We start from the raw sequence: 72,089 nt of genomic DNA on the forward strand, positions 1-72,089 counted from the left end.
TACTTTAACACTTGTATTTGTTCATTCAGTTGGTATTTATTGCCCACGTCCACTGTTTTAAGCACTTGTGATCTTAGCTACAGATGAAGAAGATATTCTTACCTTAATGGAGTTCACAACTGAGTGCACTCTTCAGGATGATCACTCACTTGAGTGATCACTCACTTGATAGCTCCAAATTTCTAGTAAAGGATTTTGCCTTACCTGGATTCATTTAGGGACTTTTCAGGGCACCAAGAGCCTGAATCTCAGGGTTAGGTCCTCTGTAAAACTGGGGAGTCAAACTCAGAGAATGGATGCTTATGCTAACCCACACTAGACTTTTATCCTTCCATGAGGAGGCTAAATGGCACAGTGGAGAATGTCTTCAAGGGCATTCAGGGAATATCCATTCCTTAACCATATGAGTCTGGGCATAATAAGGCAAACAGGTCTCTAGGGTATATCCCTTGAATGGAGGAACTCAAGGAAGGACAGGAAAAAGAATTAGATTTTCCAATAAAAATTGAAGAGTTGCCCTGTACCCTGAGGGGAGCTGAAACAGAAGTGTGGCTCTAAGAAATCTTCCAAAAATAATCAGAAAATACTCACCCTCACCCTAGGGTAGACTTTAATGCCAGGGGATGGTTTCTTTTCATCTTAGGTTCAGTCCCCAAGTGGTTAGTAAAGTGGATAGTAAATGGGGATGTCAGAAAGGCAGCGTTCCTCTGCCCTGCTCCCAGGAAAATTAAGGGGAAGAAATTCATACTGTTTTGTAGTTGTAGTCTTTCCTAACTGGTTATCTCTTGGTTGAGGGATAACATCAAACATGGTATCAGTGATATTTTGAAGATACATTTATTAGTTTTGACCCTCTCTCTCTCTCTCTCTCTCAAATCCTTTACCCTGAACAAGAATTCACAACCAGGATATCAGGAGAGAGAATATATATAATTAGCAGATAGACATGAATTAGATAAATGTCCATAATTCATTGCTCTACTCTGTTAGGTGGCCTTGAGTGCAGAGGGTTCATACACTTGGAATTTGAAATCCTAAGAGACAAGCAGGAAGAAACCAGTGGAGTATATTTCGTAGAAGGATAACAATGTACTGAGAAACCATATTGTATCCTTCCTTAAAGGATCAACTTGAAGCTTAAGCCTAAGGGATTCACAAATAAATTCACAAGAGAAACCTGGAGAACGCCTGAGTTTGTAGAATTTGGAGCTTGGCATGACCATTTTTTTAAGATTTTTAAGTAATCTCTATACCCAACATAACATGGGGCTCAAACTTACAACCTTAAGATCAAGAGTTGCCTGCTTCACCAACTGAACTAGCCAGGTGCCCCTTGGCATGACCACTTTATACCTGTAATTTTCTAACTGGTGCCAAGATTTTTGCTATCCTCTTTTTATGAGGACTGTGGATATCTAATATGGATATCAGCCAGTGTTTAACATGGCAGAGATTGGGGACTGAATGGTCATCACAAAGACAGTTTCCTCAGCTGCAGATTACCTTTGGCCTTTAATCTTCTTCAGTCTGTCACAGCAGTCTCAGAAATGAGCCTCTGAAGTTAACATATTATGACAGCCTTTGGTCTTTCACTTTCTTTTCCATTCTTTCCCTTCATAGCTTCAACTAAGTTGAAAAAAAAGGGGAATTACACCTGGGCCTGGGCTTTGCCCAATCAGGCCTCAGTATCCCATGTTGTCTAATGAGCAGACCAGACTAAATGATCTGGGAAGGCCCTTCCATCTCTGTTGTGCCAGGTTCTAGAATTCCAAGACATTGTGATCCATTGACCCAGATGCCTTATGGGAAATCCCATGAGAGATTAGTTTTCTAAAAGAGCCAATTGTTTGTTTCTCTGTGTGGGAATAGTGGTAAATACAGTCAATATAGCAAATGTGCTGCTGTGACCATAGTCCCAAGCATTCTAGCCCTTCTGATGGTCAGGGCTATCTTTATAACAATGATACTCACTGCCTGAAGTAGGTAAGGATTCATGCAAATTGAGGACTGATAAGACTGTGATCAGTCAGAAAAGCATTGTCAGGGGGCGCCTGGGTGGCTCAGTCGGTTAAGCGGCCGACTTCGGCTCAGGTCATGATCTCGCGGTCCGTGAGTTCGAGCCCCGCGTCGGGCTCTGTGCTGACAGCTCAGAGCCTGGAGCCTACTTCAGATTCTGTGTCTCCCTCTCTCTGACCCTCCCCCGTTCATGCTCTGTCTCTCTCTGTCTCAAAAATAAATGTTAAAAAAATTTAAAAAAAAAATTTAAAAAAAAAAAAAAAAAAAGAAAAGCATTGTCAGTAAGTGAGAGGGGAGGGAAGTTAATAAAGATTCAGGACTTCTGTGGGTTGATAACTTGAAGGGGAGCTTAGAGTCAAAAAGATGTCCAATTGCTAGATTATTTTGTCATGACTGCCTTTCATTTTGGACTATACTCAAAAACCAAGCTCTTTTTATATACTATTATCCAAATAATACAGTTGTAACACCCCTTGACCTGTTAAATGAATTACCTCTTAAAGTTTTAGATGATGTAGTTTTGTTTTCCAAATTTTCATTTAAAAATTTTTTTTAATGTTTATTCATTTTTGAGAGAGAGAGAAAGAGCATGAGTGGGGAAGGGGCAGAGAGAGAGAGAGGGAGACACAGAATACGAAGCAGGCTCCAGGCTCTGAGCTGTCAGCACAGAGCCCGGTGCAGGGCTCTAACTCACAGACTGTGAGATCATGACCTGAGCCGAAGTCGGACGCTCAACCGACTGAGCCACCCAGGCGCCCCTGTTTTTCAAATGTTTAAAAGCAGGAGTAACTTATCTTCTTGCTTCCCCTATCCCTACCCCAAACAAAATATTATGGTGAAGTAAATATATCAGTCAAAACTAAAGTTAGTCTAACTGAAATATGTGTGTATAGTTGTGTGATGGGGGAGGGACTGCCTTTTCTAGGGTTTCTTGAAGCTGACTTTGAAAATCTTTTGCCAAGTAAATAGGGCATTGAACTGAGATATGAAAAATCTGGGTTTTGGTTTTGCCACTGTCACTAACATCGTGAGACTTGGGTGAGTCACTTGGCCTCTGTAAGCCTCATTTCCTCATCTCTTGTGTGGATATATGTTTATTTTACCTTAAAGGTTTACTTTGAGAATGGCATGCCACCTAACTGCTTTGAAAAGAAAAAGGCTACAAGCCTGCTTGTTACCTTGATAGTATAGTTCCTCATGATACACCCCTTGCAAAGTAAGTATAGTTGGTGAGAACTGATGTTGCAATTGGATGCTTGAAAAAAATTTTTTTGAAGAACTACAGTGCTCACTAAAAAGAAATTATCTAGCAAACACTAATTAATTTCATGCTATAAGCTCAGTGTGGGAAATTCAATGATAAATACATGAAAATCCTTGACCTCAACTCATATATATGTATGAGGGAAACAGATAAAAAGAACCCTATATAATCTTACAAGTATAAATATAGAGCTATGTACAGAATGTTATTGGAGAACCAAAATTTGTCTGAGTGTTGGGGCAACAGGTGTTTGAGACAGCTTCACAGAAAATGTGGTATCTGGTTAGAATTTTGACAAATGAGTAGGGATACCTCAGGTGGAAGAGTTCATAGGAGGGCATTTAAAAGCCCAGGGAACAACAAAGGCACAGAGCATTAAACTGGTTGAACTATTGGGTTCAGGGTTCTGTGGGTGTTTCAACATGGCCAAATACAGGGTGCATTTAGGAGACTGAGGAGACTGGTGAGAGAAGAGGCTGGAGGAACTGGCAGGGTCCAGAGCAGAAAATCTCTTAGAGGTCAATTTCAGAAATGTGGAATTTTTCCATGGGGCGCCTGGATGGCTCAGTCAGTTGAGTGTCCAACTTGAACTCAGGTCATGATCTCTCAGTTCATGGGTTTGAGCACATGCCGGGCTCTGTGCTGACAGCTCAGAGCCTGGAACCTGCTTTGTATTCTGTGTCTCCCTCTCTCCCTTCCCTCCCCTGCTCATGCTCTGTCTCTCTCTCAAAAATAAATAAACATTAAAAAAAATTTTTAAAGTTAAAAAAAAAGGAATGTGGACTTTTTCTTGAAGACAATAGGGAGCTATTGATGGATTCAGAGCAAGAAAGTGTCATAAATAGATTTGTGTTTTAGAAAGGCCAAGTTAGCAATAGTGTGGAGGATACAAAATGATACTGGAATTAAAAGTTGAACCAAGGGGTGCCTGGGGTGTCTCAGTTTGTTAAGCTTGTTAAGCTTCCAACTCTTGATTTCAGCTCAGGTCATGATCTCACTGTCTGTGGGTTCAAGCCCTGCAGTGGGCTCAGTGCTAACAGTGCAGAGTCTGATTGGGATTCTCTCTTTCCCTCTCTTTCTGCCCCTTACCCCCTCACTTTCTCAAAATAAATAAATAAACTTAAAAAAGAAACTACCAAAATGAGGTCAGGGAGAATAGAGAAGGGGTGGGGACAGATTTCAGAAATATTTGAAAGGTAGGGGTGCCTGGGTGGCTCAGTCTGTTAAGCGTTCAATTTCAGCTCAGGTCATGATCCCACAGTTCCTGAGTTTGAGCCCTGCATTGGGCTCTGCGCTGACAGCTCAGAGCCTGGAGCCTGCTTTGGATTCTGTGTCTCCCTCTCTCTCTCTGCCCCTCCTCCACTTGTGCTGTCTCTCTCTCTCAAAAATAAATAAATGAACATTAAAAAAAGAAATATTTGAAAGGTAGACTCAGCAGGACTTGGTGATTGATTTGATCTGAGGGCTATGAAAGAAAGAGTTGTAAAGGATGACTCCCAGGTTTCTGGCTTAGGTCATTGGGTAGGTGGAAGTCCCACTGACCAAGATTGGGAAGATTGGTGGAGGGAGTGGGAGAGGAAGTTGGAAGGAAATTGTGAGTTGTTTGGCTATAGGCATGTTGAATTTGAGGTATTTGAGGGATGTCCAGTGGAAAGGTTCAACAGAGAATTGGAAAATAGGACTAGAGTGGTGGAGAGTCTGAACTGAAGGTAGAAATTCAAGAACCATCTGCATACAGGTTATCACAGCCATGAAAATAGTTAAGAACAGCCAAGCAATAAGTATGCAACAAAGGGAGGTAAAATCCAAAGATGAAATCCTGGAGAATAAGGAAAACCAAGAAGCAATGGCCCAGAGGAGCAAGTGAAGACACTGGGGAATGAAAGCTGAGGAAGAAGAGAATTTCAAAGAAACTGTGATAGCTCTGACAAATGTTACATGAAGTCATGAGACATTAGGACAGAAAAGTATTGACTTGATATAGCAATTAAAAAGGAAGTGTGAGGAACATGGGAAAAGCATTTTCATGAGGAAGATAAGGGGAGGAAGCAGAGGATAGGTAACAGTCTGTTAAAGAGTAAATGGTAGTCGTGAGCATGTGGAAATATCTAATAAGAATAGGCCTTTTAAGAAAGTTGGTGATGGGGAGAGGGAAGATGGCGGTGTAGGAGGACGCTGGGCTAACTGCGCGTCCTGCTGATCACTTAGATTCCACCTACACCTGCCTAAATAACCCAGAAAACCGCCAGAGGATTAGCAGAATGGAGTCGCCGGAGCCAAGAGCAGACGAGAGGCCCACGGAAGAGGGTAGGAAGGGCGGCGAGGCGGTGCGCGCTCCACGGACTGGCGGGAGGGAGCCGGGGCAGAGGGGCGGCTCGCCGGCCAAGCAGAGCCCCCGAGTCTGGGTGGCAAAAGCAGAGGGGCCTGACAGACTGTGTTCCGACAGCAAGCGAGACTTAGAGTCTGGGAGGTCATAAGTTAACAGCTCTGCTCGGAAAGCGGGAAGGCTGGAGGACAAAGGGAGGGAGAGCTGCTGAGCCCCCGGACGACAGAGCTCAGTTTGGTGGGGAACAAAGGCACTCGCCAGCGCCATCTCCCCCGCCCATCCCCTAGCCAAAATCCCAAAGGGATCCAGTTCCTGCCAGGGAACTTGCTCGCTCTGCGCAAACACCCAACTCTGTGCTTCTGCGGAGCCAAACCTCCGGCAGCGGATCTGACTCCCTCCGCTGCCACAGGGCCCCTCCTGAAGTGGATCACCTAAGGAGAAGCGAGCTAAGCCTGCCCCTCCTGCCCCCATGCACCTTGCCTACCCATCCCAGCTAATACGCCAGATCCCCAGCATCACAAGCCTGGCAGTGTGCAAGTAGCCCAGACGGGCCACGCCACCCCACAGTGAATCCCGCCCCTAGGAGAGGGGAAGAGAAGGCACACACAAGTCTGACTGTGGCCCCAGCGGTGGGCTGGGGGCAGACATCAGGTTGGACTGCGGCCCCGCCCACCAACTCCAGTTGTACACCACAGCACAGGGGAAGTGCCCTGCAGGTCCTCACCACGCCAGGGACTATCCAAAATGACCAAGCGGAAGAATTCCCCTCAGAAGAATCTCTAGGAAATAACAACAGCTAATGAACTGATCAAAAAGGATTTAAATAATATAACAGAAAGTGAATTTAGAATAATAGTCATAAAATTAATCACGGGGCTTGAAAAGAGTATAGAGGACAGCAGAGAATCTCTTGCTACAGAGATCAAGGGACTAAGGAACAGTCACGAGGAGCTGAAAAGCGCTTTAAACGAAATGCAAAACAAAATGGAAACGACGACGGCTCAGATTGAAGAGGCAGAGGAGAGAATAGGTGAACTAGAAGATAAAGTTATGGAAAAAGAGGAAGCTGAGAAAAAGAGAGATAAAAAAATCCAGGAGTATGAGGGGAAAATTAGAGAACTAAGTGATACACTAAAAAGAAATAATATACGCATAATTGGTATCCCAGAGGAGGAAGAGAGAGGGAAAGGTGCTGAAGGGGTACTTGAAGAAATTATAGCTGAGAACTTCCCTGAACTGGGGAAGGAAAAAGGCATTGAAATCCAAGAGGCACAGAGAACTCCCTTCAGACGTAACTTGAATCGATTTTCCGCACGACATATCATAGTCAAACTGGCAAAATACAAGGATAAAGAGAAAATTCTGAAAGCAGCAAGGGGTAAACGTGCCCTCACATATAAAGGGAGACCTATAAGACTCGTGACTGATCTCTCTTTTGAAACTTGGCAGGCCAGAAAGAATTGGCACGAGATTTTCAGTGTGCTAGACAGAAAAAATATGCAGCCGAGAATCCTTTATCCAGCAAGTCTGTCATTTAGAATAGAAGGAGAGATAAAGGTCTTCCCAAACAAACAAAAACTGAAGGAATTTGTCACCACTAAACCAGCCCTACAAGAGATCCTAAGGGGGACCCTGTGAGGCAAAGTACCAGAGACATTACTACAAGCATAAAACATACAAACATTACAATGACTCTAAACCCGTATCTTTCTATAATAACACTGAATGTAAATGGATTAAATGCGCCAACCAAAAGACATAGGGTATCAGAATGGATAAAAAAACAAGACCCATCTATTTGCTGTCTACAAGAGACTCATTTTAGACCTGAGGACACCTTTAGATTGAGAGTGAGGGGATGGAGAACTATTTATCATGCTACTGGAAGCCAAAAGAAAGCTGGAGTAGCCATACTTATATCAGACAAACTAGACTTTAAATTAAAGGCTGTAACAAGAGATGAAGAAGGGCATTATATAATAATTACAGTGTCTATCCATCAGGAAGAGCTAACAATTATAAATATCTATGCGCCGAATACCGGAGCCCCCAAATATATAAAACAATTACTCTTAAACATAAGCAACCTTATTGATAAGAATGTGGTAATTGCAGGGGACTTTAACACCCCACTTACAGAAATGGATAGATCATCTAGACACACGGTCAATAAAGAAACAAGGGCCCTGAAAGATACATTGGATCAGATGGACTTGACAGATATATTTAGAACTCTGCATCCCAAAGCAACAGAATATACTTTCTTCTCGAGTGCACATGGAACATTCTCCAAGATAGATCATATACTGGGTCACAAAACAGCCCTTCATAAGTTTACCAGAATTGAAATTATACCATGCATACTTTCAGACCACAATGCTATGAAGCTTGAAATCAACCACAGGAAAAAGTCTGGAAAACCTCCAAAAGCATGGAGGTTAAAGAACACCTTACTAACGAATGAGTGGGTCAACCAGGCAATTAGAGAAGAAATTTAAAAATATATGGAAACAAACGAAAATGAAAATACAACAATCCAAACGCTTTGGGACGCAGCGAAGGCAGTCCTGAGAGGAAAATACATTGCCATCCAGGCCTATCTCAAGAAACAAGAAAAATCCCAAATACAAAATCTAACAGCACACCTAAAGGAACTAGAAGCAGAACAGCAAAGGCAGCTAAACCCAGCAGAAGAAAAGAAATAATAAAGATCAGAGCAGAAATAAACAATATAGAATCTAAAAAAACTGTAGAGCAGATCAACGAAACCAAGAGTTGGTTTTTTGAAAAAAACTAACAAAATTGACAAACCTCTAGCCAGGCTTCTCAAAAAGAAAAGGGAGATGACCCAAATAGATAAAATCATGAATGAAAATGGTATTACAACCAATCCCTCAGAGATACAAACAATTATCAGGGAATACTATGAAAAATTATATGCCAACAAATTGGACAACCTGGAAGAAATGGACAAATTCCTAAGCACCCACACTCTTCTAAAACTCAATCAGGAGGAAATAGAAAGCTTGAACAGACCCATAACCAGCGAAGAAATTGAATCGGTTATCAAAAATCTCCCAACAAATAAGAGTCCAGAACCAGATGGCTTCCGAGGGGTGTTCTACCAGACGTTTAAAGCAGAGATAATACCTATCCTTCTCAAGCTATTCCAAGAAATAGAAAGGGAAGGAAAACTTCCAGACACATTCTAGGAAGCCAGTATTCCTTTGATTCCTAAACCAGACAGAGACCCAGTAAAAAAAGAGAACTACCGGCCAATATCCCTGATGAATATGGATACAAAAATTCTCAATAAGATACTAGCAAATCGAATTCAACGGCATATAAAAAGAATTATTCACCATGATCAAGTGGGATTCATTCCTGGGATGCAGGGCTGGTTCAACATTCGCAAATCCATCAACGTGATACATCACATTAACAAAAAAAAAGAGAAGAACCATATGATCCTGTCAATCGATGCAGAAAAGGCCTTTGACAAAATCCAGCACCCTTTCTTAATAAAAACCCTTGAGAAAGTCGGGATAGAAGGAACATACTTAAAGATCATAAAAGCCATTTATGAAAAGCCCACAGCTAACATCATCCTCAATGGGGAAAAACTGAGAGCTTTTTCCCTGAGATCAGGAACACGACAGGGATGCCCACTCTCACCGCTGTTGTTTAACATAGTGCTGGAAGTTCTAGCATCAGCAATCAGACAACAAAAGGAAATCAAAGGCATCCAAATTGGCAAAGATGAAGTCAAGCTTTCACTTTTTGCAGATGACATGATATTATACATGGCAAATCCGATAGACTCCACCAAAAGTCTGCTAGAACTGATACATGAATTCAGCAAAGTTGCAGGATACAAAATCAATGTACAGAAATCAGTTGCATTCTTATACACTAACAAGGAAGCAACAGAAAGACAAATAAAGAAACTGATCCCATTCACAATTGCACCAAGAAGCATAAAATATCTAGGAATAAATCTAACCAAAGATGTCAAAGATCTGTATGCTGAAAACTATAGAAAGCTTATGAAGGTAATTGAAGAAGATTTAAAGAAATGGAAAGACATTCCCTGCTCATGGATTGGAAGAATAAATATTGTCAAAATGTCAATACTACCCAAAGCTATCTACACATTCAATGCAATCCCAATCAAAATTGCACCAGCATTCTTCTCAAAACTAGAACAAGCAATACTAAAATTCATATGGAACCACATAAGGCCCCGAATAGCCAAAGGAATTTTGAAGAAGAAGACCAAAGCAGGAGGCATCACCATCCCAGACTTTAGCCTCTACTACAAAGCTGTAATCATCAAGACAGCATGGTATTGGCACAAAAACAGACACATAGACCAATGGAATAGAATAGAAACCCCAGAACTAGACCCACAAACGTATGGCCAACTCATCTTTGACAAAGCAGGAAAGAACATCCAATGGAAAAAAGACAGTCTCTTTAACAAATGGTGCTGGGAGAACTGAACAGCAACATGCAGAAGGTTGAAACTAGACCACTTTCTCACACCATTCACAAAAATAAACTCAAAATGGATAAAGGACCTGAATGTGAGACAGGAAACCTTCAAAACCTTAGAGGAGAAAGCAGGAAAAGACCTCTCTGACCTCAGCCGTAGTAATCTCTTACTCAACCCATCCCCAAAGGCAAGGGAATTAAAAGCAAAAGTGAATTACTGGGACCTTATGAAGATAAAAAGCTTCTGCACAGCAAAGGAAACAACCAACAAAACTAAAAGGCAACCAACGGAATGGGAAAAGATATTTGCAAATGACATATCGGACAAAGGGCTAGTATCCAAAATCTATAAAGAGCTCACCAAACTCCACACCCAAAAAACAAATAACCCAGTGACGAAATGGGCAGAAAACATGAATAGACACTTCTCTAAAGAAGACATCTGGATGGCCAACAGGCACATGAAAAGATGTTCAACGTCACTCCTTATCAGGGAAATACAAATCAAAACCACACTCAGATATCACCTCACGCCAGTCAGAGTGGCCAAAATGAACAAATCAGGAGACTATAGATGCTGGCGAGGATGTGGAGAAACGGGAACCCTCTTGCACTGTTGGTGGGAATGCAAATTGGTGCAGCCACTCTGGAAAGCAGTGTGGAGGTTTCTCAGAAAATTAAAAATAGACCTACCCTATGACCCAGCAATAGCACTGCTAGGAATTTATCAAAGGGATACAGGAGTACTGATGCATAGGGGCACTTGTACCCCAATGTTTATAGCAGCACTCTCAACAATAGCCAAATTGTGGGAAAAGCCTAAATGTCCATCAACTGATGAATGGATAAAGAAATTGTGGTTTATATACACAATGGAATACTACGTGGCAATGAGAAAAAATGAAATATGGTCTTTTGTAGCAACGTGGATGGAACTGGAGAGTGTGATGCGAAGTGAAATAAGCCATACAGAGAAAGACAGATACCATATGGTTTCACTCTTATGTGGATCCTGAGAAACTTAACAGAAACCCATGGGGGAGGGGAAGGAAAAAAAAAAAAAGAGGTTAGAGTGGGAGAGAGCCAAAGCATAAGAGACTGTTAAAAACTGAGAACAAACTGAGGGTTGATGGGGGGTGGGACGGAGGGGAGGGTGGGTGATGGGTATTGAGGAGGGCACCTTTTGGGATGAGCACTGGGTGTTGTATGGAAACCAATTTGACAATAAATTTCATATATTAAAAATAAAAAAAATAAAAATAAAAAAAAATAAGAAAGTTGGTGATGAATGAAAAGAGAACAATAGATCAATACCTGGAGGGAAATTCAGGATCAAATGAAGGGTGGTTTTGATTTTATTTTTCATTTTTTAAAAAGATTTTATTAATTTTTTAATTTTTTCAATGTTTATTATTTTTAAAGGAGGGAGGGAGGGAGAGACAGAGAGAGAGAGAGAGGGAGAAAGCACAAGTGGCGGAGGGGCAGAGAGAGAGGGAGACACAGAATCCAAAGCAGTATCCAGGCTCTGAGCTGTTAGCTCAGAGCCCAGTGCAGGGCTTGAACTCACAGACTGCAAGATCATGACCTGAGCTGAAGTCGATGCCCAACTGACTGAGCCACCCAGGCACCCCTTAAGATTTTATTTTTAAGTAATCTCTACACCCAATGTGGAGCTTGAATCCATAACCCTTAGATCAAAATCCTGATGCTCCACTGACCAAACCAGCCAAGTACCCCTATTTTGCATTTTGATTGAGAGAGATTTTCCCTTTCTTTCCTCTCCCTCCCCTCCTCTCCCTCCCCTTTCCTCTCATCCCTACTTTTCTCCTTCCTTCACTCTTCCTCGTTCTCTATCTCCTTTTCCTTCTCCCCCTCCTCCTCCTCCTCTCTCTTTCTCTCTCTCTTTTAAAAAGCTGAGATTCAGAAAGAGATTAAGCAATTTGCCACGGTTATGTAATTTGTAAGCATGTTATATACATCAGCAGGAAGAACCCAGTAAGAGTGGAAAGATTGAAAAACTAAAAAGTCCATGTGCTACAAATTTGATATGTGTATGATTATGTGGTCTGGTGATGTAATAGCTAATCTTTACTGAGCACTTACTATGTGCCAAGCACTGAATTAAGCACTTTGCCAAAGTTATCCCATTTTATTCCCACAATAACCCTATGAGGTTGGTACTGTTATCACCTTCTTTTAACAGATGTGAACATTGAATCACAGGTTCAATGATTTGCTCAAGGCCACATAGTTATTGTGTGCTAGATCTGTCAGAGCCTTCAAATGACCCTTTAGAAGAGGCAACTGAGGCTGAGGGAGGTGAAGTCATTTGCCTAAGAGCCCATATCTAGTGAGGATTGGACCTGTAATGCAAACCTAGGCTCTGTTTGGTACCATAACCATGCCCTTAATCACTACACTGTCATGAATGGAAGCTATTACAATAGAGTATATGTGCATATTTTTCTAGATCCAGCTCTGTAAGACAAAAATGTTCCCCTTGAATTTAGTTGACAGTACTAATTGCCCTTATTCCATAGAATTGATAGTGAGAGTATGTACTTCCTTGTAATGAACCACACAGTATAATGCAACCTGGGTATTTGTACATAGTCCCATGGTGAAAGCAGAGACTAAAAAAACAGAGCTAGTCAGGCGAGTAGCAACAGTTGAGTTCTCATGTGACTTTTTCAGGTGGCTTTTTCAGCAGCCATGCTTCATCCCTCCATGCAGAGAATACTCTGAATGAGAAAGCTCCTGGCTCAGGTGTCCTTCCTCCTTCCAGCCTCAGATTTGATAACAAGCTGTTCTGATGCCACTAGTCCAAGTCTGTAGAATGTAAATGTTATCCTAGATGTGAAGTATAATAGAGCAAGCAGTATAGGGCTGGGGAGAACAGCCGAATTGCTATCCTTTCAGGAATGACTGGCTCTCCAGTGGGAACAGCATGTGGATCAGGGAGAAGTGTATTATTGTAATGCCAAAATCCCCACTTCTGTACTCGCTTGTCACTGCCAGAGTTTTCATTTGGTGATTGGTTTTTGAAATATAGTTTGATATTTATTAGTCTTCATATTTGGAATAGTATTAATGTTTAATCAGATCATTATCATTCTTTTTTCAACAATGCAATTTACCAAGTTTTTATGTTTTCTCAACTTTGGTTCTATTATACCCAAGGACCAGCTTGGGTGTGTGTGTGTGTGTGTGTGTGTGTGTGTGTGTGTGTGTGCATGCACATGTGTGTGTGAGTTCTATCTGATTTGATAAGTCCCCTTCTAGGTCTATTTTTCTGTGATCAATAGGTTAATGGAGAGGGAATGAATAAAAATGTGGTATATAATAAAAATGTGCACATATAACCATGTGAGAAGGCATACTTTCATTCTATATATACCTACTGAGTATTGCTATGTATCAGGAGCTGCATGAACTAAAAAGCTGTGTAAGATGCAGTCCCTGCCATCAAAGAGCTTATTCTACATTTCTTCCATTCAACAAGTGATAATACTACCTGAGTTCCTAATCCCTTGATAGTTCCCATGCTTGGCTAATTTGTCTTTTATTAGCAGTGCAGCCTAGGAAGATCTTTAATCTCAACAGAGTGTATTTAAATTTAAGATTTTGACAGCCAGAAATAAGATAATAATAATTACAGTCTTGAGAATAGTAAATTGAGAAGGGAGAGAGGCAAGTGGGGACACAGATTTCCAGGAGGTGATAGGTTCTGGACAAAGTTGGGACATTTGCATGGCTCAGTGAAAAGGGAATATAACTTCAAGAGTGAACTTAATATTTCAACTTTAAGTGTCAGTTCTTTGGTGATAGGTGGGGAGAAAGGCTTATGGGAGAACATAAAAGGAATAGATTGTATTCACTACCTTTCTTCCACATCAAAAGTTCTTTTTGATTTGACTGTGAATTCTGGGAGAGCAAGAGGCCCTGCTGGTGGATTGAGGGGAAAGAGGAAGACAGATTCCTGGTTTTCCAAAGAGCAGAGCAAACTGAAGGGAAAATGGAAAGTCAGAAAGCCTTAACAACAACTGCATGACAATAACTCCCTTTTCTCTGGAAAAATATATGCATAAAATGTTGAACTGACATTAAAGATTAACGATGAATTAATGAAAACACGCAAAGCACTTTATTTACGTAGGAAGTTTTTTTCCCCTTTAGAAAATATGCTGTTTTGGAGTGCCTGGCTAGTTCAATTGGTGGAGCATGTGACTCTTGATCTCAGGGTCATGAGTTCAGCCCCCACATTGGGAATGGAGCCTACTTAAAAAAAAGAAAAAAGAAAAAATGCTGTTTTAAAACAGAAAGTAGTGTAGGTCTCAGGAGGGATGAGTACTATGAGGATAAATGGAAGTGACTTTCAAGTGAGTCTCTTCTGTCACCTCCTGCCAACTCACTGTGGTGAAAAGCGTCCACATTCAAGAATTTCATGATTGAATGGATTGGTAGGTGTCAGATACTTCCAGTGGGATCCAGCTTTCCCATCACCCCTCCTCCATACATGTGTGGTAAGGATGAGGAAAATGAAAGTCATTTCCACCTGATTCTGACACCATGTGTCTCCCTTCTCCACTTGGGGGCTCTGTTGGGGAAAGACAGTACCTTCCACCTGGCATTGCCTCTCAGTATCTTTGTGAACTCCCTTGGGCTATTATGTTGGTTGGTACTTTGGCTTCTTTGGCTCCCAGCACCAGCTGATGCACTGAATTGAGTCCCAGTTGGGCAGGCTCTATTGCTCAGTGCTGTAGTTGTCTCTAGGGCATTGTTCTTGAGACTTCCAACAGGGCAGATTTGTGCAGTTGGCCCATCTGGACAAGATCTATAACAAGTAGAGCTCTGTGCAGTAAGCTCATCTCCATAGTCCACCCCCCACTACCCCCGCCTTCGGGCTGCAGCAGCCTGACACTCCAGCCCTGCCATGGAGAGTATCAAAGAGATACTCTCTGCTCCTTTCAAAGGGGTATTGCTTGTGGCCTCTCATTGATTGGCACTACCTAGGAAGAAATGGGAAAATAGGGACTCTCTGCCCTCTTAATCTCCTCCCTTAAGCCAGTCCTTTAGTTTTGAATCCAGTTGGCACCAGAGTTATAATTAATATCATCAGTAAGATTAACTTCTGGTCCAGCTGCCATGGTCAGCCCAAATTCTCTCCTCAAAACCAAGAGACAGACGAGAGGAGTATCTCAGTGAACAGAAAAGAGCAGATGAGCTCAATAGGAAAAAGAGTGAAAGAAAGAGGTGAGCTCTTGCTTTGACTATAGGATTTGCTTTGGTCATTGGATTTATTGACTTTCAATTTGGAACACCATTTTGAGGAAGAGAGGGAGGGAAGAGATGGGAGGAATGAAACAGAGAGAAAGAGAGAGAGAGAGAGAGAGAGAGAGAGAGAGAGAGAGAGAGATTAGATTCACATAGGTACTTATTCTAGGTCCAGAGAAATGGACAAGATATTTAAGAGATCATTGTATCACCCATCTTCCAGCTGTTAGCCCTATACTTTAATCTTCCCTTTTTCAGTTCTTCATAGTTGTGTCATTTCAAAGGATCCGGCATACCAGACCCATGCTTCCCCATGTCCCATTGGTATTTCAGACCTGAAATGGGCTCTTTCACATCCTCTCTATTCTGACATTTCTGGTAGCTTCCACTGACTGCCACCCTTACTCACTGTGGAAGGAGAAGAAAAACAAGAGAAGGGTTAAGAAATAACTGCAACTTATGGGGCTTTAACTTCTACAACTACTACTCTGATGTTGGCCAAGTCAATGTTTGTCCAGGATCGGGGTCTTCTATATGCCTAGTTCCTTTCCAGGAAGCTTGAAGCCCACGTTATCCTGGACAAAGTTGAATGGCACTTTTATTTGCTCACTAAAAGAAGGTTAAGGAGCAAGTTGAAAATGAGGGATCCTGGGAAATAAAAAGACTTCAGAGAAAAAGAAACAAATGATAGCCCAGCCAACAAAAGATACTCTTAGGATATTTTCTATATTTTACTCCTTCCAGGTCCTACTACCTTGGATTTCACTTTTTTTTTTGAAGGTTTTCTAACATCACTAAGTTTCTTAAAGAGTAGGAATTTTTCTCTTTTCACACTCCTGAGCAGCCAAACATACCCTGCCACCATACTAGTTAGGGAATAAAACAAATATTTCTGAGACCTGGAAGTTCAGATGAATCTGGAAGGGTGGATTTTCTGAGAGTCCAAGATTCCTGACCACATTTCTGACAGTGTTGAACATCCTAGGAGATTTGAAGATCTCTCTGTTGAGTAATATAGCAATACCCTACCTCAGTGCAGCCCATGACTGTTCCCACCTTGCTGAGAGGTAGGGAACCTGTCACCCTGCCTTCTTCCCATAGTCAAGGACAAATGACTGGGCCACAAAAGGCAGCATTTGTGGATGAAAAAGACTCCCTATTTGAGCCTGTGGTAGGAGGGTCAGAGGACAGAGGAAAGGCCAGGCTCTGGGTGGGAGGTAACAGCATGAAGAATGGTGCAGGTTAAGATAACAAATACCAGAATATAGTAGCAATGATCTGAAAATTCTCCACTGGAGAATTGGAAAACAGACAGGCTCCAGCAAGGGAAAAAGGTCATCCTGGACTCAGAAATATGGCCAAACCTTACTCTCATGAGAAATGGGATAGCATGGAGAATAACCGGATTCGAGCAGATAAGCCATCTTTCTAAGTACAGCCACCACTGGCACCATGCAGTGTAGACATGCATAGCTTTGGGATTGGCTGTTGAGGTTCCAGAAATGAACTCTCCAAGCTCCTGATGGAATCTAATGGAGGGGGAATCTCACACAGGAAGAAGCAGAGCAGGAAGACAACAGCTGGACTTTCTAGCCCTTAGCCGTACCCTATTCACAGTGCCTGGTGGATATCTTCTGACCGTAGGACTTTATAGACAACCCAGTAGAAGATGTTGAAGATGAGGAAAGTGAAAGGGAAGACAGCCCGGGAGATGGTGTCAATCCTCTTGGCTTGCTCCACGTAAAGTTTCTGCATGGTTTCTCCCTCCCTTAGAAGAGGGGCTGGAGGTTGGGGGGTATAAATGTCAGAACTCTCCTTTGGACCTCCATCCCTTGCCTGCAGGCAGTGGCCTAGGCCATAGCCACGGAAATAGAAGCGACATTCTTGGATGATATCTTCCTCCTGAAATTACATGGCAGAAAAGACAGAATTTGAGGTTATAGCTCTAAGGCAGAGGAATAGAGACCAGGCCACACACAAATATCTCATAGGTGATGCTATGCAGACAGGTAACTTGGTACACAGGACCACTGCATGCTTTTCATGGCCACAAAACTCATGAGATAGATGTATGCTCAGCAACTATTCATGGTACATATGGTATATTTTATGATTCTGTTTGCAGATAAACCCCGAGATGCCTTTTTAAAATGCATAACATCATTTAGAGCCATCTAAAACCCAGCGAAGTGCCAACCCACTGTGAGAAAGATATCTCAATGCCAAGTTATCTCTGACTGGTGATCAACAGAATAAACAGAACAATAAAACCTTTAGAATGCACAGTTAAGATATTTAGACTTGGTGAACTTGACTTTAATGACTTTCAAAAGCTGCAGGATTAATTCTCCTTCTATGTAGTATCTTTTAAAAAATTGTTTATCTCCATTCAAAGCTGAAAATTCCAAAAGTTTTAAATAACCTCGTTGGTCATCCAAGTTACGGTAAAGCTGATTACTCTATTGCAGATACATGTGCTTCTCTACAACTCAGCAGATTTTGACAAAGGGGTCAGTACATCTAGGGTAACATTTATTACCCAATACATATTCCATTTATGTAGAATATATGCATTATCATGAACACATTAGCATTGGGGAAATAAATTTTATATCAGCATTAAATAATGTAGCAGCTACACAAAGTTCATTTATCCAATAGTCAGCGGATAACCTTAAGTAGCTACAATAGTTGGAAAGTGAGGTAAGTAAGGACAGAAAGAGAGATAGAGGGAAAGATAGAGATAGAGGAATAGGGAGAGGGAGAGATATAAAGAAGGAGACATAGAAATAAAAAGAGAAAGGACCAAAGCCCCTGAGCTATCAATAGAGAGAGTTTTACTCATATGAGAGCCCCTACTCACAGCCTATTTACTCTTAGCTTATATACAACCCAGACACACCTAATTTTGTCTACTTCTAAAGCACACACTGCCATTATAAATGATGGTTCACAGTCTGGAAAATAGAGGACAGCTAAGTACACACTAGAACCTAAAAATACTTCATTCAAAGATGGTGACAATTTTTGCAAGTGTTGATGTTTACAGGAGTAAAAGCTTCAGCTATCTAGGAAATCACCTAAAGTGAAATGCCCCCTTGTGGGATGATACCAACTACCTTCTTGGTTTGCCTAGGACTGGGGGCTTCCTGAGACTCAGGACATTTAGTGCTAAAACAGAATAGTGTATACGTATACTGAATTGATATGCCATATATCTGTATATTTATATATGTATATATATACATGTATATATGTGTATATATATATATATATATATATGTATATATATAATGTGGATAAAGTAGGTTTTAAACACATTGTAGAGTTAGAAGAACATCATAGGGTCTTTATAATGGGACCTTTGCAGCTATGGTAACACACTGAAAAGTGGCTTCATAGGTGAGATATTGGTGTGGTGGGTCCCAGTAGCCCTTGATTATTACTTCACTAGAAGGCTGAGTCTGTCGCTGGGCATCAGGAACGGGCAAGTTCAGGCCAGATATTTACCAACAGATTCCATCTCTTTCTGTTTCCTTTGGGCTCATAGGACAGACCTTGGGAAGGGCATTGGTCTTGTTCACTGCCATGTACCCAGCATGGTGCCTGGTATCCAGTAGGTACCCAGTAGATATCAGTTGAATGAATGAATGGACTGATGAGACATATGCTTCAGAATATAAGACAGGGAATGGCTTTGTTCTCATGAAGCTGGCATCCTCTTAGCGTCTCAAACTGAAGAGTCTACTCAGAAGAGAGTCTTACTCAGTTACAAAGTGCTTGGCAGAAAAAATGATTATTCCTTGTCCCACCCATGCACAATGGCCTGATGCCCTTCATCCTCTAAAAAAAAATGGCACTTTTGGCATAGGGAAGAATATAAGTTTGCCAACCAGAGAGCTTTGCCACCCAATCTCTGATTTTGCCAGTCTCTGTGAAGAGAGTTGTATATGTGTAGGCCAGAGGCAATTCACTACTGTGGCTTTGCTTTGACCCTGAGTGGCAGTAGGGCAGCCTTAGCAGTCTGCTCAAAATTACTTCCATAACCTTTCACCAAAGGCCGTGTCTCACCTCACCTGTATTTTCTAGTTCATTTTTATACTTTTCCTACATGGCATTTGTGTTGGACCCATTTTGGAAATGAAGAACCAGAGGTAAACAAAATATCTTTCAAGTAATTGAAACATGAGGGAGGAAAAAAAATTTCCTTTTTTGCTTTCCATTTCAGGGTCCCTCACACCCCTAGTTCCCCACTGCTCATTCTTATCTCCTCAGCCTCTCAGCTCCTCAGCTAGAGGATAAAAGTATGGAATATATTTGTTTGCCAAAGACTCTGAAAAAGAAAGTTGAATCCACCTGCCGTTTTCTGTTTCTATAGATTCATTTACTTCTTTTCTCCAATCATAGTAAATCATAGTAAATCTAAAGGGAATTATTTGGAAAAAATTTACCAGGCTGAAAAAAAGCTATCCCTCATGGGACAAAATATATGACCTCTAGAGTAAGCTGCCCTTGATTCTTTTTGATTTTAACATATTGTACCACTTGCAGTTGGTGACAAAGATAAGTGGTCTGAAATCCAAGGGTTGGGGTCTTGGATAGGAGTATTATCTATTTAAGCCAAATTCTGAGGTGTGTTTGGGGAGGGGGGAGGGACAATGGAGACTTAAACACCACTTAGTGGCTTCCATGGCTATTGAAATAGAATATTTTTGTTGCAGGTATCTATAGGGGAGGACAGCTGGGCGCTAGAGAGTAAAGATATTCCAAAACCAAGTTGGGGAAGGAATGAACAATGTGAGAGGTAAGGTGTGGATATGGGAAAGAGTGATAGGTATTTAGTAATATGTATTGAAGTGAATGAAAAGAAGAGATTGGAGAGTGGGGGGGAAGTGCTGGCAGAAGGAGAGAGACAAGCAGGGTTCTGGGACCAAGCCCCTGAGAGGACTTAGCAGTATTTTGAAATTTCTTCCATTTCTCAAGTTATTCTGCTGATAATGGCCAGGCCTCCTCTCTGTTTAGCTTGAAATACTGCCCTCTCCAATGAGCCTGCAAAGGTTGGTAGAATAGGTAACATGGTGGTTGTGTCCAGAGTCTAGTGCTAAGGCCTGCTGATGTTATAAAAAAAGAGAGACAGACCCTTCCCTGTGAAGCTCATAGCCTAACTGGGAAGACAAAGCAGAAATGTAGGGAAAAGAAATTAAACTATTTTAGACAGTGACATGAAAAGAGACCACCATGCAGTGGAGATGGGTGGTTGAGGAGAGATTAGAGAACATGACTAAGCCTGGAGTTTGATGAACAGCTGGCTGGCTCCTAAAATACTCCTAACTTTCTCTTGGCAAAGGGCTCCCTGAAAATCATATGGTTGCTCTCCCCTCCCCTAAGAGGCTCCTCTCAGACCAAAGACTCCTGCTTTTCTAGCTGGAACAGCACAGCCCAGAGAGAGGTTCTAGAAATAGATTAACTCTGCATAAACTTTTCCTGCCAGCTCAGTGGCCTCCAGGATTCCTGCTACAGTTCCACTTCAATGGTAATGGCTTTAGGAAACCTGAAAAGGGACATGGGCTAATGGCACAGGTTTTGATTTTCAGGTTTTATTTATATTAGTAATAAGCCCGGCCCACTTTTTGGCAGGATTCAGGAGCCTAAGTGGGGCCCAGACCGTAGTTATAACTTTGTAATAATTGAGCACTGGTTATGACAGATTCCATTATGATGTCAGGATCAACATATATATGACCAGGAAGGGATAGGCTGTGGGCAATTGGGGGCTGGAGAGGTGCAGGGAAGGAGGTGGGACTAGTGTCAATCTGAGGTAGCTCTACAGTAATTGCAGCAGTACTCTGTTGCTAGGACACTCACAAAGGCAATTTAGCTGGCAAAAGACACTGGAAATGTTTGGCAGCAGGTAGGCATTGAGAAGGCATCAAGATTAAAACCCCTATAAAGATAAGATTTTGGTAGCTGAAGGCAGGTTTGACACAGATAAAGAGGGGGTAGTGACAGTTACCTTAGAAAAGGGAGCATTCTCTTTTCTTTCCCTTCTGTCAAGTCTATATATTATTTTTCTAACACTCAGCATGCGATAGGAAAGGTTTTAAGCCTCCTGAAGGAGTCCTACTCAAGGAGACGCAGTTGTGGATCAATCCACTAGAGGGCATGTTTCTCAGTGCCTGACTAAAGTCCAGGCAAGAACTGATGAATTCTGACAAACCAATAGATGAAACGGGAGCCCTGCTTTCAGCAGAAAGGGATCTTAGCTAGGGACATGAGATCCAGGAGTTGGTTTTTAAAGATATTTTTAGTGTGTACATATGGTTGGGCACTCCAGAAGCAACTGAGGTGGGAGGTGGGGTATTTGGAAGAGAGAAAATCTTAGTGCTGGAGTGGCCCCAATAGGCTACAACCAGTGGGATCAGATCATTTTCTCTCCCCTAAAAGGTCATATGTGTATATTCTCTGGCTTTAAAGCCTCCAAATTGGTCAGAAAACAAGGAGTCAGAGCTCAAGATAGACCAGAACTCTGATGATTAGGCCGACAGTATGTAGCTCAGCAAAGGCTTTTGGCTTTGCACATAATTGGGCACTTGCTTCTGTGAAAGTGGCCCAGGAACCTCTGTTGTCATGACAACATACCTAGCACCCATTGTCTGGGCAATGGGGAGGGGCAAACTGCCTCTGTTGTCAGGGTCACAAGATCTCTATTTCCCCTGGGTGATCATTCTGCTGTAGAAGAAATGGGGTTAACAAACAAGAGTGAGGGAGAACAACACCTCACACCCAACAACTCTGATACACCCAACAACTCTGATGCACCCAATGAAGATCAAGGTGAAGAAATCCAACAGCCAGAAGAGGCAAGTAGTGGTTTTCAATTCCAGCTTAGCTATGGGGACCCTCTTATAATGCTTCTCTAGAAAGGCCCCAATGCTGGACTCTTGAATTCTTAACCACCAATCAATGTACGGCAACCTGGGGTACCTTCCTCCTGGGTGAGGGGAGAGCCAGGGAAAACCATTACTAATTCTCAAAGTAATCTCATATTGACTAAATTGACAAGGTTCTAATACTAGCTAACATTTTTTTCAGTATTTACTATGTGCCAGGCACTGTTTCATGCTCTTTTTTTTTTTTAATTTATTTATCCCGTGATAAATTATTTCAGTAGTTTCCCAAGGAGACAATATCTCTGTGTCTCTCATTTACCTCGATAGCTTTTTTAAAAAACATTTTATTTTTAAGTGATCTCTATACCCAATGTGAGGCTTGAACTCATGATCCTGATATCAAGAGTCACATGCTCTTTTTTTAAAAGAGAGAGAGACAGTGAGAGCAGGGGAGGGGCAGAGAGAGGGAGAGAAAATCCCAAGTAGGCTCTGCACTGTCAGCACAGAGCCCATGAACTGCGAGGTCATGACCTGAGCCAAAACCAAGAGTCAGATGCTTAACTGATTGAGCCACCCAGGTGCCCCGAGAGTCACATGCTTTTCTGACTGAGCCAGCCAGGCACCCCTGTATGTCCATGCTCTTAATCACTCTACTAGACTGCTCTTACAGGGATTAACGTCTCATTGGACAGATAAAAAAATGGAATCAAAGAGGTTAAAATACTTAGCTTATCTGTGACCAGCCTAGGACTAGAATCCAGGGTTTCTGACTGCCTGTCTAGACCTTATAGCACTATGTTGGGTCTTGGTTTGTGGGAGGAGTAGTAGGGAGGAAGGAGTTCAAAGGAGAAAGGAAGTGGGCCCCTCTCTAGTTATATTTACCATACATTGGCGCCTCTGCCTTCTTCGAAGTCGCATGAATTCCTTATGCTGACGGGAGACAAAATTGACAGCAGCATACTCCAGCAGGGCAGCGAACACGAAGAGCAGGCACACAGCCATCCAGATGTCGATTGCCTTCACGTAGGACACCTGCAACATCCACCAACAGAACAGTCAACCTTCTTGGAGCCCTTCCATGGTCTATCCAGTGGTTTGCCAGCCCATATCAACTGCCTGCTATTCTTCAGTTTTATCCTGAATTTCTCCTGGTTTTTAAAGAAGCTTTCCATGATATGTCCCATTGCCTGAAGGCCCTTGTGAAAGAGATCGGGCTACCCATCATCCTTTACTTCTCTGCACTCTCCACCCTCCACTTCCATCTCCCTTTCCTCCTTACACTTCCTTTCCTTTCTTTTATTCCTTTGTCACTTCTGCTTCTGTTCCTGTTTATTATTCTTTTCGTTATTATCTTCTTCTGATTCTCTTCTTTCAATAAACAGCAATGAACATGAACACTGCTTTTGTTTGCCCTCTGTTAATCTCCTAGGGTTCTCACAGCTCTGATGGAAATTGGGCACGGTTTGTTATTCCCGTGTGAGACGTGTGAGGACACTTGAGGCCTAAAGAGGAAAAGTCTTAGCCAAGATTACCCAGTGAGAAGTTGGCACTAGGATTTGGGGGTTCTGGGCTTTCAGTTCAGCGTCACTGCTATTCATCAAGGCTACAGTCTCAATATCAGACTAGGAATTCCTTCCTTTCCCTCCTCTACCCCCATTATTCTCTTGACCCTGTGTTTTTTTCTTCTGCTCTTTATGAGAGGACCTGCTACACCTGTTGGGATGAGCACTGGGTGTTGTATGGAAACCAATTTGACAATAAATTATATTTAATACAAACAATAATAATAAAAAAAAGAGAGGCCCTCCTAAATAATTGAGCTCGGTGGCCCAAGGGAATGCCACTCAACCCCCAGCTATAGACACTTCTTTAATTTCAAGGTGCTGTTGGCATTTACCTATCTGGTTCTTAGTGCTCTCCTCTCACTACCTGCCTTGGAAGCCTTTAAGTACTTTTCTCTTCCATTTCCCTTGTGAATATTGAACACTTACCTCTCCTGGAATAGGGTTATGGCTGAGTGGGGCCAGGGGAGGTACAGAACTTAGGTTTATGAAGTCCTTTCACCTCCTCAACCAGATGAACCCCCTACATAGTTTTGAGCTGCTGAGCCCACCTCATGGGAGTCCCCAGTTGGAGTAGGATTCATGACAGACAACCTCTTTTACCAGCTATTTTGGGCAGTGAGGGTGCTACAGGCTCCAGGTAAGGAGCAGGTCTCACTGGATAAACCTTCTACCGTAGTGGTTCTTGTGATGCCACCCCCCCACACCTGCCTCTTTACCTGAGTCGAATTTGGCAATGTTTAGAGATATTTTTAGTTGCACAATTTGGGGTAAGGGTTGCTACTGGCATCTAGTGGGTAGAGGCCAGGGATGCTGCTAAACATACTATAATGCACAGGACTCCTCCCCCACCTCCACACATAGACATACATATACACAACAATTATAAGGTCAATAGTGCTAAGGTTGAGAAAACCTGCTCTCTTTTAAGACAATTCCACCAAGGCAACCCTGATTAAGCATCCCTTGGTGTTTCCACTTTGCTGCCTATTAAGAGGGCATCCTATTTCATTCACCATCTCCCAGTCCCACTGTGTCCCCAGGGATGTCAAGTAAGTGCTATGAAAATCCATAATAAGGTAATGACAAGGGAGGTCCATGAAGGGCTTTGGACCATCAAAAGAAAGGACACCTCAAGCCACAGGAATGAAGTCTTATTAACAATAGTGTATCAATAATACACCTTAAATATCTGTGGAATCCATCCACTCACTATCCTAGCTCATCTGAATGACTCCACACTTTCTTAAATGGTCTCCCTGCATCTATGCTTGCCACCTACAATCTGTTTTCCAGACAGCAGCTAGAGTTTTGTTTTCAAAATGTAAACCTAATTATATTATTCCTCTGCTTACAACCTTCATGGCTCTCCATTATTTTTACAATACAGTTTATGCTCCCCTTAGCATGACATTTAGCCCCTTGCCTACTTCTTCAGCCTCATCTTGTCTCTTGTAATCTGTGACTCTCCCATGATAAACTTTTTCAGTAGTTTCCCAAGGAGACAATCTCTCTGTGTTTCTCGTTTACTTATTGCTTTAAAAAAAAAAAACACTTTGTTTTTAAGTAATCTCTATACCCAACATGGGGCTTGAACTCACAACCCTGAGATCAAGAGTCACATGCTCCACCAACTGAGCCAACCAGGTACCCCAACCTTGATAACTTTTAAATGTTCACTTTATATATGACATCCTCTGGTAAGCCTTCCATAATCATCTCACTATGGTTTGGTTGCCCCTGCTATATGTGCCCAGGTTACCTACACATTCTTAGCATCCATCAGATATACCTGGCCATTTCCTTCAATAGATTGTGAGTTCTCTGATGGCAGAGACTGTTTCTACTATGTTCATTATTCTATCCTCAGGGCCTAGCTGAGTGCTTGGCACATAGCAATTATTTTGTAAATGAATGGATGGACGGGTGGATGGTTTAGCAGTGTATTTGTCTCTGCTGGCTTCTGTTTGCTTTCTTGGCCCTCTTCACTAAAACCTGCCCCAGAAGTAGCGGGCCATTTAGATCACAGTTTCTCAAGAAAATTGGGTCCCTCCTCCCTGCTGCAACTTTAGGTCAATTCTGTCAGTCTCTGGCAGAAACTTCCATTTAGCCCTCTGTCCTGGTCTGAGCCACCCAGAGCTATGTAGACTGAGAGCAGGCAAAGAGACTGTGATCAGTGCCTTTGGGAGCCCCCATAAAGGCAAAGAAAGTGTGGTTTCCTGGGAGTATGAGGAATGGCCATGCCAGCTGAATTTCATACAAGTGAGCTTCTGCTTCTCTCATCCTGGACACTAGAGTTGTATTGGGAGTGAAATTACTGACCTTTCCAGAAGCCCCTGACTTTATCCCACCTCCTTCCTTAGGGGTCTCCCCAAATCTAACATTGCACAAACGCAAGAGTGAACAGAAGCTCCCTGACTTAGTCCCTTACTTTGTGGGCTGGCCAATGAGTCTATTTACTTTGGGGGTGAATGCCTACATATTTTGCTTACTGGTCAATGAGACCACAAAAAGGTCATCAAAATATGATGAGAAGGCACTAAATACTGCAAACAAACAGCCCTCTAACAAAGTCCATTTTTTTTTCCCAAATGAGGAAACTAAGTGATTCCTAGGAGCAGACAGATCGTGCTTGCTCACAGGAGGGGACTAGAAAAGGAAGTTATCTTGGCAAGAATAAGGCGCTAATTGCAACCTCCCTGCAGGTCAGAGAAGAATCTCCTTGCATGGCAGCTGCAATAATCCAGGGCAGGTTTCTAAGGTCTGAACTACTTTTCTGTCTCTGGTTTTCCTACAAGTCTACTACCACAACACAGCCATCACAGCCCCACCTGGCCCTTTCATCCTTGCCTAAACCCTGTCTGTCTCTCAGAGCCTTTTCAATATCCCTGTTCATTTAGGAAATACATTTATAGGAAATACTTTCTGACAACTTCCCCTGAAACACTTGATCCTAATCTGAATTTTGTCACCGTTTATCACTAGAGGACTTTGGTTACCTCAAAGGTTTTCCAGCAACTCAAAGATAATTGGGAGCATCACCAGCTGCTTTAGCCCCAGGTCCACCACTCCATTCTTTCCACTTAACACCTAACAATTTTAATAATAACAAACATTTATTGAGTGGTTACTAGGTGCCAAACACTGTTGTCTGTGTTAATACATTATCTTATTTATTTCTCTCAATAACCTTATGGAAGAGGTAATATTCTTATTCCTGTGTCCCAGGTAAAGAGACTGAGAGGTTAAGGAATTTACCTAAGAATACCATTGGTAAATGATGAGGGTGGAACTTAAACCCAAATCTTCCTGCCTCCAATCTCCTACCCTTAACCACTACACCATCCCCATGGCAAGTTTGTAAATTCATCGTGGATGCTGAGATTACACCCTGTTTAAGTTCCCTGTAAACGTCTTCTTAGGAATAAGCACTGGGAGATGGGAGATCATAGGGCCTGGTTCCCATCAAATCAAAATGAGAGGGACTATGTTCACAGTAAGTTCCATAAGTAACTGTGTTGCTTTTGCTTCCTATATTTTTCCATGGCCTAGAACAGTGCCAATAAATATTTACTGAATGAATGAATCAGTTTGTTCCCTGATTTCTCAGAATCTTGCTGACTGTAAGGACATTGAGGTAACCTCTTCATTCCCTACATGAAGACATAAGGCAGGAAGAACCTGGGCCCAGTTTCATGAGCACAAATCTCTTTGTGTAATCAAAGCATCACCAGGCCACAAATGTTCAGAGTCCACTGACTTTAACTGCCATTTGCTACCTCAAAATATTCTCACCCCAAAAGAATGGACGTTGTCTCTAGAGCTCTTTATAATAGTGTCCAACTTCTGACATAGTAAGAGACAGATGTTGGTTTAAAATCCTTATGTGTTTTTTTGTTTCTTATGGGACATGACATTGATAAGGTTTATTCTATCTCACTGGGCTTTATTCATCTCATCTGTACTATGAGGGAGTGGGACTTTCTACTTGCTAAAGGTCTTTTGATTTTGGACATGCTAGTATTTCCAGATAAGAGTCAGAGTAAGTCAGGCACTGTCTGCTTAGTCCCTACCCAGACAACACCCACAACCTCATCTTCCACATCTTTAGCAATATCATTAGCAGTATGTTGTAGGGGAAGAGAAAACTCCGGCCACTTGCTCTTGTTCAATGGCTCTCCTCTACCTTAAATCCAAGGCAAATAGTGATCAGAAGGGAACAGGACTATGAATGGGACTATGGCAAGCAAGTTCTCTTGCATGTCTCTTCACCTTAGGCAAAGATGCCCGGGAGCCAGAGCTCTGAGTTGTCATGGTGAGCACAGTGGTGATGCCTAGGCCCACGCGAGCAGGGGCGGCATCCATGTTGATCCAGAAGGAGACCCAGGACAGGATAACGATGAGTAGGCTGGGGATGTACATCTGAATCAGATAGTAGCCCATCTGCCTTTCCAGGTGAAACTTTACCTCGATGCAGGTGAATTTCCCTGTAAGGAAAGAGGTGAGGTATCAGGCCTCAGGTTCCCAGCCTGCAGCTGAGCCTGAGAGGCAGGACTAGGGCATCCCTATCTCTATAGGTCAGCCTCTGGGAGCCTCAGCTGGGCAAATAAATGAGCCTTTCAAAATAGTCCCAAGGAGCACCAGAAGTTTGTTCTAAGGAAGCTGTCAGAGCAGCCACCACAGACTTGGCCTCTCGGTCCAAGCACTAGTTTCCAGAAGAGGGCCTTCCTTGTGACCACATAGCAAGAGGATTAAGCACAGAAGGATTCCAGAGCCAGACTGCCTTGGTTTGAATTCTGAACCTTCCACATACTGTGTGACCTCAGGCAAAGCACCCAAGCTAATTTACCTTCAGTTTCCTCGCCTATAAAACAGAGTAACAACAATATCAACTCCATCATTGTAGGAATTAAATTAGGTAATGTATTTGGGGCGTTGAGCACATAGGTAGTTGGTACTATCGTCATTATTAACAAAGCAATGAGCTTAGACTCTGCCCAAATCTCAGCAGCTTTGCTTGAGCTTGCTGGTACCCCAGATGCTCTCTAGAAACAACAATTCACTGAAATAAACACTGTCTGTATCTTAAGCAAGTGGGAAGAGCTGGATAGGAAATATCTGGAAACAGTGTCCAATAGAGATCAGCTCTGGATAGCAGGCAGCAGGTGCCCAGAGAGCATCAGGCAGCAGCATTCTATCCCACCAATAAAAAGTGCATTAGTCCAAAGCACATGTACCAATGCTCTGCCTCCTCTGCCAGCCATCTTCACTTTACCCTGCTTCCCATGCCCTGAGGCTACAAAAACACTAGCTCAGAGCTTCTCCCAGCAGCAGAGGCTTAGGATAACCAAAGCAAAAAGTAGGGGATGTGTATATTGCTATTTCATTCTGGACTAGGTTTGCTCTTATCAGGCCTGATTCCTCAAGGCTAGTAACTTCATCAATGACTGATTATGGCTATGTGATGCTGTGACCTCCTATTTTTCCCTGAGTCCACCCCACCCCAGACTTTTTGCTATGACACGTCTTTGTTATGTATCCATATTTTCTTTCCTTCCTTCATTTTTTCTATCATCTATCTATCTATCTATCCATCTATTTATCTAGTTTTGGTAATGGTAGTTTTATTTTTAATTAAAAAATTAATACTTATTTGGTATATGAAAGAAGTGAGAAGTAGAGAAAAATAATAATATTTATAAGCTCACATTTATCAAGCCCCTACTAAGTTCCCTGATTTTATATAGTTTATCTCATTAAAATTTCATAGCAACTTTTTGGGGCAGGTAAAATTATTATTTCCAGTTTTACATATAGGGATACTGAGGCTTAAAGAGATTAAGTTACGTTTTCTTGAAGGCACCCAATAGTAAATGGTAGAATCAGAATTCCAACTCAGCTCTATCTTACTCCAAAGTTGTTGCTTTTATCTACTGTATCACATTACTTTAGAAATATTTAGTGATATTTCCTTCCAGGATTTTTAAACACATGCTTTTGGTTTGTTTCTTTTACCACAATATAATGATTCTGTGTATACAACTTTGAATCTTAGCCTTTTCCACTTGTACTTTCCATGTTGATATAAGAATCTTGCAAGCATCCTTTTAAACATCTGGATAATATTCCACCAAACAGATGCACTGTGTAATTTACTTAACCTCTGTCATGTTGGTGGATACTTAGAACAGTCCTAATTTCTTTGTTGTATAAGCAGTGACCCAGGAACCTTCTTGGGGTCTAAAGTCAATGTGGTATTTTGGAATATTTCCTTCTAATAAATTCCAAGAAGTGGGATTCCTAGATCAACATATAGGGAAAAAAAATAACTTTTAAAGTTTCTCAAAGTATGCCTCTCAAAGTATGCATCAGAAGCCTCAGGATGCTAGTTCAAATGCAGATTTCTGGGGCGCCTGGGTGGCTCAGTCGGTTGAGCGACGGACTTTGGCTCAGGTTATGATCTCACAGTTTGTGAGTTCGAGCCCCACGTAGGGCTTTGTGCTGACAGCTCAGAGCCTGGAACCTGCTTCTGATTCTGTGTCTCCCAATCTCTCTGCCCCTCCTCCACTCATGCTCTGTCTCATTGTCTCAGAAATAAATAAACATAATTTTTTTTAAATGCAGATTTCTGGGCATCACTCCAAGTGCATATAATCAGAATCTCTGATAGGCAGAGCTCAGGAATCAACATTTTAACAGGCTCCGTAGAGAAATATAATGCAGACTGAAGTTTGAAAACCACTGACCTATATACAAATTGCCAGTTTTCTCCCCAATACAAGTTCTACTGATTTCCACTCCCATGAGCATTTTCTAAATTCAATGGTTTGTTCCTATCTCCACTTCCCACATCCCTACATACACAAACACACATATTCATAAGGTGGCACCCAAAGCGTGTCAGTGCACCATAGGAGGATCTACCTCCATTTTTTAAGATAAAGTTTATTTATTTTGAAAGAGGTGGGGAGAGTGTGAACAGGGGACGGGCAGAGAAGGAAACTCCCAAGTAGGCCTCTGCTCTGTCAGCACAGAGCCCAATGTGGGCCTCAAACTCATGAAACTGTGAGATCATGACCTGAGCTGAAATCAAGAGCTTGATGCTCAACTGACTGAGCCACCAAGGTGCCCCAAGGATTTCCCTTCTTTAGCCTCTAGCCTCTACCTCAGGTTCATAGCACTTTGTAGCCAAATTTCCAGGGCAACTGAGGAACAAGTAGTTCTTAGGGAAGCTGCAGGGAGCAGATGCTCAAGCTGGAAAAGCAACCTTTCTCCACTTCCTGGCCCACTTTTCACATCTGGGAAAACAAGCCAGTTCAAGAGTTGGGTGACAGTGGCTGTGGTATGAAGCGTGGATGTTAAGCCTGCCAGTGCCCTGAAGCCTATTACTTCCTGGTTCAGCAGAGCCATTGGCTACTCTCAGATGTAGATTCCCCACTTTGTATATAATGTTGGCCCCAGGACAGGTGGGACACTACTGTCACTCACTGGCACAGGCCCATCTACTCTGCAGCATGCGATAGGGACAAAAATATGGGCTTTGGAGTTAGATCTGGATTTGAACTCTAAATCAGCCATTTTCTAGGTATATGACTTGGAAAGTTGATTTAACTTCTTAGAATCTTAGTCTTCCCTTTCTGAAAAAATGGGGCTCAAAATTCCTACCATAATGAGATAAGGCATATGAAGCACTTAGCACATTTGGCACAGAGTGGACTTTCAATAAAAGCTGGCTTCCTTGTCCCCTTTCCTCCCTCTGGAGGCCCTTCTGTGGCTTAGAGCCAATAAAGATCCTGGTTTTTACCTGTGTTGTAATGCTTGGTACAGTAGCCTAGATCCTTCTCATCCCGCAAGATAAACTGGGGCAGAGTCAGCCCCTCAGCCACTTGGACAGCAGGAGCATCTTCCAGCCACTCAAACACGAGGTCATTCATGGTGTAGCCAACTAAAAGTGACAGAGATGGCAGAGGGCTGCAGAGTGTGGTTCTGGGTGGGGTAGGGAGAGGGTTAGAACCAGCAGGAAAGAACAGATGAGGAGGTAAGGCCTGGGTTTTAGGAGCTTCATGCTCATCTTAGAAAGGGAAACCTTTCTGAAGAGGGAACGTGGTCAATTGTCTTATGGGCCTAACCTAAGTAGGTAAAGAAAAAAAATTTCAGATTCCTCTTCTATCTAGTTCTCAAGCTTTAGAAAGTCCCAGAGAGAAATTATTCTGGCAGACCTATAAAGCAGGTCAAAAGCGTTGGAAATATGTCAAGGAACCCATCTAGGAACCTCCTGACATGTCTCAAATCCAGTGGAGTAAGGGCGTGTACTGACCACATGTCTTGAACAGAACCAGCCTCAGAGCTAGGCCTTCTGCCACTTCACCCCAGGGAGGAAAGACTATTTGTACCCTGCAAGTCATGCATGGGACAATGTGCATACCACAGACTCCTAGCCAGGGCCCTGAACTGGGGCAGATATTGAGAGTTAACATCAGAACATGCCAAGTTGCTCACAGTAGCAGTTTGTAAAGGCTCCTGCCATATATTTGACTGTATTCACACATGTCAGGTAGAATTGGAAGAAGAAACACTGAGGCCCACAGATGTCCAATGTAGAGCCTTGACTCAGAGTAGCCGTGTGACTTTGGACAAGTCATTTCCCCTTTGGTACAATGCTCCACCTACTTTTCACAGTTGTGAGGGGGTAATAAGAACCAGGATGTGAAAGTGGTTTGAACTCTAAAGAGCTGACCACATTCTACCCATCACTGTTATTATATGCTGGAAACAGCCTGAGAAGCCTTCTTCTCTGAGAATTGAATGCATGTGTATTGATCTCACAGGAGATGGCCAAGGACTGCATATAGGTGATGGTCCAGCCTTGTCATCCTTTGACTTCTCTGCAATTGGGGCAGCCCCTAAAAGCTGGCACCCCTGCCACAGAGTAGCCCTTGCCTCATCTTGACACCCTGGGCACTGTCCTATGCCTAGAATTGTCCTCTTCTGGTTCTCTACAAGTTATCTTTGTTTATGAGCAATCAGGGTTCAGTACCCCCTCTACCATCTCTGGCATTTTTATAGGCATCTTGAATGTCTTAACTCAGGGCGAGTAAAGGTAGAATTACTCCAGGCACAGTGAGAGGGAATATCTTTTGGCAGATAAAGTATCTTTAAAATAACCCCCCACAACCAACACAAGCACATTTGTATGTAAAGCTGGTACCTTCCCATTCCCCAGCCCTGTGGAATAGCCAAACCAGTAAACAGTGTGAGGATGGAAAAACATATTGGGTTGGGTGTTAGTGGGTCCCGGCTCCTAGTCTCATCTGTGCCAACAACTGATTGTGTGTAAGGGTAAGTCCCCATTCTGGGTTGCCCTTTTCTTGTCTAGAATATCATGGGATGGGGTTAACTACCTGATATTCCAGGCCTTGCTCTGTGACTCTCTAGAGACACTTACAGCTCTCCAGCTGCATCGTGCAGGTCTGGATATCCATGGGGAAGTTCTTGAGGTCCATTGGGCAGGACAAAATGAGGGTCAGCCTGGTAGGGACAGTAAAAAAGAAGTGACATCAGCTTACTGTGGCCAAGTACAACACAGGGAATCCTCTTCCCATCCCTCAGCCTCCATCTGGTTTCTTCCTCTTGACCCAAACTTTCCTGGGCATCCACCAGGTGCACCTGATGCTGTAGAGCACATTCCCATTCTTGAAGATGCGCAGTAACTTGTTGTCTGTGGTCACCTCATGGAAACTGGCCCCTTTCTCATTGGCAAAGAACAGGTCTGGCTTCCAGATAGAGTCTAGCATGGAGGGATCAAGGTCCAAAGAGTCATCAGGATATTCTCCATAGGCTAGGCGTGGGTCATTCCACTGTTGCCGCAAGAAGACATTCACCCGGTAGTCCTGGGAGGGTGCACAGATGGGCCCATCAGAGGCAGTGTTATTCCAGGGACCCAGCAAGCCTACATGGGCAGGAGGGTCATGAGGAGGAAATGCTTGGAGCATATCTCAGGGGCAGTGGACATTTTCCACTGGATAAGGATCCTGCTTTGGCCTGACATGGCAAAGATGGGAAGGGAAAAGACATTTATTAAGCACTTACTATATGCCGGGCTCTCTGCTAAGTGCTTTATTTATATGCATCATCTCATTTAAATCTTACACCAACACTGTGAGGAGGGTACTGTTATGATCCCCATTTTACAGATGAGGAAACTGAAATGAGAGATGTAAGTAACCTGTCACACAGCTATTAGATGGTAAAGTCAGGATTTGAACATGGGTTTTGTCTGATTCCAAAGACTGTGCTCTGTACCAAGCTACCTCCCATGATTGGCCATCTGCTCCTTAGGCTAGTCTGCCTTTAGCCACTGAACCCCACGCTAGAGAAATATATCTCCCAGTGACCAACTTCAGACATCCCATGGCTTTAGCCATGATCATGAAACAGGGAGAGGAAGGCAGAGCGAGGAAAGGTTCGGTATCTGATGGGTTTCTTCCATTCACACTAGAATGGAAGCAGGGAACAAAGAAACTCCTTACCATAGTAGTCTCAGTGACAGAGCCAAAACTGTTGATGAAGATGTTGCAAGTCACATTCACAGGTGGGCCTAAAGGTGGCAAAACACAGCCATATTGGCAGGGCATTCCAGGAGTCTGGAAGCATGTTCTAGGACTCCCTCCCTGAGCTTAAGGCCAAGGCACTTCTGGGAGAAGGCAGTGCCAGCTACACAGACCTATGGACACTAGGGAGGGGAAGCTCCTTCTGAACTGTAAGAGCTAGCCCTGTGCCCCCAGCCTCCTCTCCTTGGGGCAGACAATAGGGGTGGCATGGCAGTGCGCTCCCAAGAGGAGTGGGGAAGAAAGGGTTTTTGTAGGTTGAATGCTTCTTACCTTTAAAATTGGGTCGAATTCTGGCATCATATCCTGATGTTCGTCCCATAAGCTTGTCCAGGAAATCAGAGGGGGACATAGGTTGGGGCCCTTTGGTCCCAGAATTGACTTCCTCTTTTGCCAAGGCCACTCTGGACAGGATAGATAAAGAAGTCTGAGGCCAGTTGTATTCTACATTTATCACAGACCCTCTACTTTCCTGTCCCTACACACCTCTGGCTGGTCTCTCCATCAGGCAGGAGGATAGGAGAAGATGGGTCTCTGGGTACCCATTTGCAAAATGAGGAGAACAGAAACAGCCATAAGCCAACACTGCAGCTCAATAGTTAGTCCTAAAAAAGTGCTTTCACATATATGAGATCTTTTTACCCTCACAATTCTCAGTATAGTGAGGGTGAAGACAGATGAGAAAAGTGACTTGTGGGATTGGAACAGCCACTATAGAAAATATTATGGAGATTCCTCAAAAAAGTAAAACTAGAACGACCATATAATCCAGAAATTACACTTCTGGGAATATATCCAAAGAAAATTAAAACACTAATTCAAAAAGATATATGTACCCTTGTGTTTATTGTAGCACTATTTATAATAGCCAAGATATGGAAACAATCTAAGTGTCCATCAACAAATAAATGGATAAATGGTATACACACACACATACACACACATATATATGTACACACACACACACAACAGAATATTATTCATCTGTAAAAAGAAGGAAGTTCTGCCATTTGTAACAACATGGATCTTGAGGGCATTATGCTAAGTGAAAAAAGTCAGACAAAGACAGACAAATACCGTGTGATCTCATTTATATATGGAATCTAATAAAGACATAAACAAACCAAAAGAGGAGTGGCCTACCCTAAAGTCTCAAAGTTGGTGAGTGACAGGATCAGGGCTCAAACCCAAGGGGTTGAGACCTAATCTAGTATTCTCTTTCTGAAGGTGTTTTGAAGAGTGACAACTCACTGGAAATAACATGTTTGCTGCAATGTTTTGGCTTAGCCAAGGATGGGAAGGACTCAGGGACAATTTGCATCACTGAGAGTTGGTTTTAGTTGCTTAGCCCTCATGCTAAGCCACTCAGGATCTAGGGACCTAGCTTCTAGAAAGAGAGAGACTTGGCTTCTGGTGTTTAGTCCAGCAGGAAGCTATGTTTTGAGCTGGATTTCAATTAATGCTTGGGGAAGCTTCAGGCATATAAACTCTCTCTGGCAACAAAACAGGTGAGGTAGCAGGTCTCTAGAAGCATGAGAAGGGCTCCCAGAAGGATGGCTATGCCAAAAAGGTCAATTTCCATATTTTCCCCCTAACAGCTTGATTTTGAGGAAGGGACCAGTGTGCTTTGGCCTAACCTAGAGGCTGGGCCCCTTCTCCCCTGACAAGTTTCCTTCTAAGAGCAGCAAAACTCCTTCCATATGCCTTCTTGTCTGCTTACCAGCCAACAGCTAGCCTAGGGACCAGGAGCTCAGCCTTGAGGGCCGAGGTAGGGCTCAGGGACAAACTCAGGTTGGACTCCTGGCTGGGCCTAGCCTTCCTGCTCCATCCTGCCATCATCATTGTGCTAGCCACTAGAGTTAGCTCTCTCACAGCCACTACTATTGCCACACTCTGTGGTTGGGAGGCAGGGTGACTACTGTCCTTCTGGGTCTAATTCTCTTTGAGCCAACAAACCCTGTTACATCTGTGCACCATGCTAGGCCATATAGATCATATGCACTGTGATCAGTAAAATAAGAAAAATAGCTAAGGCATCATGCTACATGCTTTACTCACCTTATCTAGTTTAGTTCTCACATCAGTGCTCTCAGATAAAGGTTATTATTATCCCCCTTGTATATATGAAGAAACTGAGGATCAGCAAGATAAAGTGACTTATTCATGATCATACAGCTAGTAAATGGTAAAGCCAAGATTCTAACCCAGAGCTATTGACTTCAAAACTAAGTCCATCTACCACAATGCAATGATGCAAGCAGTCCAGGGTGGGCTTCCAAGGAACCAGAGTGGGGGAAGATCAGTGGAAGCCACACCCTGATGTCTTAGAGTCCTGCCTCTTTGAATCCCCTGAGCAAAGGAAGCCCTTACTCTGGGAACAGAGACCATTGAGGCCACAAACAGGGGCTGCCAGAGCAGGTGGCTTAAGCATGCTCTGAAAACCCAAGGAGGCTGACGGTGGTGCTGGAGCAAGCAGAAATCTGTGGCTTCACTACAGGGTGTCCATGCTGGCCACATGCTGCTGCTGGCCGCCTGCCACCTGCCTGCTGGGAGGCCACATTGTACTGTACGTGGAGCAGCCAGACCCTCGCCAGCATCTTCGGCCCCACTCTCAGGTCACCTCTCCCAATAGTTCCAGAGCTAAATTTTTTTCTCATGCAAGCCTCTGGGGTGGGGTAGGGGAAGAACTCTGATTCTGCTACTGGTGGTGCCTGAGTGACCTTGGACAGGTCACTCCCCTCTCTAGGATTCAAGTTTCTATATATGTACAATGAAATGCTTAGACTCAAGACTTCCTAAGGTCTTGCCTTGCTCTAATTGTCCAAGTGGGAATGCTGCCACTAAAGCTTGGGCCTTGAGGCAGCCTCCCCTCCAGGAGGGCCAATAAGCTCCACCATGTGCCCCCTTCTGCCTGCATCCTCCTACCAACTGCAGCTGAGCTGCCATTCTACTCTGGGCTATTTTTCACTCTTAGGAAGTTTGTCGTCCCACACATATCACATCCCTGCCTGCCTGCCAGCCAATGTATCTGTAAGCAGTGAGGCAGGAGGCTCCTCAGAGACAAGCAGTCCTAGTGTGTTCCTTGAATTAAGAGGAGGAGGAGGTTATTACCATGGCACCTGGCCCTCCTCACCTCAGGAGGCACCCTTCTTATGACCAGTTCAGCCCAAGCCACAGCCATCTTTCCTCCTCAACTCACCCTGTCCACCTAGACTGGCTCCTGGTCTCATGAGAAAGTGGGAATGGGTAGGGGTACATTTACAGGAAGCTGAAAGCATGTCTTGCCCTCAAGCCCAGAAAATGATTTCCACTTAGTGCCCCTTCAGGGACAGCAAGCAGCCACATGTGCACAGGCAGGGTGACTGCAGAGGGACAAGGTTTGCTCAGCCCAGCTTCATTCTGATATGGTTTAGAGCAAATCCCTGATACTTTGAAGCCTATTTGGTGGGCAGCTGACAGATGTTGGTGTCATTTTTAGGAATTTGAGCAGTGTGTGGCCATACTGGTAGGGAGACAGGAAAGGATGGTAGGACAGATGACCTCTGTTCTGGGGCTCATCTACCCAGCCCATACCCAGGCCCAGAAAGATCTCACCCATGCAGAAGCCTTCCCACCAGCTCTGGGGCCTTGGCATTCCTCATAAAAGCCTCCCAAGTCCTGGTTGGGGGGAGAGTGTCCTTCCCTGGAGCCCTCCAGACTGTAAGCTTTATTGTAAACTTAGAGGAAACTGTGCCAGAAGCCCCTGCTGCCCCCAGCCAGTGTTTGCATGCACCTTCTTCTCACTCCAACTCAGCTCACCTGAGGAGGACTTGCCCTGGCAGGGTCCAGAGGAGAAGGAAGGAGAGGGTTGCAGGAACAAGAGTTGTCATTCCGCAGGGAACCTGGAGCTCTTTCTCAGACTGGCTGCCAAGGTAAGTGTGATATCCCAGCAAGGAGAATGCTGCAGAAAGTAGAGAGCCTTTCTCCAACTTGGTCTGCTCACATGGAGCCTCTGGGGCCAGGCTAGGAGTTGTGCACTCTCCCTCCTCTTCTGCTCTCTTCTCTGCCCTGCTGTTACCAGTCAGGGGCCAGAACTATTCCCCCTGGAAATGATCCTGATTTGGATAACCCTACCAGCTCCTGCTCTGGCTTACCCGGGGGCTCCGGAGGGCCTCAGCCTGCCTGCCTGCCTGCCAGGGAGCCAAAGGAGATTCTCTTTGGGCAGCACTCACCAAACCCTGGAGTGTCTTGGAGGGAAGGAAGGAGGGCGACTGGTAGGAAGATGTTGCCCTCCCTCCCACCTCCCCCTAGATGCACCCTCCTAAAGCTTTAAAGGCACAGTTGCCTGGCAGCTGGAGTGGGGTTCAGAGAGTGTCGTGTGTTGGGGAGGACCTTGAGCTGCCTCTGCTGCCGCTTGGAGAGGGCTGGAAGTGTTCTGTCCAGCTTCTAACTCTCCAGCTGGAGGAGTGCATGCAGGCTGCCCTGCTCCCAGCTCCCCAGCTGGGGACCTTATAGCCTGGAGCTAAGCTGGGACTGAGCTGTAACATCTTAATGATTTTTGTAAGGGGGAAAAAGACCTGAGAGGGTTTAGGCAGAGGCACTGGGTTTTCTCAAGCTGACAGCTTTGGGTTTGAGAGCAGGCGAGAGGGAGGCCAAGGGCAGGGTTGGCTTTTCCTTAACCCTCTGGATAGAGGCACAGGGCATGGATGATATAGAGGAACCTTGGAATCTTCCTCATATTGTTCTGCCTGCCTGTCTGTCCATCTGTCTGTCTGCCTGTCCCATCTCCTTCATCCTTGCAGTTTCATATCCTTTTCCCTGACTGCTTTCTTCCCTCAGGTTGTCTCTGGTGAGCTCAGCCAGCCCTCCATAACTCTTGGAAACTCTCTTTACCTGATACCCTTCCCCCAGCCCAGCTTGGCTGTGGGAAGAGATAGGTGTCCCTGGCAGGGCCAGAGCAGGCCTGGCAAACAGTAAGTTTGCAAGCTTCAGAGGAGGCAAAGCAGCTGAGAGCAATGATCTGGTGACCCAGCCCTGAATGGGAAAGAGAGGCAGGGAGAGTGGGTCTATCTACTCCCTGGCCTCTGCCCATTTGCTTGCAGCATCCAGGTACTTCAGCAGCAACACATCTCTTGCCAGACCCTTCTCCCAACTTTCCTGAGCAGCAGCTCAATTGCACTGAGACTTCCTCCAGTGTGTTTCCCTCTCTCTTTTCCTCTACTCTCTTCATCCTTTTCCCTGATGTTTTCCTCCATCTAGCCTCTCTTTATCTCCACCTCCTTCCTGGTTTCTTCTCTGTGTCTCACCTTTTGAGTCTGTCTTCTCCCTCTTCTTTGGCCCTCACTTTCTCTCCATTCCCTGTTTCTCTCTCAACCTCCCTGCTATATCCATTCTCTTACTCTCTTCTAAATCACAACAGCGAGAAGCCAAGTGTTTTAATCTTCTTCAATGGAAACTCTCATACCAGTTCTGCTGAGTTCTGAGTGCATACAGGGGGACGGTCAGTGACACTTTACAGGGATCCCAGAGCTGACTGCAGCAACCCCCCCAGCATCACCAGAAAGGGGTTTTGGGGATTGCAAGCTCTTCTAAGGGCCCATTGGGTTGTTAGAGGAAGTTATGATGACAAGGTAATAATGCATAGAACTTGCACTGCATCTCCCTTTGGCTGTGTTATTATTCACAGGAGGAATTTTTAAATCACAAATTACATGGAAAGAAGATCATTTTAAACAGTACACACTGAAATGTTGATGGAGAGGATTGGGCTTTTGGAATTGGGACTAGAGACATTACAAGCTGCAACTAACATTTATATGGTCAGTAAGTACAACAAACAAAGTATTAATTTTCCTAAAAACATTTTTAGCAGTCCTTTCACTTGCTCACCCTCCCTCCTCATTTCTGGTAAGCATCACAGTGCCCACTCTGCAGGCACAAGCGCAGGTGGGAAGAAAATCTTCCAGAACCTCTCCTGGCAGAGCTCCTGATTAAGCACCTCAGGGCAAGTGTGGGTGTGGAGAGGCACTTGCCTCCTCTGTGTAATGCACTCCTTGTGCCAAACCTAATCATGTCATTTCCCCTGCCTCAACTGTTCCCTATTGATCTCAGGTTGAAGTTCAAGGTTCTGCATTATCTGGTCACTCTGCTTGACCCACTGATGTGTCTAGGGGTCACCATCTCTCCAGCTTCCAGGTATTTTCACATGTTCTCTCTACCAAAGCACTCTTCCTGCCTCTCTTACTTATTCCTGTAAACTAAGTTTTATTGTCACTTTCTCAAGAAAGACTTCTTTTTTTAATTTTTAATTTTTTAATTAAAAACATTTTTTGGTAATGTTTGTTTATTTTTGAGAGAGAGAGAGAGAGAGCATGAGTTGGGGGGCAGAGAGAGAAGGAGACACAGAATCTGAAGCAGACTCCAGGCTCTCAGCTCTCAGCTCAGAGCCTGACCCAGGGCTCGAACTCACAAACTGTGAGGTCATGACCTGAGCCAAAGTCAGATGTTTAACTGACTGAGCCACCCAGGCACCCCTAGTTTTTTTTTTATTTCAGAGAGAGAGAGAGAGAGACAGAGACAGAGAAGGGGAGAGGGGAGAAAGGGAGAGAGAGAGAGAGAGAGAGAGAGAGAGAGAGAGAATCTTAAGCAGGCTCTATGCTCAGTGAGAAGCTGAAGGCTCAATCCCACAATCCTGTGATCATCACCTAAGTCAATATCAAGAGTCAGATGCTCAACCGACTGAGCCACCCAGGCACGCCAAGAAAGACTTCTTGAAGTGCCACCACCCCCTTCAAGTCTGGGTTTGAAGACCCTCCAATGTGTTCCCATAGGACCCTGGCCTTCCCCCTTCACAGCACCCATCGTACTTCATTATAGTTGTCTGCTTACTAACCTCTCTCCCCTGCTGTACTGTGAGCTCCCTGAGGGCAGAGACATATTATCCACCAACTCCCTGGAGCCCAGTCCAGAGCATGGCACATTATAGGCAAATCTTTTAACATTTGTTAAAAGATGCATCCTGGGCACTCAGAGATGCTTCCCTGAACCCAGTGCCTGTGCATCTTTGTCGGGCAAGAATGATAAGTTTGACACTCAGAGAGAGGGCCAGCATGTGGTAATGGTAATAAGGATAAATGAGGAAGCGTTTTTTATTCCCTTGCCCCTTAGGCCTGTGGCCTCATACTCAGTCATTTGGAATTCTTGGCTAATGGAAGTCATAAGCCCCTTGGGACTGGTGCACTGTCTTGATCTCGCCTTCTGTGGGCCCTGTGGGATCCTTGAGTGGTGACAGCATAGTAGGGTCAGCTTGTTGGGAGGAAAGATCCTTTCTTATGAGAGGCTGCAGCGATGACCAAATGTCTGGCTGGCATGATGAAGGGGTACAGCTTTCTTAAGGTTCTGGAAGCAAAGTTTTTGGGAGGAGAAGGGATGGAGAGGTGGCAAAGAACTGGGTAATTTCTCCTAGGAATTGACAAGAGGCAGAGGAGATGCCTATTTAAGAGTTCCTGTGCCAACAGGAAGCCACACTCTGTGCAGATGACCTCAGCAATTTCTGGCCTGGGAAGGGTACAAAGTTGTGTTCAGCTTTGCTGTATATCCCCTTTCTCTTCTTATTATCAAACTATGATGGATATGATTCTCCATGTTCCAAAATGTATCACACCGTTTTCCTGTTTTGCAATTGATGGCCACATTGGCCCCAATGTTGGGGTTGTGTAGAGGCTACAATAGGCAAAGTGTTTTTCAGGATGAAAGATATTATTTAATCATGACAAAATTACTGAACTGCTAAAAATTGATTAAGCACATTTTCATAAATGTTTCATTCCAAGAAAGAGTCTGTCACATTTCAGCCCTATGCAAAGAAAATGGCAATTGCCCCCTCCTGACAAGCAGACTTCCTGAAACCTCATTCTGGAGGACAGCATATTATTTGGTTAACTCAGTGATTTCTAAGACTTACTTTTGGGAGAAAGCTGGAGAATCACTTTACATACCTTCCTGGACCCAATCTCTCATACTGCCTGTCCAACCTGTTGAAGTACAAACTGGTCTGGGGTATACCTCAAAAGGCAAGATCTTTCCCCTGTCTGATGAAATTTGCAGAGAATTAGGTACTTCTCAGAAGCATTGAGGTAAGATTTTTTTTTTGGTGGTTGGGGGGGTGAAATAAAAGACAAACACCTTTTTAAAAATCTGCTAACAAGTACCAGGACAACTGCTAACAAGTACCAGTTGGATCTCCAAGGAGCAAGGCTGCATCTTCTTGATGTGTGTGAGTTTTTCTTTTCAGGGTCATTTTCAACCACCATGTATGTGACAGTTTACTCGAAAGTGGAGGCTCAACTTCTGGTGCTGAGGGAGCACTACCAGCAGAGGTGGGAAGCCCCTTGGCCCTCAGACTCAAGGAGACATGCATACTGTATGCAGGTAGTAGCAGTGCTGGGATTTTCACAGTCTTCAATTCATCCAGAGGAAGGAAGAAGAACAAAATGGCAGATGTGTCAGGCACATTCTGTGCTCTCCCAAGACTTTTGGAGACTTCCTGGCTTAAGTCCGATGTTTCAAATATTAGCCTTTCTTCTTTTTATGGAATATTTCAAGCATGGGTTTTACAGACAAAGCCTGAAGCATCTGAACTTGACCCACAGAGAGGTTTACTGAGCTCCTCCCAGTCCTCAAAGACAAACCAGGTATCACCACCAAGTAGCACCAGTGAACAATGGTACTGCCTCTGTTAGGCTTTCTGTTTAGTGTCCAGGGGACAACAGAGATGTAGGGCTTTAACCAGGGAAGGTGTATTGACTAGCACCCAAGTATGCACCATTTATCTCCTGTTGGACCCTCAGAATCATTCCTCGTCCAATCATCCACTTGAGAGCAATTCACTAGGCATGCAGGAGCATTTCATTAAGGTTTCCTCAGAGTTTGCATTGACTTTCCTAGTCTCTTGGCTCTCATAACTCTGAAACATTCTGTTTTGGAGACAATAGGACCATGCCATGCCTCTCCTCGAAAGTAAATTGGTCTTTGCTTGTGTTCATGCTCATGAATATCTTATTTCACTCCTTTGGGAATTGTGATCACCCATGCCATGTAAGGTGTGAAGCCCTTACATAACATTAAAGCAACAGAATTTGGAAAGATGAATAAGTATTTACTGTTTGGAATGGATTACATTCCAACCAACTCATACATGCACTCAGCAAATATTTATTGAGTGCAAATCATATGCCAGATGTTCTAGGTGCTGGACATACAGCAGTGAACAAAGCAGATGAAGTCCATGCCCTTATGTAGCTTATATTCTAGTGGGGTAGTAATATAGTTCTTTCCCAAAGAAGGATCTGCATGGGTCATCAGCAGTGCCCCAGGGCTTGAGTACCTCTCATAACATTTGAGTGGGGCACTTATTCCATATCCTGACAAAAAGAGAGACTACTTTTCAGCAGGGAGGAATGAGATTAATTTCCATCCATCCCAGAATCTGTCTGCTAGTAACATCACACAGGTCATCACCTGCTAGACACCCTTCCAAGAAGCTTATCCCCCAATAATCCAACCCTAAACAGAATACATATGTCCAAGTCCCATGAGTATCTCTAATGGTGCATACATATCTGTCTGTAACTGCTAATGAGCGCACTGCTCACTAGGAGTGTTGGGATTAACAGCACATTCAACTCTCTTGCTGTGGTGCTTCTCTAAGTGGCCTCCAATTATTTACAATTCTCTCTCTCCCCTGCCTCTCTTCTTTGCCTTTCCTTTCTTTCTTTCAGCTTGTTTTTTTTTTTCTGTCTTCCTGTCTTTTCTTTTCTCTTTATTTTTTGGTTTTACCATGAATAAATTCAATGTCTGCTACAATAGGACATTGGTCACTGAAGTAAGGAAAAGTTTAATTGATGACTACATGGAACTAGGCAGAAAGCTGAATTTGCACTAATGGTATCAATCATATAGTTATAGTTAAGTTAGGAAATTTTACATGGCAAGACTTAGAAATTTAACATTAGAAAAATACCATAGCTTAATCTTTCACTCTTGTCTGAACATATACACATGTGTGCATGCAAACACACATACACACAGAGCTCTTCTTGATAATCTGAAGATGCCCTTGCAGCCAGCAATTATCCAAGGGTGTGACTGTGAGGTGTGATGAAGTTGGGGTGTGATAAGTAGTCCTTTTCATCCTGAGTGCAGGTGGATCTTGTTCTTTGGTTTGTGGCTGTGGCTTATAAATGTACTGTACTAATGAGACCCTTTTAGCCACAGTTACTTATGCAGAATAATTGGAATCCCTAGGTAAGGTGCCAAATTGAACTACTTGTCTTTGTACAGGGTAGGTTAATTTATTTTGCAAAATTTATGCTGCATATGGCCCAAAGCGACAGATTATAATCAGTGACTCACTCCCAAAGAGTCACCAGAGATGTTAATCAGACAAAAGTCTACTCTAAATCTCAACAGGTCACATACACCAGCTTTTGCTATCAACCACTCCTGCACTGTCAGCAACAGTATCATCTGACACCGAGAGCATTGCTTTGAGAACTCTGACTTCTCTTTCCTGCCCATTGTCAGTTTCTTTCTGTAACCTTCACATTGCTTTTCTACCATGCATTACATCTCACATGTTCTATAATCCCCTCTTTCCACAGCAGTATGCCCACTGCTGAGTCAAAGGCAGGTGATGTTTGACAACTGCACACCCAGTGCAACCAGCCTCAATTATGGTCCAGTTTCTGGAGAGACAAATAGGATGCTGAGGTCTTGACATTTTAAGGCAAGCAGTGGCACAGGGCCAGGGAAGTCAGCTCAGTTACATCACTTTAAGCAAAAGCACTTGAGAGACCAAATTATTTTCCATGTTCAGAGTTAGGTCTATGAAATGGTAGAATGGAATAGAAGAGGACCATTTAGAAGGTTCATTGAATAAGGATTAACATTTTTGTGCTTTAGAGAAGCATCCAGGAGGAAACTGGAAGCATGGGCAGGGGAACTCAGCTCATGCTGAGCTACTGAAGGGAGAGAATTTGAAATGGCTCTTTTTTGGTGGCTCAGATTCTGGGAAAAAGTTTGCTGAGATTCCATTCGAGATCAAGTAATAACCAGCAGCAGTTAGAAGATTCCTAGAGAAAGTTAAACTAAAGATATATGCCTCAGACCAGAGACCATATCCTGGAGAAGCTGTTAATCAGTGCTACAAAGTCCAGTGCATCAGGAGTCTTAGCTCAAATTAATTACATCCATTGAATCCTAGGGTAGAAGTGAGTTCACCATAAACTCTAACGACGCCAAAGGGCCCTCCTCATCTCCTTACTATGAGAGGGTTCGTCTGTTCTCATTACTGTGGAAGGGAAGTTTCTGGCATTCAAGTGCTTCCAGCTGGTCAGAGGTAAAGAAGATTCTTTGTTCTAAGTTGGTGGGATTCATAACTATAATTAGGTACATTTCAGTGTCTTTAGCTGTTAACTGATTAATTTCAATCTATCTGCTATTATTTGTCTTCCCTAGATCCATTTCACAGATGGGAAAACTGAGACCCACAATACTGTTCATCTCTGTCTTCTCTGCCTGACATTCTGCACCTGTACTCTTATTCTGCCTCTACTTTGCCAACATAACTATACTATGTTTACTAAGTTTGTAAAAGCCAAGCCAACCAATAAGACTGACTGAAGCAGAGATAACACTGGGCTTCTTCTTGTAGTTGGTAGCCAGGAAATGCTTAGATGCCTTTCTCATGTCTAATTCTATATTCTGTCTCTGGCCTCTCTGGTGCTCTGCACCTACTCAGACCTCTATTCACCTGCACATTCAGAGTGTCATCTTCTAGAGATTAAATGAAATCTATTGATGCCCAATGAGGATCAAGGTAGGTCTCTTCATTTGAAGAAGAAGGGAATAGGAAATACAGTAATTAATTCATCATAGGACTTGATTCTGCCATTCAGATCCCCCTTGTCTCAAGAGGTGAGTAGAGAATGGAGAAAGGACAAGTGTCTTGCTTTCCTAGGAATCAAAGGATACTCTGGAGACTTTTGTAGGAAAAAACTGCACTTTTTCCAGCCTGCCTTGGTCATGGGATAGGCTTCTTTTCTCAAAGGTCAAACAGATTGGCCACGAGGCCAGGAGACAAAGCCAGGTGGGCTTGTCCCGCAACTGACTGCCTTAGTCAAATGAGAGCAAACTGGATACTTAAAACATTAAGAGACAGTGGACAATCAATCCATAATCAATACTTCTTTCCAAATCAAACTTTGCTGTGGTTAGTGATGAAATTATCTCAAAGTGATAAGTGAATCTTTTCAACCACCAAAAGAATCATGGATGAAATTAACACAGAAACTATTTTTTTCTAAAGGTCTTGATTCTTTTCTGATCTACTCTACAGCCTCCTGTGCCATACCATATATCCTCTTCAATCCTGCACTGTGCCTGAGTTGAGTAGAAGGAAAATGCCGTTGATTCCCAAGTTCCTTCTAATGTCTTTATGCAGAAGCTTGGCCCAGCCAGCTATGAGTAGAGATGGTAGCAACCTTGAATGTCTTCTCAGGTGGTTTAGAAGTGCCTTGTGGCTTCCATTTGGTGCTTGAAGCATATTAATGTGGTGAGGAATGGGGGGAAGGGAGACTAAAATTCAACAAGAGAGACTTACCTGCATGGGACAAATGAAGAAGAGGGGCTGGAATTTTCCTCAGTATCTCATGCACAACCACCAAGCCATAGAATGTTAGAAATGGCTAGGATATTAGAGACCAAATCCAATCCCATCTTTCTGAAAACCAAAAAAGGTGAAATGATAGATGATCTAGCTATTTGGTGCGGAGCTGAGAGTAGATCTCAGAAACTTTGGCTCCCAAGGCAGCTGCTCCCTATGACATTGCTGCCTTCTACACAAAGCTCAAACTATCTTCTGTGTTGTGCTCTGTGACATTTTCCCTATGCCTCTCTCTGCAAGGCATGCATGTGCACATCTACATTCTGCACAGCACGTGGTAACCACGAACTCTTCCCAGCAAAGCACAGGCCTGGGTGATCTGGCCTTCCCAAGTTGCTAGCTTGCAGTAAAGGGTCAGCAGTAGGGCCAAGGGAGGCCCTTTATATTAACCCACAAGTCAGCTAAATTATGCACACACATGCTGCTTCCATAACTGTTTACTCAATAACTCATTCTCTTTCCCCACCCCCAAAAAGAGCTGAGGAGAGACATGAGAGAAGAGAAAAGAGAGCAAGAAAGAGAAACAGAAATGAGTAGGTTCCCATAGAATATCTTGCTACCCACCCCCGATTTACTCAATTTGTTTAATCCCTGTTCTGTGGGGCCAACTTCCCTTGCAACCCTGGACACACATTGTCCCATTATGATTATGATAATGATAAAAAAAAAATGTTGCCTTAGCAGTGTCTTTCTTTATCCAGAGACCTCATCAGCATAGAAGATTGGGGTCAGAACCAAATGTTGTGTTCTACAGATGGCTGAATCTCTTCTTCAACCACAAGAAATAAGCAATTTGGAAAGAAGAAGCTGCATGCTACAAGAAGCAAGTTGGTATATGCCATGAGAGCCCACTCTTGCTCTTGCTGTGAGAAAGCCCGCTCCTGAGACAGTTGGTAGGCAGTCCAGCACTCCCAGACCCATTCCATCTCTGGAAGAATTCAGCACCAATCCCCTTGTTTCAGGTGGAACTTTCCCATGTAGCAGCGATCTATCTCTACAAAGATGGCCTGTCTTATAACAGGCATCATGTCAGGTACTTCCTTAGCCATGATTTCCATCAGCTAGCAAATATTTTTTAATGTTTATTTATTTATTTTTTAGAGAGATAGAGAGCACGAGCAGGAGAGGGACAGAGAGAGAGGGAAACAGGATCCAAAGCAGGCTCCACGCTGTCAGTAGCAGAGGATCTGAAGCAGTCTCTGCACTGTAAGCACAGAGCCAGATTCAGGGCTCAAACTCACAGACTGTGAGTTCATGACCTGAGCCGAAGTCAGATGCTCAATTGACTGAGCCACTCAGGTGCCCCCTCACAAGTATTTTGTCCCCAGAATCAAGCTCATACACGGCAAGTGGAGAGCTAAGCCTCATAAAAAGGACTCCTAGCACCCAATAGTCTTTCACAACAACACAGGTGCCTATGGATAGGAGGAGCAGAGCCTGGCTCATGGGAAATACTTGCTAAATGTGTGTTGCATGGATGAAAGAATGACTAAATGCATGAACTGAGTGTCTGAAGAGAGAAGAGGTTCACAGTGAGGACTTCTCAACCCCCTTGCTCCTTTTTCTCCTCCACTGCTCCCATGTATCTAAGCAGAAAGACATGTATTTCTTGTCTAAGACCTTTTTGTTTTTTGACAAGACCCCTTCTAAAAAATGTTGATTAAAGGGTTTGCCTGGACCCCTTTTCCATTCAATGAGTCAGTATGGGAACTTTCTCCCTAAACCTCTTCTGAAAGTAGTCATGAAAGGAGCAGACTTTGGTGCTAGACTACCTGGTTTAAATCCTTACTACCACTTGCTCTACCACTTACTAGTTGTGTGACCTTTTACAAGAGATGTGACCAGTCTAAGCCTCAGTTTATCCATTTGCTAAAGTGAGATAATAAATAGGACCTCTACCATTGTGTTGTCAGGAAGATTACATGTGATAATAGGGCCTGTCACAGCACAAGATAAACTTTGATTATTCTTGATCCTGGCACCCTTCTTTCCCTTCGTCTGCTCTTTGAGTTGAAGTGGTTTTACTGCACTGTATTCCCCCAGCTGGAGGATACAAGAAGAGAAATATGGGCTTTGGAGGAAGTGCCATATAATTCTTACCCAGAAAGCAAAGACCAAAGTTTACTCGGTTGTCAGAACTGGAGCTGATAAAACATCTTGGATGAGGGCTTACCTCTGGGAGAAGAGATGGTTAGAAATATTGTTCACAAGGAGAGAGACAGAAAGCTGTGGGGACAGGCAGAATCAACAGAGGAGATAGAAGGGAAAGGAAAGATAGGGAAACAGAAGAAAAGGTTTGGGAGAAACAGGGAGGGGGTGGAGAGCAAGGAAAGGCTGCATTGCTACTGGAACATTAAGCACAAATGAGGGGAAATAAAATTAACATATTTATTGAAAAGAAAAACAAGGAAGTGAGAAACATCCATGTTTGGGGAAATCTTGTGTGGAAAGGAGCAGGTGCTGAGGGTTTCTGGAGGCTGGTTGCCATGGTGATGCTATATGTCTTCTTTTCCACTACCCTGTGAATCTGGCAGCTGATCCTTCCTTTCAGCTCTAGTTTCTAAGTCCAGGGCTTAGACCTCAGTGAACCCTTGGTGTTTCCATTTCTAGCACCTTGCTTATGCTGTGGGACTTGCTGGCATGTTGTCATGGTTCATTCTTGATATGATACCTGTTCAGAAAGAAAAGAGAGGGCACATGCTGGGAAGCTCCAGGGAGAAGGACTCTGTGCAGCTCTTTCCAAATCGATGAAAGGCAAGTTTAGGAGGTAGGGAGCACTTTGACCAGAAGGATATCAAGGCACTTACAGTGACTCCTCGATTTGCAAGGTAAATCTAGGTGGAAACTTTTCTAAGAAACTAAGGTGACTAATCATCCTGTTTTGACAATACTGAGGGGCTTCTTGGGACATGGAACTTTCACTTATGTAATGAGGAGAATCCCAAATAAGCTGGGACAAATGGTAACCCTAAGAATAGATCCACTCATAAAGTCCAAGATGAATGGAACCCACACTCTTCAGAGCCTGACATTAAACAATCACATGCAGGGACCACAGAAGGCTCTTGAGAGAAAGCCACTATTTAACCCAGGTTCATAAACATGGGCAATAATAACATAGCTTGGCTTTTGCCACCAAACCAACTTCCCCGTTCTATACACCCATAGTATTTAAAGAGACTTTTCAAGTTCCGGTAACATCAGAACCACTAGGAGACCTTATTAAAAATGCAAATTCTCAGGCTCCACCCAACTTGCTAAATCCAGATCTCTGGGGGAAAGTACAGCCCAGGCATCTATATTTTACTGAGTTTTCTAGCCAGCTGTGATGTACATGGTCTTAGGGTTGGTGTTGAAAAGATTCAACAGCAGCAGTCAGAGTCTGTTTGACAAGTGAAAGCCAACAAGCCTGATTCTCTGAAAGCCTGACTCCTCCAAGGCAAAGGGCTTGGAAATGCCCTGGGCCCAAGGCAGGGACACACCTCAGCCCTCCTGCACACATCTTCCCTGCACTGTTTGCCTGGCTGGTGCCTTCTGTGTCTCAGGGTCAAGCCTACACACCACCTCCTCAAGAGTCCTTTCCTGGCCTAATACTTGATTGTGTGGGCATGCACAACATCCTGATCTTTATTTTCTTCTGTTTATCACAAGTTGTAATCTCACATCCATGTGTGTGGTTCTTCATAAATTCTCTCTGCCCTCCTCACTAGACTTTAAGCTCCATGAAGTCCAGGCCCGTGCCTATTTTTCTCATTGCTGAGCACCCACAGCACCTAGTGCAGGGCCAAGCACAGGAAAATGGCAGCTATATACTTTGGAATGAATGCATGAATGAATAAATGAAGGCACGGATGAGGAGGCAGTGGTGACAGCCCCACCCTGGAGGACAATGCCGAGTAGCAATCCGCTGTGGGGCCAGTCCTAGCTTCTCTGTTGGCAAGGTTGCTTGCGATACCATTAATGGGGTTGAAAGGTGGCAAAACAGGGCCTGGTCCCCCTTCCTCCTAAGTTCCAGCCTCTTGGGAGAATCCTAGGTCACTCTGAAAATGTAAAGCAAACAGAGAAGTCAAGGCAGCCAAGTCTGAGGCAACAGGCCAGGGCAAGTGCCACATTTCCAGCTACTTGGCTGGGTACCTGGAGGCCAGGGAACTTGCTGCCCTCTTTCCCTGGTCCTGGCCTGCCCAGCCCCCTGGCTCCCGGAGGGTAGGTACTGAAGGGAAGCAGAATTTGCCACCCCAAAACATGCCCTTTGGCACAAGGATTATTTTAGGCTGATTATTTTTAAGAAACAGCAGACAGGTAAGAGACATTGACATTTACAAGGGAAATCTCCATTTGTAGAGGTGTCTCCCTCTCTGTACCAGGAAGAAAAGGATGGCTAAATCTCAGAAACTCTTATCGCTGGGGAAGGCAACAACCTCAATCTGCATAGCAACCTTGCCCTTGCTTACTGTGCTTTGCTTGGTAACCTCCCAAAACTGAATCCACTCCACCCCCAACACCTTCCTTTGTCTTTAGCTGAAGATGATATTTGAGGCGGTGGCTTGTGGCATTTGGGGGAGTTACTCAGTTTTCCTGGGTCTGTCCCATGGATGTTGTTCCTGTTTTACAGATGAGGAGACTGAGGCTTTGTCGGGCTAAACAGGTTTTCACAGCCACGCACCTTGGAAGAGGCAGAGTTGGGGTGTGAACCCGGGAAGGCTGTCTCCAGAGCCCACGCTCTGTATCACTAAACTGTATATGTTTCCTCATTTGTACAAGTGAAGATTCAGCCAGAGAAGCCAAGCCATGTGCCTGGAGTCACACAGCCAGATAGTGCCAGAGCTGGAACCAGAAATGAGGTCTCCTCTTCTCCACTCTGGATCTCTTCCCCACATGGCCCCATCTCTCTAGGTACAATAGGGATAACTTGACCTACTTTACCCAGCCAAGCAGAGTTCAACAGCCTAGACAGAGGCTGAGTTCTCCTCAATCCCTTGACTGGATTTTCTTTGACCCCTCAGCACTGCAACGTTCTAAGGCTGGGAAGCATGGTGGAATCAAACCTCTGTTTGTCCAAAGCTTCTGAGAAGGATAACAGCAGATGTGCACTGTTGTTACCCTGCAGTGAAGAGCCTGCATGTGTCCCATCACCCTCAGGGACTCCCTGTCACAGGCTCTATAGAGAAAGCTCCCACCCTTGTCACTGTACCTCTTCTTCTGCTTGGCTCTCTTTCTGGCTAGCTGTGGGAGCTGGGGCCAGGCAGGTCACTCCCACCCAGGGCTTTTAATGAGAGGTTTTGTCATGCCCAGGCAGCAAAGATGAATAATTTAGTAAAGGAAGCCCAGGAAATTTTGTTTTTTCAGAAATGAGTCCCTTGACAGTGGGAGAGGCAGAAAGGACTGCATCTTATTATGGGTGTAATAGGGGTGGGATGACAGTGTACAGGAGAAGAAGAGGAAGGCTACACATGAGTTCCTAACAGAATTCTTGAAGATCCTTGCCAAAGCCACTTTGCCACTTAGAAGTTAAGCCTACTTAGGCTGCTGCAAATCCCTAGTAATCTGTTGCCTTTTGCCCCATGAAACAGTGATCTCTTAATGACCAATTCCTACTTCCAAGGAGCAGTTGTAATCTCTAGAGGTGGTGGCCTGTGTTTTTATTCATCGGACTTTAAAAATGATTAAGAGTGCTCATAAAGGAAAGAATACAGATGGGTATAAGGAGTGACATGCATTCCTGGTCCTCATTTAGGTTCTAGGAAAAATAAACAAACTCACAGAAGCCCTTGCCAGCTTGCACTGAATCTTATCACATATCCCTCTGTAGTTGAGGGTGGTGGAATGGGGAGGGGAGGCTAATTCCCAGACAACACCTTTGTGGAGAAGACATCTAAAGGTTTTCCTGCAAAGTGATGTGTTTCTACTTCTGACAGCGCATGAGAGGTGCCAAGTTTCTCCGAGTTGGCAATTTCAGATATAACACCAGGGCTCTAGATCATTCTTGTTTGAATAGAAGGCTGCAATCCTTTAGTGGGAATTGACACATGACACAAAACAAGGTTTCCAATGCCTTATATGACAAGGAGGCCAAGTGGCTTATGCTCTGGGGTTTTAGAATCAGAAAAGAGTGAATTTAATTCAAGCTCCACTACTTGGCTGTGTGACCTTAGGCAATTTGTATCACCTTCTTGAGCCTCAGTGTCCTTATCTGTAAAGTGAGTAATAGTAACAGAACTCCCTGTTTTGGTTGCTTTGAGGACTGTAGGAGAGATAAGTGAACTGTAAAACTTTGTACCTGTGTGAGGGATATGATTAGTATAAAGGCACATTTAGCAACCCACACTCTGTCACTTGGGCTTCTTCTGAAAAACTGATTTGTCATTGCTGGGAATAAAGTATGTGGTCAAGGAACTATGTCTGTGAAAAGCCAACTGGCATTTGGGGAAGCCAAATAATGACTTAAATCTCAGTAGCACTTCCCTAACACCAGAGGTATAGGGAAGTAGGCTCTGGATTCCAAGAGATGTGGGTTTGGTACCAGGCTTTGTCATTTATTAACCATGTGAATTTGGAAAGGTTAATTAACATCTTTGAGCCTCATTATTTTAATGTATGGAATGGAATTGAATAATAGTCTCTACTCCTGAGTGTTGTCATAAGGTTTAAATGAGAGTATACTTAGGAAATATTTAACACAGGCCCTGGTACATAGTCATCATTCAGTAAAGGAAAACTTTAGATGCTGTTGCTGTTATTTTGAGTGATCAACAAACTTTGGGATCATACACATAGTAGGCACCATTCAAAAAAAATTCATTAAATATACACTGTGTGCCAAGCAGGGACTGGAGACACAATGGTGAGCAATATCAAATGTGGCACCTGCCCTCATAGACTTTAGTCAAGTGATTTTCAGTAAATGTTTGGTGAGTGAGTGAGTGAGTGAAAGCAAGATTCCACTCTGACTCAGAAATTAATAACTCTAAGTTATTAAGGTCTTACACGTTAAGCTGAAGGGGAGATGATCATTTTTCCAAATTCTGGGACTCAGTTGCTCACTAAGGGAATACAAAGTGTGCGCAGATGGTATCAGGCACAGGAAAACATACAGATGAATGAAGATAATGCTTTTAAGGAGGAAGGAGTATCCAGTTCCCTTTGCAATAGGGGAAACCAAACCTACTAAGAACAAATTGAGCAAGTAACACTTCACTAGCTGTGGACCTGAGTAAAACTCCCGAGGCCTCCTATTTGTTGTTCTTACTGCTTCCCTTTCCTTTGTTAAAGCATGCATTTAGGAAAGGATCTAAGAATTTACCTACACTGCTGTCGTGCTGGGCCAGTATGAGCTGCCTGGGGACTAGCCTCAGGTCAGATTTCTGAGGCAAGGCCCAGCTTATTATGTGGGTCAGTAAATCTGCTCTAGCTTCATCCCCAGCTCTAACCTCAGTTTCCTAGGAAAGACAATTGCCAAAGTAGTCACCAGTGAGAATTATAGAGCCTCTGATATGACTTGAAGGACTGCTCACTTTGGCAGTTGGCTGTCTGTCCATGGGGGTCAGGGTCAGTTTTGTGGACAGACCAAAGCAAACAAAGGTTGTTGCAATGGTGCCTTTGTGAAGCCTGGCAAAGCAGAGTTGGCTGTCAGATTAGCTGAGTTTCCAGGAACTTTTCCTGAGTGTGCCTCATGTTTCTTGGGGGAGAGTTACACTCTCACCAATGACCAGCTGCCTCTTGGGCAAGGTGAAAGTGGATATCCACTGACTTTTACTTTCTATCTCCTCCTTCTGCTTTTGGCCAAAGAAGGTGCAAATCACTTTGGGTTGCAAAGGGCTGACTGCTCCCCCCCACACCCACCCACCAAAGGATTCTTCAGACTGCAGAGGCTTGTCTGAGGGGAATAGGGAAGAGAGTGGGGAGGGCTGGCCTTCATCAGGACCTTTGAGGGTTAATCCAAGTTGGCACTGAAGGCCCTCCTCACCTTCCTAAGAGAGTTTCTGAGAGATGCTGCCTAATGAAAACCTGCCATCCCTCACCTCAGTGTTCCCTTTCCTCCCTGTGCTGCTTCCCCCTCCTTCAACTGCCACATCTCTCCAGGACCAGTTTAATTTGCCCTGTATTGAAATCATCCCAGGCAAAGAAGCCAGCCTCTTCTCTTCACTAACAACTGGACTGAGGATTAAGGAGGTCTGAAGGCTTACTGGTTGCCATGGTGAGGAGTAGGGCCTGAGAGGATTAAGGAGCTCGGAGCTTGAGCACTTTTGTTTGGTGGTTTGATGATTTCTGTTTGCTTTTCTTCCCCACCCCCCACTTCCCCTTAATTCCCCTCCCCCCATTCCCTTCAAACTCTTCAAACCACTAAAGCAGAAGGAGATTACTAGGAGGGAAATCAGCTCCTGATGCAGGCTACACTAAATACAGGCTGCCCTGCTAAGAATAATTGGTGTGTGTTTGCAATGCAGACTTCTGGGAGGGCCAGGTTTGGGCCACAAGATGTTTCACCTTGGTGGCATGGCACAGCATCCTGAGGCAGAAGGGAACTGGTGGGGGAGGGAGGAGGGTTTGCTGAAGCTCTCTAAAGCCTCCATAGTTTTTCCTTTCTGGTCACAGAATATGAAAGGCATAGGCAAACTCAAATCAGGAATTTGGGCTGAGGGAGGCCTCTGGGAACAGGGAGGCAGGTAAGTCCTGGCAGTCAGGGAACTTTTGTCCAGTGTCTCCCACACCCCCAAGATAGTTTTTAACTGGATTCCAGGCACCCAGTCCACTACATCTCCCTCCATCTGCTGCCCTCTTGCCACTGGTGACCAAGGTAAAACATATTTGTGGAGAAAATATGGGCTCTTAGAGGGCTACAAAGGTATTATATTGTTTTTGTTCTATAAATAGTTTCCTTCAATTCAGTTCATTGCTCTCAGAAGAAAGACAGCTGATTCAGAGAGATTTTGTGGACTGGGTTCCTGGATTCTAGTCAAAAATGACCTTGTTGAATAGACACTTCTCTAAAGAAGATATATGGATGGCCAACAGGCACATGAAAAGATGCTCAACATCGCTCCTCATCAGGGAAATACAAATCAAAACCACACTCAGATATCACCTCACGCCAGTCAGAGTGGCCAAAATGAACAAATCAGGAGACTATAGATGCTGGAGAGGATGTGGAGAAACGGGAACCCTCTTGCACTGTTGGTGGGAATGCAAACTGGTACAGCCACTCTGGAAAACAGTGTGGAGGTTCCTCAGAAAATTAAAAATAGACCTACCCTATGACCCAGCAATAGCACTGCTACAAATTTATCCAAGGGATACAGGAGTACTGATGCATAGGGGCACTCGTACCCCAATGTTTATAGCAGCACTTTCAACAATAGCCAAATTATGGAAAGAGCCTAAATGTCCATCAACTGATGAATGGATAAAGAAATTGTGGTTTATATACATAATTGAATACTATGTGGCAATAAAAAGAATGAAATATGGCCTTTTGTAGCAACGTGGATGGAACTGGAGAGTGTTATGCTAAGTGAAATAAGTCATACAGAGAGAGAGACAGATACCATATGTTTTCACTCTTATGTGGATCCTGAGAAAGTTAACAGAAGACCATGGGGGAGGGGAAGGAAAAAAAAAAGGTTAGAGAGGGAGGGAACCAAGCCATAAGAGACTCTTAAAAACTGAGAAGAAACTGAGGGTTGATGGGGGGTGGGAGGGAAGGGAGGGTGGGTGATGGGTATTGAGGTGGGCACCTGTTGGGATGAGCACTGGGTGTTGTATGGAAACCAATTTGGCAATAAATTTCATATTTATAAAAATGACCTTGTTTCCTTCTTAATTGGTACCCTGGGGCTGAGGAGCTACATGAAGGGAGAGCTAGGAAGGAAACCCTGAGTGCACCAGCAAGGCCAGATCATGGCAAATGGTGATGTCTCAGTGGCTCCTGTGTCCTCTTTCATCCTGGGGCAACTACATAAAGCTAGCTTGATTGGATGGACTTCTCAGGGTGAAGGTATTAAATGGCATCCCGACATCCCTAGATCAAGCTGTTTATCCATCCTAACCTGGGAATAGGGACCCTGCTCCCCTTTTAACCCTCCAAACTTGTATTTTCAGCTTCCAAGGTCTATATTTATCCTCTCCTAGGTGTTGTTGAGTGTATACTCTCAAGTTTTTGGGTCCATGTTTTGTTCTCCCAGACAGACGGCATGCTTTCTACAGGTTGGCTTTATGTCAAAAACTCCACTACACTCCATCTTCAGTGTTTTGTAACACAATAGGATCTTGGTAAATGGGTCTTGACTTATTGCTCAAGAACCAATGGCCACACGAAAGGTCCATGCATGCTATGTGAAACCAGCATAATGTAGCAATAGTGGGAAAATTTGCTTATTATATAGAAAAATAAGATTAAATATGCTTATTTCATGCCATATACAAAATAAACTTTAGAGGTATTGAAGACTTAAACATGACAGGCAAAACTATGCAAGTAACTAAAAAATGTAGAAGAACATCTTTGCAGCATTGGGGTAGAAAGGTTTTCTTAAGGTGGAGAGCACATGCATCATAAAGGCAAAAGTGGATGGATTTGATTAATGTCCATTAAAAGTAAAGATTCATCTTCTATGAGGGACACAATGGGAAAATCAGAGGTGGCAGGTTTGGAGAAAATATTTGTAATGTATATGAGAAAAAAAGGTTAATATCCAGAATATGTAGGGCAAGAAAGAGATAGGAAATCTGATAGAACAACAGATGTACAAATAGGCAACTTACAGAAGGGGAAGTTCAAATAACTAGATCATAATCCTCTGAAGAAATGTTCAACCTCATAATTGGGGAAGGCAAATTAAGACAGCAGCAAAATGCTCTTTTATACCCATCAGACTGACAAAACATTTAAAAAGAGTAAGCTAATAACAAGTGTTGGTAACAATATAGGGAAACAGGGATCCTCACACATTGCTAGGAATTATGTACATGGATATAGCCATTTTGGAGAGGAATTTGGAAGTGTTTAGAAAATTTAAGTTTGTACATGCCCCGTGGAAGAACAATTCCACTTCTGGGTATATATCTCCCAGCAACTGCTCTCACAGGCACACAGAGTGGCTTATATAAAAATGTTCATTGAAATATTGTAATAGAAGTTGGAAACAACCTAAATGCCCATCAACAGGGCAATGGATACATAAAAAGGAAAATACACAAATCATGGAACACTTTGCAGTAATCAAAGTGAACACACTAGATCCATAGATGAAAACCTAATTAGCTCTCCACAACTGTGATACTGCATGAAATAAAGAAGAAGAAAGAGATGTATAAAACTGTATCATTTATGTAAGGCAAACACACAAGAGTGGGTGTCCATCCAGAAAGGAGATTGAATTGCGAAGGACAATAAAAAGGGAAAGAAATAAAGTAGGATGCATAAAAATAGTAATAAAATTTAAAAAAGTGGGTCGTGCATGAACTAATGATAGTGTGACCCTAACAGAATTTTAATCAATGCCATTCTTTGCATGCAAGGCACAGCTCCCCCCCCCCACCAAAAAGGAAAATAAAATAGAAAGAAATGAGAGAAGGTATAGGAAAAGTACCCAAAGCCATGTCTGGCAACCAATACTTGCTCAGCAAATGTGAGTTTCTTTTTTCCTGATTCATCTCTTTTTTTTTTTCTTTGAGAGGGAAGGCATGGGGAGTAGAGAGTACTAAGAGACAAACACCTGGGCATTTGGATCTGTCCATGGCTTCTAATAGGTCCACCTGGAAGAGGTGCCCCTGTTGGAGGACACCAAATGTGAAACAAGGGCGTGTGGTTAGAGACCAGCAAGAGGTCTCCACATCCTGAGTGTTTTTCAATGGTATGTGAGTTCTCTCTGTTCCTTATGTCCCCAGTCCTACCATCTTTGTATTGAGAACTTGACCCAAAGTGCCAAATCACTAGGGTAGCCAGGCTGGCAGTACTGGATCCATTCACTTAGTGGTGAGGAGAAGCTTTCCCTCTTCTCCTGACTGAGACAACACTACACCTGCCCAAAGACCTCCTGGCTACTCTGGGAAATGGGCTCCATAGCCAAGACACCTGAGAGCTCATTTAAGGAAACTTCCCTCCCCATATAAGGACACAGGAAATGATCCCAAAGGCAGTGATACTGTTCAAGAGACTTAGTCCACATACTGAGCTAAAAAGTCCCTAGCAGGAAGGTGCTCAGAAAACCTGATTTTCACTTGCCTCAGCCTTCATTCCTGCTGGAGGCCAACCTGTTTAGCCCAGCCTGGCTCAGCCTGAACAGGGCCAGTTCTGGAGGCCTTTAGTGGCATGCTACCAAAGAAGAGAAGTAAGGTAAGTAGTGGGAAAATTCTTGTTCCCAAGGGCAAGGTTTAGGAAGAGCAATCTGTGAGACTTGAGTCGTGACAAGAGAGCAACCAGACAGGAATGCTTCAGGTCTCCAGTGTGACTTTGACCTATTTTGTAGCTGAGGGATAAAATTCCCTCATAGAGGTCCCAAGACAGAACCAGAGCAGAGAGAGAGGGAGACAGAATCTGAAGCAGTTTCCAGGCTCCACGCTGTCCGCACAGAGCCCAAGCCAGGGCTGGAACTCAGGAACCATGAGATCATGACCTGAGCGGGCTACTTAACTGAATGACCCACCCAGGCACCCCCAGGCCAGTGTTCTAAGAACCAAGAGAATGGTATTGTAGGAAAGGAAAAATCCTTCCTCTACCCTTCAAGATTTCTCAGCTGGACTAAGAATTAAATTGACATGAGGCAGATTAACAGAAAAAAAAAACCATGAAGTTTTATTACATGTGCATGGAAGCCCAATGATGAAATTGAGACCTGAAGAAATGACCAAGGCAAGCAGCTTCTGTACTTTTTAGACAAAAAGACGATAAATCTGTGAGGAATTGACAGAAAAGGGAAGACTTAACTTTGGGAACTTCAATTAGTAAGGAATTCTAAACAGAATTTGGGCTGAGGTAGTAAATCAGTAAGAAGTAATAAGAGATCTTTATACAGCCTTCTCAGCCCTGCATTTCCTAACTTTGGTGATAAGTATGTCTTTTTACCTCCTGGTACAGGGAGGGTACCTTTCACAAGGGAGATTTATTTCCAGATTTCAGGGAGAAAGAGGAAGGTTTGAGTGTCCTTCTTGCACAGGATGTCTCTAAAGCAACTTTTATTTAAAACAACCAATATGCCAAAGTGGCACATTTTGGGGGCAGTCCTCTGCCTTGGCCCCTATAGGAAAGGAACAGACAAGTATACATGGGGGCATAAAAGGGAAGAGATTTTGGAAAGAGCAGTTATTTATGATTTAGTCTCCTTCTCTTCTTAACCAAGCTCCTGCTTGCTGGGATTCTTATTGGGCCAGTGTCAGGACTTGACATTGACCTTAGCTTTGGTGGTGTTAAGGGAGATGGAAGCCTGGCCCTACCAGGCCACAAAGCTGCTTGCCTGTCTGTCTGGGGAAAAAGGGACTCAGCCATGTGGTGAGCATCCATATTTATGCCCACTTATCTCCTTGCCTTCATTGTATCTTTACCTCCACCTCCCTCCCCCCACTTCTAAGCTGCAGAGCCCTGAGTCCTCCTGGCTCATTCCTCTACATCTGTTGTCTATCTGTCTGTCTCTTGGCTTTCAAGGTCAGGCATTTGGGATTTGCTGATTTATTCATTTATTTTTTGTTTGTATTTAAAGATTTTGCAGGCTTCCTGCCCAGGAATGCAAATGGCATGGGGAGTGCCAGTCTGCTCTGAGTACTCCTTTGTCCAGTGTCCTTGGCTAGATGAGGGAAAGAGGAGGGGCTGGGGCCAGGTGATAGAGGAACACTGCTGGCCACATGTTCCAAGGCTCACTTTGTCAGCTTTTTTTTTTTTATCAACGGCCCCTCCCCCTCCTCCCACTTGGACTCATGAAGGGATAGGCACTGAGGTTGGGGAGAGAGTGCAAAGACATAGGAAGAATTAAGAGTTATGGAGGACTTACCATGTGCCTCTGAGGTCAGTACTATTATCATTCCTCAGTTAATAGTTGAGAAAACTGAGGTCCAGAGAGGATAGATAACTTCCCCAAGGTCTCAAGGGCAGTTATCTGTGGAGATGAGATTTAAAGCCAGGTTTGTCTGACTCCAGCTGTGTAGTCCTTAACCACTTTGCTGTCCTATAAGGAGCCCTAGGTTATACTCCTGGTCATGTCACCAATATCTGTGGCTGTTAATGCAAAAACCTCCCTAAGCTTCCATTTCCTCTGGTATAAAATGGGAATGACAGCCTTTGTTCTGCTTAACTCCTGGGGTCACCATGAAGATCAAATGGGCTAGGGGATATGAAAGAATAAAAAACCACATACCCCTGGTGGGAGAATGGAGAATAGAATGAACACGGGTCTGTGAATTGGGCTGCTGGGGTTCCAGTCATGGCTGTGACCTTCTCTGGTTCTGTGACCTTGGGTGAATTACATCAGGTTTGGTCCTCAACAGTAAAATGAAGGAGGTAAACTTGAAGGTCCTATTCAGGTCTGTGGCTCTGATAATTTCCCCTCTCTCAAGTCTTAGGCCATCTGTCTGCTGCTAGAGTGAAACTATCCCACTTAGCCTTCTTCCTTCACTGTGTTCACACTGACTGTGAAACGGTTTTGAATGAACACAGAGAACCCAAACAGTTTCCATGTCTCCTACTGCCCCAGTGGAGACATTCTTTCATTTCTCTACCACCACAGTGTTAGTCCCTGTTATTACCCTCCCTGCTACTTCCTTGTCATTAATGGAGGGGAAAGACTGCCTTGACCCCATCTCCTTATAGTCCAGCACATCCCTGCTCCCACTTGGTGTCACCTGATGCTGCTTTTGGGGATATGGGAAGATCCTGTTCCCAGACTTAATCTGTGGAGCAGCTCATACTAAGAGGCTTGACCTAAAATGCTCTTCTCCCAGTCATATCTCAAATTCATGAAGCACAATTTTACTGGGTATTTATTATGTGCAAAACACTCTGCTGAACACTAGGAATAAAATAATCAGGTAGATGAGAAGTTTAGAGCCTGGTGGGTGAGAGGAATGTGTCTCTTAGTACATGGAGCACTTTGTGTGCTTACTAGAGCATTCAGAACTCAATTGCATCAGATTCTCAAAACTTCTAGGAGATATGCAAGGCAGCATCATCTTCATTTTACAGATGAGTAAACTGAGTCATGTACGTACATGTGAGACCATGTGCCTATAAAATTAGAAGAGTGAAAATAGAAAAGTAGGTGGCAATTTTAGAGGTTTTTGATGATGTAAGGTAGACATGTTATAACAACACAGGGTGGTGAGCCACAGGAAGAGAAGCATTGTGGGAAGGCTTTGTTTTAGGTTTAGTGAGTTTATTTTCAGGGAACTGAGGGGTCAGCCACCAGACTGTATTTTTATGCAGAGGGTTCAAAACTTAGAAAACTCACAGGCCTGAGCACTGTTCTCAGGTAGCCTATGGGTTGAGAAGATGGAGGGGTACTGCAGGGTAACCAGAGTGAAGGGTATGAAACTTCCTCTGGATAACCTCTGTTGAGTCTTCCTTAGGGAAGTTCCAGAATGGAGCCTTAGGATTTCATTGGGAGTTGAGGAGGCTCTCCACAAAGTTTTGCTCACAGAACCTTTAATAAGCCAGTCTTGTAGGACAGCCCAGTGTCTTCTTAGCATCTGCCCTAGCTAGGAGTGCTCTCTGAGCTCCTGGAGCTCTGCATGTTGCCCAGCCCCCAATGCTCTAATCTTTTTCAAAGGTATAGCTGGAGGACACATTTGCCTAGCTTCCTAACTAGCAAGCAATCTCTTCTCTGGCAGCCCTGCTCTGCCCTTCTGATGAAATAATTAAGCACAGAAGTATATGCATGTGAGTGTATGCATGTGTGTGTGTAAGGAGGGCTGGGGGAGCAGTTGTATTACCTGGAGAGTAGAGGGAATTCTCTTCCACCCTCCACTTTACTAGCTACCTCCTTCTCCAGACTCCTGATTTAGCTGTGCTTCCTCCTTTCTCTTTTTGGGCCTTCTCACATTCCTAGGAGGGTCTCCCTGCTCTATGCCCTAAGCCCACACTGGCCCAGGGTATTACTAAAACAATGAAACAGGATTTTTTCTGCCCCCACCCCCAGGTATAGGGAACCAGGTCCTGAGTGGAGAAGGACTAAATCAGGAGGTAGAGGGCAGGAGAGTAGGTTCATCTACACAGTGTACATAGTGGCTTGAAGCATGGGATTTGGAGGCAGATTGTTTAGGTTCAAACCTTGGTTTTCATCCTACCTGCTGTGTAACATTTCTATGTCTCAGTTGCCTTGCCTCTAAAAGGGGGATAATATGGAGTGCCTGGGTGGCTCAGTCGGTTAAGTGTCTGACTTCAGCTCAGGTCATGATCTTATAGTTCATGAGTTCAAGCCCCACATTGGCTTTCTGCTGACAGCACAGAGCCTGCTTTGGATCTTCTGTCTCCCCTTTTCTCTGCTTCTGCCTCTCCCCCACTAGCTCTCTCTCTCAAAAATAAATAAACATTAAAAAACTGGAACTGAAGGAATTAAAAGTGATTGTAGGGCACCTGGGTGGCTCAGTCGGTTAAGCATCTGACTTTGGCTAAAGTCATGATCTCAGGGTTCGTGAGTTCAAATCCCCATCAGGCTCTCTCTTCTCAGCACGGACACTGCTTCAGATCCTCTGTCTCACACTCTCTCTCTGTTCCTTCCATGGTCTCTCTCTCTCTCAATAATAAACATTTAAAACATTAAAAAGGGGGAATAATACCTTCCTTATAAGGATATTTTATGATTCAATGCATTATTGTCTATAAAGCAGTTAGACAGTGTGGGAGCACATACTAAGCACTCAATAACTATTAGCTGTAGTTGTTTTCCCTTCTCCACCCTCCACCCATAGTCAAGGTAGGATGAGGTGTATCATGGACTCTTCCTCGACCAGCCATGCCGTTCCAAGGCTGGAGCTTGTCTGACCTTTGGAAATGTGTTGTCATCTACTCCCCACCCCACCCCAATACAATTGCTATTGATGTTGTTTTAGTTCTTGTGGGGAATAGGCTCAGGAGGATTTGTTCCCAACTCCCAAGCTGCCAGGGATTCTTATTACATACCTTCACTGATGAGGTGCCCTGGAATTTTCTAAAGATTTCTTTCCAGGGATTCTTGGCTCAGCCTCAGCCCAGTGTAATCAGCTCTGAAGCCCTGAAGACCTCTAACAGTGCTGCCTGGTGAGTTCCAACATTGTCTTTCCTTGAGGTTGTGAAGACCAGTGATCTACCTCATGCAGAGAACAGAATGGTCTAGATTGGGGTTGGCAGTAGGTACCCTAAGCTTCCTAGTCAAGAACAGCAGGAAATGTCAGAGGGAGCTGGGGAGGAGGTCATAGCCTACAGGGGCCAAGGGAAGGCCATCCATGCCCCAAGCAAGGGCATGCTCCTCACTGACACCCACCAGTACAACCCACCAAAGAGGTTATCTCAGGAAGTTGATCAGCCTGAGGGAATAAGAGAATCTCAAATCAGTGAAAATTCCAGCACTGAGGGAAGATGAAAAAGAGTTGAGAGATCCAGACCAACTTTGAAGAAGCAGAGAATTAAAAATAGCTGAGGTTTTCACTTATTTTCTTTTGGTGGGGAGGGCTTAGGAGGGTATTGGAACTGGACAGGATGCAAGAAACATTTATTATGCCTGATCTAGGAAGAGGTGAGTGCATGTGAATTCAATTTTCTGGATCAATGCTTGGAGTGGTCACATATTGCCACAGATCAAGGATCCCCTTGGCACTAGAATTCTCTTTGCAGCAGGCACACCCTGCCCCCCTCACCCATCAGCCCTCTGCCCATAGGTGCTGCTATTTCTGTTTTTCCCAGGGCCTGAGTATGCTCCTATGCAGGATTTGACACTGCATAGTCAAATTGCATGTTGACTGACACTTGAATTCACATTTGCTCCATACACACTGAAGGCAGCTTTAAAGTAGACACTGGGAGTGAGAGTGGCAGCCCTGCCCCCTGCCCCCAGCCATTGAAGTCAACTTAGAGGCTCCAGAGGAAGTTGGAGCTGAGGACTTGAATGTGGAAGAAAAACATGATTCATCCCACAAACTCCTTTAAAGATGCAGGCCCTCAGTAGCCAGACATTTCACTTGGGGCTTTGGTGCTTATTTGGGATAGGATCAAGCTGCAGCATGGTCCAGCTCCTGAGGGTTAGGTAAAAGAAGGTGCTTCCAAGAAGGCACTGGCTAAGAAGTAGCTGGGAGGGTAGAAATCTAGACAAGGTTCTTACCAAGTCATCCCAGCCCTTAGGCTATGGAGATGTGGAAAGGAATTAAAGAAAGGGAACTACTATTTATTAGGTCCCTGTGATTGTGTGTCAGGCAGGGTGCCAGGGCTTTCCCGTAATGATAATAACTACCTTTTAATGAGCCCCTACTATGTGTCATGTACTTACTGTACATGATCTCACTTAATCTTCACAACTACTTTCTGAGTTTGGCATTATTATCTCCACTTTGAAATTAGGTGACAGAAGCTCAGAAAAATTAAGTGGCTTGCCCAAAGTTGCATGGCTTACACAGAACTGAGAATGGAATCTACTTCTGACTGACTTTGAAGCTGGTGCTTATACTACACAGCCATTCCTCAGTGTAAAATCCTCTGAATCTTTGTCCCAGGAAATGTTCTAGAAAAAAAAGAATTTCTTGATTATATTAGTCAGAATAGGGTAGGATAAATATTGTAACACACAACCCCCAAATCTCAGTGGTTTAATGCAATCAACAGATATTTTTTATCTATGCTGCTTAGAGAGGGTGAAGATGGGCTGGGCTGGTGGGCACTGACGTACACAGTTATTCAGATACTAAAGCTCATTTCCTAGTGTAGCTTGGTCACCTTTATGTCCCTGAAGCCCTTTACTGGATCCTCTGCATTCTGCCAACAGGTGAGGGAAAAGAGAGGAGGTAGAGGAGGCACACCCATTCTTAATTACCACTGCTTGGAGGGGACACACATCACTTCTGCTCACATTCCAAAATAAGGATGACCACCTCATTGCAAGGAATCCTGGGAAATGTAACTTGGCGATGGGCCCTGTAAGAAGAGGAAATGGGTTCAGTAAGCATCTGTACGGTCTCTGCCACACTGATCCATACTCTAGTGCAATCCCCTAAAGTATCAGCTTGTGATGGGTTACTTAACCTCTCTGTGCCTCAATTTCCTCATTTACAGAATGAAGAGAACGGTGGTATCTATTATGTGATGAAGATTACATAAGGATTAATACACGTGAAGCACTTCTTTCAGAACCCAACGCATATCAAGTACTTGATAAATGGCTTCTAGCTGCAAACTTCATTCTCTTCATCTTTTAGAGACCATATGCACGTTAGCGTATTGGAGATTCTGAGAAGCTTTGAAGTAGAAACACTTATTATTTCCAACTTTGGCCAACCCAGCCTTTCCCCAACAGAGCCCTGAGGGGCCCCCTTTTTAATTACACCTTTCAACACCCAATGAAACTAACTGGCATCCTCTGAAACACGTTTTCGGAAACTCCACTCTCCTTCCAGTCAGGGACTCCAGTAAATTTGTCAATGCTCTGAGATGTTTCCATTTGACGTTACAGATACTTTCTTTCCTATTCATTATCTCCACTTTGGTTGGGGGTGAGAGGAGGTTCTTTTTAAAAACTGCTGGCCTGTGTCAGCTGAGCTGCTGGGGACAGGGAAAGAGGCATTGTGTCTTTGTTGGGGCTGGGACTTTCTAAGAGGAGTAGTGGAAAGTCTGCTGGTAGCTTTGGTGGTTGTGGGATAAATAAGATGATGGAAATCCAGATGGACCTAGTCAGCCCTCCACTCTACCAATCCAGATCAAAGCTTGAAGAATCAAATATCAAGAATGCCATGGATCATGCCAATGATTCTATTTCCTTCTTAAATCTATGACTGCAGAAGGGAAAATGTTGTCTAATTATTTAATAAAGACCAGCCATGAATAAGGCACCATATTAGGCTAGGACTTTGTGGGGAGAAGATATCTGGTCTTAGAGCCCTTACACCTGGGCTATATGTAGCTTACCCTCTGTACTGTCTAGCCACAGTGCCCTTGTGGGAAGGCCCTGAACATGGGCTTCAGCAGCTCATAAGCAACCACTATTCTGGCTGATTCTCAGGAAGTAACCAATGTTTTTGAGATAGTTTGCCTCTGCTGCTCCTTTCTCAAGACTCCAGACCCTCCTCCTTGGTCCCATCTCTCTGGTTTCCTCTGTTGCCTGCTGGCCCAGAGAAGGAGCCCCTCTCATCACACCTAAAACCAAGGGTGTCTGACAGCAGCTTTAGCTCTACTCTTACTGCTACAGACTGCCACCTGCTCACCAAGTCACCCCTAATGAAAGTATAATCCAAATAAAGTGACCTTAGTCAGATACAGCCTCCAGGAAAATTCCCCTGTTCCCTTAACATACAATTTGAGGTCGCTGCCCCTAAACCACTGCTGCATGAAAATGGCTGGAAATTTGTTCCTTGCCTCCCTCCCTTTCTTTATCCTCAATACTTCTTGAGACATTCCTGACCGGAAATTATCCTAGAGCAGACATGATTAGGTCAATGAATGCTCACACTTCTTCATCTGAGGGTTCTCACAGCTGTGACTCATGCCCACATCAACCAGCACATCTGGTCCCTTCTCCCCAAGAATGCTTCCTTTAGCATCTCAACACATGGCAGCAGATGGGAAGGAGAAAATAGGAGGCAGGAGGTAGTCTCATTGTGGGAAGCTAAGGTAAATTATGTGATGTGGAGTCCATATCTCATACCCTTTCTGAGCATTCTCCTCCACCGCTTGTGCCCAGAACAAGGTGGGCAAGAGGCTGACAGCAGTAAGAATTCACTTCATCCTTGCTGAGTGACCGACAGCCAATTCCCCACTGTCAGCACTAGTCAGAAGTTCTGCAGTGGCGGCTCTGGCTCCTCCCTTCATGTTCCCTTGCAACCCCTGTGTTGAGCTAGCAGCCTCACCAGGGTGGTTCCAGCTCCTTAGCTCCCAAGCTCCTCAGTCTGGAAGGGACTGAAGGAAGTGATTTGATTGGTTTTGTTCTGTGCAGATATGATTGGATGATTCAAGAAACCAGGTGCAGTTTCCAGGGCATATCACAGAACACATCAATGTACATCACCACCCACCCACAACACACACATACTCACACGTGCGCGCATGCACACACACACACACACACACAATTTGATGAGCAACTACTGTGTGCAAGCTTAATGAGAGCATTCAAAGTTGCTGGGAATAATCATGGAAGGGATGATATGCCAATATGTGAACTAAGAGTAAGATGCAACCTATTGGCAAATGGATTTTTTAAGAACAATTGCTAGGAATCTAACCCACTACCCCTTGAAATAGTCTTTTAAAAACAGCATGACATGATGCAAAGAACAAGACCTGGTTTCTTGTGTGGGTTTCGCTTCTTACTAACTGGGTAGTCTTGGAAAAGTTATTTAAATTCTCAGAGTCTCAGTTTCATTATCTGCAAAATGATGATCATAATAATTTCTTCTTTGTGGGATAAAAGTAAGATAATGTGTGTGTGTGTGTTTTCTTTTTTTGTGTGTGTGTGTGTATATATATATATATATATATATATATATATATATTAGCAAACAAGAATGCACACTGTGGGGAAGCATGGGGTCTTTCAGAATTTGGACTTAAGTGATTTGGGAGAGGGTTTAATGAAGTAGGGTTTTACCTGAATTGGATGTTGTCAGGAAGCAGAAGTAATTCTATAATTGGGTATTTCAGAGAAAGTGGAACCCTTTTGCACTGTTGGTGGGAATGCAAACTGGTGCAGCCACTCTGAAAAACAGTATGGAGGTTCCTCAAAAAATTAAAAATAGAACTACCTTACAGCCCAGCAATTGCACTAGTAGGTGTTTATCCAAAGGATACAAAAATGCTGATTCAAAGGGGCACATGCCTCCCAATGTTTATAGCAGCACTATCAACAATAGCCAAATTATGAAAAGAGCCCAAATGTCCATCAAGTGATGAATGGATAAAGAATATATGTATATATATATATATATATATATATATATATATATACACACACACACACACACACTACTCGGTGGTGAAAAAGAATGAAATCTAGGGGCGCCTGGGTGGCGCAGTCGGTTGGGCGTCCGACTTCAGCCAGGTCACCATCTCGCGGTCCGGGAGTTTGAGCCCCGCGTCAGGCTCTGGGCTGATGGCTCAGAGCCTGGAGCCTGTTTCCGATTCTGTGTCTCCCTCTCTCTCTGCCCCTCCCCCGTTCGTGCTCTGTCTCTCTCTGTCCCAAAAATAAATAAACGTTGAAAAAAAAATTAAAAAAAAAAAGAATGAAATCTAACCATTTGCAACAACGTGGATGGAACCAGAGAGTACTATGCTAAGTGAAATAAGTCAGAGAAAGACAGATATCATACCATTTCACTCACCATTTCACTCATATGTGGAATTTGAGAAATGCAACAGATGAATATAGGACAAGTGAAAGAAAAATAAAAATAAGATAAAAACAGAGAGGGAGGCAAACCATAAGAGACTCTTAAATACAGAGAACAAACTGAGAATTGCTGGAGGGGAGGTTGGTGGGGGGATGGGTTAAATGGGTGGTGGGTATTAAGGAGGCTACTTTTTGGGATGAGCACTGGGTGTCATATGTAAGTGATGAATCACTGGGTTCTACTCCTGAAGCCAAGACTACACTGTATGTTAACTAACTTGAATTTAAATTAAAAAAATCTTATCTAAAAAAAGGGGAGATTAGAGATAAGATAAAGATGTAATTTAAGAAGAAAGAGTCACCCATATTAGCCAGAATTGGGAGAAGTTTGGTCATTTCTATGGTTTAGATAATGTTCATATTTTGTCTGTGTTCAGACAGCAGTGTTTCCACTCTAATCCTCTCCCAATTGAGCTATCTTGCCCCCCACACTGGTCTTTTTGGTCTTGATCCCATCATGGTCACAGAATGGCCTTGTCTGATATTGATTTTCTATGACATTGTTCAGCAGGAGAATAATAAGGCCTAACTGATACTACCAGACCAGGTCCTAGTTGTCAGGGGATGCTCGTTTCTTTTTTAGCGCCTCCTTTATAGCCAAGGGCAGATGAAGTCAGGCTGTAGGACACTAATCAGTGATATCCAGATTCTCACCGTTGCCAAGATTTTGCTGATCAGGAAGTTGTTTAGAGAATGTAGTCTGTAATAGGACTAGGGTTAGTGTGTTCTGCTTCTTATGGTGAAGAATGAGTTGTTGAGTCCTGTGATGTCACAATGGTTGTGTAGCAGCATTTGAATTCCTGAACAGGATACATCAGCCAACTGTAATACTAACAATTATCAGAAACAAAATGACAATTAGTCAAGGCAACAAGTGGCTTTCCCTCCTCCCCAGCTGTTTTGTTTATCTTGTATATGGGCATACAAGGAGTATTTGCTATAGCATAAAATTCCCCTTGGTTAGTTAAGAGGAAATCAAAGATAATGTGATTGTCCATAACAGCCCTGGATACTGAATTTAGACTAGTTTGTTGGGCTTTCTGACTAGAGGTTGTGCTGTTTATGACTTTTTTAGAGTCAGAAATAAATTGTGGACCATCTTTGCCAGTTGTATTATTCCTAATGTGGAAACCACAGTTTGAATAGTATCTATGAAGAGGCAGTCAGTTTATCCCTTCTGGGAATTCTCCAGAGTAACTTGTGCTTTATTTGGGACGTAACTGGGTAATTTGGGGGTAAATTAAAAATTACTTCTAGAGAAACATAATCCTCTAAGGAAGTGTGAGCGGGGGAGAAGCAGAGAGAGAAGGTGACACAGAATCCGAAGCAGGTTCCAGATTCTGAGCTGTCAGCACAGATCCCGAACAGGGGTTCAAACTCACAAAGCACGAGATCATGACCTGAGCCGAAGTCAGACACTTAACCGAATGAGCCACTCAGATGCCCCTTAACAGTTTTTTGAGTCAAGTTGAACAGTTCTTGCAAAGCAGGCCAAAGGGTCTCTGAAGGTCTATGTACGATGTTGAGAATTCCCTAACAGAAGTAAGCAGAAAGTTGTTTCCATCTCCATTCATAGTAAATGAAGAAGCCTAATTGGGTTTCAAGTATCACAGTACCTGACAGTGTGAAAGGGCTTTCAGTATTTCCTAGGAGGTTAGCTGAAAATTGGTGAATGTCTTTTTGTCCATAAAAGAGTTTGCAAAGCACAGGGCTTAGAGGTGATCCAGAACTAAGCTAATTGAAGTTTTTATATGTTTGCTATTATTGTTAATAGCTCTTAGACAAGGTGCTTTGTCTTAGCTACTGGATCTAATGAAGAACTGAAATAATATACCTTTAACCATTCCCATGTAATTAAGTTAGTACCCCAGTGCTTATCTAGAAACTTCATAAACAAAAATGAAAAGAGAGATTGTGAATCTAAAATCCTGGAAAAATCTTCTGGTAGAGAGGTATCGTATCAGTCTTTGTGTTTAAAGAGGGGTATATTTCTTTTAACTTGAAAATTATCAACGTAGAATGATATCAGTATTTGCATATTTTACTTTTATCTGGAAGATAAACTCTATTTTTAATATGTCACATTACTTTAATACTAAGTTCTTATAACAGTGTGACTTAAAAGCTGGAGAAATTTAGAGAAACATAATTATTGTTGTTGTCCTTTCTTTTATGAGGTGAATGGGCAAATCTTTGTGTTACTTAATGACCATTTTAGAAAACTCAAAGATTTTTTAGGCATAAAAAACTTAATTGTTTTATTATTCTGCAATTGGGAAAGGTAAAATTAAGAATAGTTGTTAGAAGGGGCAAGGTAAATCATAAATATCTAAAGGAAGAAATATTTATCGTTAACACTGTAAAATTACCTAATGATAAACAACAATGTTTATTAGGAAATTAGCTCTT

General features: G+C 43.6%; 1 protein-coding gene across 3 annotated transcripts; it reads right to left on the reverse strand.

Annotated features, from left to right (window-relative positions):
- Nucleotides 1–11,730: 11,730 nt before the first annotated feature.
- LOC123594733 (glycine receptor subunit alpha-4) lies at nucleotides 11,731–38,660 on the reverse strand. 3 transcript variants are annotated; one of them, XM_045471640.1, is made up of 9 exons: nucleotides 38,232–38,660; nucleotides 34,707–34,837; nucleotides 34,356–34,423; nucleotides 33,493–33,716; nucleotides 33,272–33,354; nucleotides 31,631–31,771; nucleotides 28,099–28,313; nucleotides 23,147–23,296; nucleotides 11,731–17,276 (listed from the first exon to the last, which is right to left on the reverse strand). In XM_045471640.1, exons 1-9 carry the CDS (start codon nucleotides 38,300–38,302, stop codon nucleotides 16,986–16,988), a joined length of 1,374 nt encoding a protein of 457 aa, XP_045327596.1. In that variant the 5' UTR covers nucleotides 38,303–38,660; the 3' UTR covers nucleotides 11,731–16,985. The 3 variants fall into 3 exon arrangements, with proteins under 3 accessions (XP_045327596.1, XP_045327597.1, XP_045327598.1); XM_045471641.1 differs by lacking the exon at nucleotides 31,631–31,771; XM_045471642.1 differs by lacking the exons at nucleotides 34,356–34,423; nucleotides 38,232–38,660.
- Nucleotides 38,661–72,089: the final 33,429 nt, after the last annotated feature.

Source organism: Leopardus geoffroyi, chromosome X (genome assembly GCF_018350155.1).
Source record: "Leopardus geoffroyi isolate Oge1 chromosome X, O.geoffroyi_Oge1_pat1.0, whole genome shotgun sequence".
Taxonomy (NCBI): Eukaryota; Metazoa; Chordata; class Mammalia; order Carnivora; family Felidae; genus Leopardus; species Leopardus geoffroyi.

What these genes read in the sequence shown, in the direction of transcription:
- LOC123594733 (XM_045471640.1), bottom strand. Translation starts at nt 38,302, where the DNA reads ATGACAACTCTTGTTCCTGCAACCCTCTCCTTCCTTCTCCTCTGGACC. An exon ending in AATGTGCTCTACAGCATCAG is followed by an intron (nt 33,355 to 33,492) that starts GTGCACCTGGTG and finishes TGTCCCTACCAG; the next exon opens with GCTGACCCTCATTTTGTCCT. An exon ending in CCCGGGCATCTTTGCCTAAG is followed by an intron (nt 23,297 to 28,098) that starts GTGAAGAGACAT and finishes TGGATGTTGCAG; the next exon opens with GTGTCCTACGTGAAGGCAAT.